Here is a 60,948-nt window from a genome sequence, read left to right on the forward strand (position 1 = left end):
AACATAATAAAGTCCATATATGACTTCCTATCAGTGCTCAGTAGTAACTATATTGATATCTGTGTTATAAGCCATCAAAATATGTAAATTATAAGTAAAGGCACATTTTTTGTATTTAAAAAATTTGTCAAAAAATTCAAAAATCTAAATTTCTTAAAACTGTTAAACTTTGTATATACTATCCTAGGGAAGCTACTTCTAAAATTTGAAATGAATCCAACTAGTAGTTTTGGAGAAGATTGTTAAAATGTAGAGACTGGTGACCTTGAGTTTGACCCTTCAAAGTCACTCAAGGTCAAAGGTCACGGACCTTAGATATCTGTGATGTCTTTTTTCATCTATGATAATTTACACTTCTCATCATGACTTGTCGTACTGGACATACTTTATCGAAATATCTGGGAAGACACGACAAACTCAGCTGATCAATCACATGGGTTAAGTGGTTACTTTCACCTCAAGAATATTTCTAGGATTAAAGGACTGATGTCGCAGGAGGACCTTGAAAAACTTGTCCATGCATTTATCTTTAGTGGAGTTGACTACTGTAACAGTATCTTCTCTGGTCTGCCTAAAAAGTCTATTCGACGACTGCAAATGATCCAGACTGCTGCTGCTTGAGTCCTCACTAAGACCAAGAGAGTGGACCACATCAGTCCAGTTCTGAGGTCTCTACACTGGCTCCCTGTCTCTCAGAGAATAGACTTTAAAATTCTCTTGCTAGCAAATAAAGCACTGAATGGTTTAGGCCCAAAATACATCAGAGACCTTCTAGTCCAGTATGAACCATCCAGACCACTCAGGTCATCTGGTACAGGTCTGCTCTGTGTTCCACAAAGTCAGAACTAAACATGGAGAATCAGCGTTCAGTTTCTATGCTCCGTATATCTGGAACAAACTACCAGAAAATATCAGGTCTGCTGAGAGTCTGAGTTCTTTTAAGTCCAGGTTAAAGACTCACCTGTTCACTGCTGCCTTTGACTAAAAGGCTTTGGACTTTTTAAATTTTACATTCTCTTTTGAAACTCTGCACTGCAACTCTTACTTTAATATGTGTGTGTTTTTGTATTTTTGGGTTTTATGTGTTGTTTTCTTACTTTCTGTTTTTAATCACCTTTTACATTTTTCTCTTATGTTTTAAATGTGTTTCTTTTTCCCTGTCGTTGTATTTCAATGTCCTGTGTGAAGCACCGAGAATTGCCTTGTTGATGAAATGTGCTATATAAAAAAACTTGCCTTGCCTTGTTTCTCTGTCACAATTTATGCAAAAAAAAAAAAGATGGTAAAAACCACCAAAAAAAAAAAAAGGTTTTGCTCATTTTTGGATGTTTTCTTGAACGTTAGTGTTTCCAAATGTGAAATATCAAAGTATTCAGTGAACATTTTTATGAAATTTACACCGATAGTCAATGGTAAGAGAAGAAAGTACCTCAAAGTTGAAGTTTTTCAAGTGTTTTAGTGCCACTAAAACATCAATGGTAAATCTGTGCGTTTACATGACAGCTTTTATTCCTGGTTTAATCTGAATAAACGTTAGATCCTATTTAAGATGTCCATGTAAACACCTTATTCCAGTTGAAAAAGAATAGTTCGGATTGAATTTAAACCCGAATAAAGTCACTGGTTTAATCCCCTTTTAATTCCGATCTAAATTATTCCTCAAACATGTAAACCCTTTATTCCGTTTGGACTTTATTCCTGCCATTCTGCACATGTTCGTTGTCTTGTCCTGTTGCGATGACGCACACATTCTGCGCTGGCGGAAGAATAAGCAATGCAGTCTAGTCAACCCAAACCGTTCCAGTGGGCTATTCTGATGGGATCTACCAGCCTGGAAAACCCTGAAGGAAGAGTTCACCACTTGTTTTTTTATTAATTCATTTGTCATTAACTAATGAGTTTGATAAGTGGGCAAATCAGTTTGCACTGCAGTGCACCGATTGCCTTGTTCTCGCAGCCCTTCTGTTAGCTTAGCTTAGCCTAGCTTAGCATAATGGCTTCATTCCTATAGTCAGACGTAGCCAGGCTTTTATAGGTGATTTGTAGTATTTTCTGAGTGATTTTGTGAAATTCAGTTCTCCCTAATCATTCCTTTAGTCCGGTGGGGTCAATATGATCACAAATTGAGGCTCAAATCATGGCCATGTGACTTACTGCACTAATAAAATCTTGGAAAATACAAACTAATGCAAAGCTAAAACAGTAAAGCAAAGCTAATTTAGCGCATGCATCCCTTCCAACAAAAAGATTTTCCAACTTCCGTCAACACAACAGTCCCAAGATTGTATGAGTGCAGTAAGTCGAAGATCTAAAGAAATAATTAGGGAGAATCGGATTTCAGAAAATCACTTCCAAAAGACAACAAATCACCTTTAAAAAACTGGCTACGTGTGACCATGGAAATGCAGTGACTATGCTAAGCTAAGCTAACAGAAGGGCTACGAGAACAAGGCAACGTGAGCACTGCAGCGCAAACCCTTTTGCTCACTTATCTACCTCATTAATACCTCATGTAAACCTTTATTCGGGTTTAACATTTCCATGTAAACAGAAGAGAAAATACTTTAGTTCTGAATTAATTTCTTCTGGAAAAATAAATCAGATTTAAAAAACATCATGTAACCGTACCCAATATGTCAAATGTTGTTCTCGTTTGTAATAAGATTTTGTTTTTTTTATCACTAATAGCTATATGTTAGAGCACCTTAAAGTGTAGTTCTTCACTGTGAAATGTAGTGTATATTGGCCTCTGTAAGTACCTCAAATGTGTACATAAGTGCGGTATTTGATTAAAGGCTTCTTGATTTGGCTGTTTGCAGAACAGAGGCAGGTTATAATTGTAATAATGGCAGACTGTGTTAACAAGAGGCCAGATCTGAAGTCAGACAGGAGACTGTGGTTATCCCAAAACTGACCCCACATTAGCATGATAATGGAGTCAAGATCCTGTCATTTCAGTCCCTGCCTTTCCTCTATTCAGACACTACTGGGAATCAAACAGGGTAGTAGTCAAAATAATATGATATATAGATATTTGTACAAAGGGTAGATAGGAACAGATGGGGGAAATTCATTACTTATATAATAACAAAATCATTAACAGTCTGTCTTGTTGATATGTATCCATTTTACCAACAATAATCCTTTCAGTGTTTCTTATTGTTAGAGGAGGTACATTTGTTCAGTATATTTAAATATATGAGACATTTTGTCCTGATGTTTTGTTTTTTTTTCTTTCTGTCTGTAGAATAGGCTCACACCTGCCATTAACATACGAGGGCTGTTCAATAAGTTCATGGCCTCACCCAGAAATACTGGTTGTTATAATACAGGATGTTACATTCTTTCGTGATGGGATAGTGATGCTTGAACATCGATGGACCAAATGCATTGCTGTAAATGGAGATTATGTTGAAAAATAAAATATAAATTATCAGTCTGTGTTGTTCTGTTCTGGGTGAGGCCATGAACTTATTGAACAGCCCTCGTACACCAGCTCCGTTTGACAGATAAATGTGGTTTTGTCAAGTTCACATATACTTTATTTCCATTTGCAAAGGCCACATGTATTCTTATTTTCAAATGGTGACTGATCGCAATGGACATCTGTCCGCAATTAAAATAAAATAAATAAATAAATAAAATACAAACCTTGGCATGTTCCAAACCAGAAAATATTCTGTTTTGATGGACTTTTTGGGGAAATTTGGAGTCTTGGTAGACAAAGCCATCTTATTCAATCTGAAATGACTGTCACAGAAATAAAAAAAAAAAGAAAAAAAGAAATATAGCCCATTACTTTTTAACCCTACCCCTAAACCCAGATGAAAACATAACCTCTGCTGTTCATTGGCGGATGTAAAAATTCATTCACATCCAACCATTCACTCTTATTTGTCCCACAGCTGTCTGTCACACACACTCTCAGCATGTTTACATTACATTACATTGTGGCTACTGTAGGGCGTCTTAAAAATCCCTTTTCTCTTCAGATCACATTGTTATTTAAACCAGTTAATCTCCAACATGATAATAGCCCCCCAAAATTTTTTTAGCTAAATCCATCCAAATAACATTTGACCCCCCCCCCGCCCCCCCACTGCAAAGTATGAAGGGCCCATCAAAAAACGCCAAAAAATGCTGTTTTTAAATGCATTACCATGCTTAATGGGTACTAAAGTGCGTAAAGACATCCATACTGTGTCACTTGTGGTACTAAGTCTTTTTGATAAAAAAGTACCAATAGAAACCAGTGGCGGCTGCTCGTCTTTCAGACAGGGGAAGCTCATTGTTGGCTTACATCAAAAAAAAAAAAAATTGCTAAGTTATTTAAACATACATTCGGCCCTCCATTCCTTTTTAAGAAAATGCTCAGTGACCTTATCGTACCAAGTGGGCGTCTTTTCCAGGGACTGGACCAGTGTCCTCTCTGCTTAGATGGCCTTGGCCCAGTGTGTTGTGGGTGTAAGACTTAAGCCTTTTTAAACTACAGATGCTCCTTTCACTCCGACCTAGCCAACAGTTTGATTGATTTAACTATCTACAAAATAATATTAAACTCGAACAAGAAATGATTAAATTATGTAACTGAAACAAGAAAACGCTGAAAATATGTTAAATTGAAACAAGGAAGTACAATGAGTGTGTTTTATTTACAGTGCAAGAAATGAACGAGTAGTTTCGTAGTGGTTTCTCTGTCTCTTTCACAGCAGAATGTGCGACGGTATTAAACTGAACTGTGTCAGTGAAGGACGAGATCTGAAAACAGCTGTCAATCAAACGGGATTCAGCCTTTTGACTGATCCTCCAATCAGCACGTGGGATTCTGGCGTCCAACCCGGCCGAGCTCCGCCCACAGCTCCATTCACCCCCAGAGACGCCTGACGTCCGGGGGCGGGACAACATCGTGGCATTTATCCAATTACCGTCCAGTTTTGAGGCAATGAAAAAAACTGTTCCACTCAGTCCCATTGAAGCCCACAGACGCCCACAGTCTACGGACAAATGCACTGAGCAGAGATGGAGGAGAAAACACAGACACGGGAATGGAGGAGAAGTGAACAACATCGTGTTCGTTGATTTGTGATAAAGCTGATTCTGAACGAACTCATCTTTGAGATGAACGTGTTCTAACACATTTGTAGTCAATAAAATGTCAACACAACTGCACATATTTAACCATTTAATTTTCATAATTTTAGGGGAAGCCGAGCTTCCCTTGCAGTCTATGAGAAATCGCCACTGATAGAAACCAAAGCAGCCATGGCAAGACAACTGCAGTACAGAGAAATGAGGGCTATTGTCTCAGGTGACACGGTGGTGCAGTGGTTAGCACTCGTGCCACAGACAGAAGATCCTGGGTTCGATTCCAACACCAGTCGACAGGGGGTGGGACCTTTCTGTGTGGAGTTTGCATGTTCTCCCCGTGTCTGTGTGGGTTCTCTGTGGGTACTCTGGCTTCCTCCCACCATCCAAAGACTTGGGTTAATCTAAATTGCCCATAGGTGTGAATGTGAGAGTGATTGTTTGTTTCTATATGTTCAGCCCTGCAATGAACTGGCGACTTGTCCAGGGTGTACCCCGCCTTCGCCCCTATGTAGCTGGGATAGGCTCCGAGCGACCCCCGTGACCCTAGTCCTCATTTTCTGAAAGAGGGTTCAGAAAATGAATGAATGTCTCATAGCTATCTGTTGTTACCGATGCTGCAGAAAGAGGTGTTAAGATGATGCCAATGCAGCCATGGATGGTGCCCACAGAGGGAAGATCATCTTAGTGTTGGTTCCCACAGAATCAACCTACTAGAGTTTCTCAAGAATGAAATGGAAGAGAAACTATAGAGCGAGTAATATCTGAATAAATTGTGAAATGCAAATGTATAAAAGTATGTCCAGATTATCAGAACCATGTCATCATTAAAGTCTTTGATTTATGCAACCTTAAATCTTGCATTTAACCTTATTATTTAAGTGTTCAGCTATATTTGTCTTTAACTAAAACCTGTATTTTGCTGAAAAGGGGGTTAAGAAAATAGACATTGTGTTCAACTACATTTACTGTTCTGAACTTCTTTCTATTTCAAGTTTTTAGCCTAGAATTGAGGTATTTTATCTTAAAATCACCTTATTTTCACTTCTATATCACCTGATACTATAACCTATGAAGCTCATATTGCAGGGACACAGTAAAATACCAGAAAAAGCAATTTGTGGACACTTAAGACCTCATTATTTGTGATTTTCTGGGTTAAAATGAGCATTTTTGGCATTTTTTGATGGGCCCTTCATACTTTGTGGTGGTGGGGCGCAAGGTTATAATAGTTTTGGATTTTTAATTATAGTTTAGTTTTAATTAGTTTTGACTTTTTTTTCTCTATTTCAGTTAGTTTTAATTAGTTTTTAGAGCAGGTTTGTTAGTTTTTATTGGTTATTGTTTTTTTCTGAATGCTTAGTTTTAGTTTAGTTTTAGTATTAGTTATTTCATATATTTCATCTTCTTCGCCATCCTATTCAAAGAAATTAGTGAGGCGTGGACATGGGTTACCCTGGACACTTTATTTGGGGGTCAGGTTAGGGCAGTTCATTAACTGAGCAGAGACACAAACGCATGTACAGTACAATGTATAAATTCCATAAAGCAGGTTGAGGGGGGGTGCAATCCATACACATCGTCACTTACATGAAAACAATGCGAAGATGTGCAAAGCGTGAGAGGAGATGCACAAAGCAGCCAGCAGTAAACCAGATAGAAACATATATAACATAACCCAGCTAACCAGCAGTTAAAGCAGATAGAAACATATATAACATAACCCAGCTAACCAGCAGTTAAAGCAGATAGAAACATATATAACATAACCCAGCTAACCAGCAGTTAAAGCAGATAGAAACATATATAACATAACCCAGCTAACCAGCAGTTAAAGCAGATAGGAATATATATAAACCAGCTAGCCAGTAGTGAACCACATACAAACATATAAACCAGATAGAAACATATATAAACCACTTCTAAACATATATAACCCAGTTCCTCAGCAGTAAACCACACCTTAGCAGATATCTCATCTCTTAATCATCTCCAGTTCCATTATTAGCCAACTTTGCTTCATTTCAGTTCAGCTAGCTGTAGCTAGTAACATCAAACGTTTAACATTCTAACAGGTTCCATACCTCTGTAATTGGATTAGTTTTCATCCTCCTCTTTTCTCCTCTTCTAAACTGTGCAGTTCAGGGCTTGGAAGGCCTTTTCATGGTGATAAACTCTCCAGTTTTTACCTGGATGCTAGTTCAACACCTGTCTGACGTTGTCATTTAGCTCCACTCTGTCTCTGTCACTCACACACACGATGCACAAAAAAAAAAAAAAAAAAAAAACACCCCACACATCACTAAAGAAAACCCCAGACAGGACTGTGCTGCTGTGTCCCAGCTTTAGTCTGTATGTTCCAGGTAGAGTGGGGACCAGAAGACGACTGGAAACCACCAGTGACCAGACACGACAGACTGTGAAGTGTCGTATGGTGCCGCTAGCTAAAACTGCTCAATTTGATATCAGTCCGACATTGACAAAGACGAAAACAAAGGGAATTTTATCCATAATTTTTATCCGTTTTAGTTAGTTTTGTAACCACACAATACAGTCTCAGTTATCGTTTTTTTCTTTTAATTAGAGTTTTTATTTATTTCAATTAACGAAAATGTTTTTTCAATTTTAGTTTTCAGCATTTCGTTCATTTTCATTAATGATTATAACCTTGGTGGGGGGGTCAAACGTTGACGGATTTTGCTGAAATTTTTTTGGGGGGGCTATTATCATGTTGGGAATTAACTGGTTTAAATAACACTGTGATCTGAAGAGAAATGTGATTTTTGAGACGCCCCTAGGCTACAGGTTTGGTTAGACAGGAGCAATGTAAGTCATGTGGACAGTAATGATCTGCAGTTACATTCACTTTGTCATTTAATGCCTTTGTACCATTACATTACTCCCAACACTCACAAAGTCCAGGACATAATATTCACACCATTAAAAGAACGTGTCCATATGCAGCTGAGACCTCCTCCAAACAGGGTCTTAACAGTTGGACCTCAGTGTTTCTTGCCTGCATTTAAACCCGTACTCATTAATTCCACTTAATAAACGCAAAGCTAATTAGAGCCGTTCACTTGTGATCAGCTCACCTTCAGGAAACTATATGTTCCAGGTGTGAACAGGGTCTTGAACTCCATGCTCGTTTCTTTTGAAGCCTCCGACGGTGACCTTAGAGCGTCTGTGTCTCTTTAAAATCGGGGTAAATGAAATTGGCCCAGCTTTAATGATCCAAAAGATCATAAAGTATAAAGTGTGTGGTTCACGGAGGGCAGAGTCATCCTTCAAAAACAAGTCCAGGGGTTGAAATTAAGGTTAAAGTTAGCAGCCTTTTTCACCCGGCAGTATGGAGCTTCTGCTAAAACTGTGATACTAACAGCAGTGGATTACATTACATCACAGGTGTCAAACATGTGGCCCGGGGCCAAATCTGGCCCGCCAAAGGATCCAATCTGGCCCGTGGGATGAATTTGTGAAATACAAAAATTACACTGAAGATATTAACAATCGAGGATGTCAAAATCATTTTAATTCAGATTCCACATACGGACCAATAAGATATCAAGTGGGTCAGAACCAGGAAATTACTATCATATTAAACCTATAAATAATGAAAACAGCCAATTTTATCTTTGCTTTAGTGTAAAAAAAGAAAAGTAAAATTACATGAAAATGTTTATATTAAAAACTGTTATTTTATAAAAAAAAAAAAAAAAAAAAGTGAAAAACCTGAAATGTCTTAATATAAGTAAATGCAATTTTACCAATATTCTGAATGTTATTAAATGTTTTGTGCATTTGTAATCATAATGTAAGTTGTAATGCACATGTGTAAATAATCAACTGATAAACTGAGGCAGAATATTGTTAAAATTGGACTTGTTTTTTTTAAGATGTTTCCAGTTGGTTGCGTAATTCCGATTTTTGTAGATGTTAAAAAAATGTTGAATTAAGCAAAAAAAAAAAATGTTGAATTTAGCAAAAAAAAAAATCTTGAATTAGGCAAAAAAAATCTTGAATTAAGCAAAATAAAAAAAATTTGAATTAAAGCAAAAAAAAAAATCTTGAATTAAGCAAAAAAGAAAATAAATAAATAAATAAATACATCAAAATCTGGAATTAAGCAAAAAAAAAAAAACAACAACAAACAAACAAACTGGAATTAAGCAAAAAAAAAAATTCTAATAATAATTATATATTGTTAAAATTGGACATGTTTTTCTTAAGATGTTTCCAGCTGTTCATGTTATTCAGATTTTTGTAGATGTTAACATTATCATAATTTAATTTTACTTTTTTTTTCCACTGTTATTTTACTGGTTCGGCCCACTTGAGATCATACTGGGCTGAATGTGGCCCCTGAACTAAAATGAGTTTGATACCCCTGCATTACATCATTGTGGTCGTATTCACTTTTATATAAAACTACACATCTGAAGCTGTTTTGACAGTACAGAGACAAAACTACTTTTTTTTTTTTTTTACATTAAATCACTGTCACGCATATACATAAATACTCACACAGACCATCACTCTCCACTGTCTGGGGATTATTCGAATAATTATGAATAATACATGAGTGTCTCCCCTCCCCCTGGCTCCCACCGCTGCCTCTTATTGGCTTTGGCACAACGCCACTCATTCACCACTGTCGGCCTTGTCTGTCTGTCTGTCTGTCTGTGGGACCTCGACACAAGACGCGCCTCCAACAATCAGACCTCATTTTCCCTCATAAAAAGAAGATCAGTGCAGGCCCATGACCACAGCAATCACATTAGCAAAGCCCTTTCTTATGGAAACAGGCCAAGTTTAAAGAGAAGGGTGAAATTTGGGGCACTTTTCAATCAACAAAACAGAAATATATTGTTCCGGGACATTGGGATGAGTCAGTATGGGTTTGTTGAGGCTGGTATCCATGCTAACGATTTTGGTTTGTAGGTTTTGGCAACTCATGTTTTCTGCCAGTGTGTGTTTGGTTTTAGAATATAGGCTGATTTGGAACAATGATTACAGGGTTACGAGAGATGTTTTTGTGTTATGTTTATGTAAGACACCATTTTTTCTACTCCGTTCTAACAGATTGCCGAGGTGTCTTCATGGGGTTTTTTTTTAAATAAAAGTGTCTTCTTTGCCAATTCTTTTGCACCTTTGTTTTTAGGAAGAACTTAACTTTCAATATCTGGCCATTAATTATCATTATTATACATAATAAATGCTGAAAACAATGTGTTTTAGCAAAAAAGAAAAAAAAACAACTTGAAGTTTTTAGCATATTTATGATCAGAAACAACTGTAAATGTCCACAATGAAATTTTTTAAATAAACTTTTAACTATTTTACATCTGCTCAAACATGCTTTTTGGTCTTGAACATTCAGTGTCCATATTATAGCTTCTTTTTTTTTTTTTTTATGTGTCGCTTTTAATTAACATACCGGCCAAATATGAAGAAATATCATGAAGAAGAATAACGTTTTTTGACAAGAAGAAGAAGAAAGTAATAATAATAAAATGTATAGTTTGGCAATAAAAGTGTCTTTTTTGCCAATTCTTTTGCACCTTTGTTTTCAAGAAGAACTTAACTTTCCATACCTGGCCATTAATTATCACTATTATAGATAATAAATGCTTAAAACAATGTGTTTTAGCAAAAAAGAAAAAAAAATACTTTTTTTTAGAATATTTACAATCAGAAACAACTGTAAATGTCCACAATGAAATTTTTTAAATAAACTTTTAACTATTTTACATCTGCTCAAACATGCTTTTTGCTCTTGAACATTCAGTGTCCATATTATAGCTTCATATTTATTTTTATGTTTTTTTTATATGTCGCTTTTAATTATCATACTGGCCAAATACCATAAAGAAATATCATGAAGAATAACATTTTTTGACAAGAAGAAGAAGAAAGTAATAATAATAAAACGTATAGTTTGGCAATAAAAGTGTCTTTTTTGCCAATTCTTTTGCACCTTTGTTTTCAGGAAGAACTTAACTTTCAATATCTGGCCATTAATTATCACTATTATAGATAATAAATGCTTAAAACAATGTGTTTTAGCAAAAAAGAAAAAAAAAAAAAGACTTTTTGCATATTTACGATCAGAAACAACTGTAAATGTCCATAATGAAACTTTTTAAATAAACTTTTAACTATTTTACATCTGCTCAAACATGCTTTTTGCTCTTGAACATTCAGTGTCCATATTATAGCTTAATTTTTTTTTTTTTATATGTTGCTTTTAATTAACATACTGGCTGAATATCATGAAGAAGAATAACATTTTTCAACAAGAAGAAGAAGAAGAAAGTAATAATAATAAAACGTATGGTATAACTATATCATTTTTTTTAATATGTCGCTTTTAATTAACTTACTGGCTGAATATCATGAAGAAGAATAATGTTTTTCAACAAGAAGAAGAAGAAGAAAGTGATAATAATAAAACGTTTGGTATAACTATATCATTTTTTTTTTAATATGTCGCTTTTAATTAATATACTGGCCGAATATCATGAAGAAGAATTATGTTTTTTGACAAGAAGAAGAAGAAAGTAATAATAATAAAACGTATAGTATTACTATATCATATTTTTTTAATATGTCGCTTTTAATTAATATACTGGCCGAATACCGTGAAGAAGAGTAACATTTTTTGAGAAGAAGAAGAGGAAGAAAGTAATAATAATAAAAAATAATAGTAAAATTGTAGCATAAAAATAGTAAAATAACAAACATGGCAATGACAGAAGAGGTTTTCCTAATGTAGATAGTGATATTGATATTGATAAAGGCAGATGTCATAAATATATCAGCAGTTTTCCACTCAGTCACTCTTTCTGGAAATGACTTCCTTTGAATCTCAACACTGCCTCACAGCCAACCCAGCAAATTACAACAAATTACAAAAGGAAAATCTACTGAATTTGTCTTAATGAGGTGCAGATGGAAACATACTGAGGAATAAGATGACGTTTGAAAACTGACACTGAAGCAAACAGTTGTAAAATTGGCAAAAACATGAATTGGATCCTTTCTGCAACACATCCAAGTTTTGGCCTTGTCTGTGATGAATCTGGTGTAATACTTTGAATGAACCCTCATAACAAAACATAACATAGGTTGAGTTCCAAACATGAGCAAAACATACACAAATACTGCAGATAAAATTAAAAATATGACAAAACCAGTGAATTTAGGCTGTTATAATGTCATGGCTAACGTTTGGTTTAGGGAAAGAACTAAAACAGGATGATGCTGTAAGACGAAAAGTAAAAATCAAACAGTTAGGGTTAAGTTTACAACAATGATTTGGGTTGGAAATAAGTGTCAGGTCTACAATAAGAAGAAAACTAAATGAAACTGGGCACAAACAATCCCTCCTTTGTCACCAAATTGTTGTGATATCCTCAGTCACCTCCTACTAAGGATTGTAAGAATTTTATCACTTTTTCTACACCCACTAACAAGAAGTCTCCAGACGATCACAAGATACATAAATATAGGTCAATTTCATACCCAGTTACTGACCCACAGTGTTGTTTTTGTAGTAAATTTGGGTTGTTTACTTGGCCATCCTTTACTTCTAACCATTTTACACCAATGCGATGACACTAAACATCTGCGAATAATTGTCACGCTGCACATTTAACCCATAAAGACCCAGTGCTGCTTTTGTGGCAGTTCCCAAATTATTATTATTATTTTTTTATTTTTTTTTTTTTACACCATTTTATTACCATTTATTATAATATTATCCCCTGTATTTTGTGGTGTTGGTTTTTTTTTTTTTCAGCAAAAATCATGTATTTTTCTGTATTTACTCACCCACAGTGTTGTTTCTGTAGTAAATTTGGGTTGTTTACATGCCCATCCTTTACTTTTAACCATATTACACCAATGCGATGACACTAAACATCTGCAAATAATTGTCACTCAGCACATTTAACCCATAAAGACCCAGTGCTGCTTTTGTGGCAGTTCCCAAATTAATTTTCTTTCCTCCTTTTTTTTAAATTTTATTTTATTTTATTTTTTTACCATTTTATTACCATTTATTATAATATTATCCTCTGTATTTTGTGGGTTGTTTTTTCAGCGAAAATCATGTATTTTTCTGTATTTAACTTCCTGATCATGTAGACCAGGGGTGTCAAACTCATTTTAGTTCAGGGGCCACATTCAGCCCAATTTGATCTCAAGTGGGCCGAACCAGTAAAATAATAACAGTAAAAAAAAAAAAGTAAAATTCTATTAGGATCAGGTTTACATCTAGAAAGTTTCCTTTAAACTCTGAATAATATAAACAACTTGAATTGTCTTAAGAAAAACAAGTGCAATTTTAACAATATTATGCCTCGGTTTATCAGTTTATCATTTACACGTGCACTACAATCGCACAAAACCTTTAGTTACAGGCAGAATATTGGCAAAATTGCATTTACTTTTCTTAAGACATTTCTGTTTGTTCATATTTGTTCAGGTTATTCACATTTTTTGTATATGTATAGTTTGGTAATGTAAACATTTTCATGTAATTTTACTTTTTTACACCAAAAAACAAAGAGAAAATTTGGGGTTGTCATTATTCATAGGTTTTACTGGTTCTGACCCACTTGAAATCTAATTGGACTGTATGTGTCTGTTTGTGGAACTTGAATTAAAATGATTTTGACACCATAGATTGTTAAAACCTTCAGTGTAATTTTTGCAATTTTTCACAAATTCATCCCGCAGGCCGGATTGGACCCTTTGGCGGACCAGATTTGGCCCCCACGCCGCATGTTTGACACCTGTGATGTAAATGTTCAAGGAAGCTCAGATTAAAGCTGAGGGTTGTTTCTTAAAAAACAAAGAAAACTGAAAAAAAGTGACGTTTTAAGCAAACATATCAACAACTGAACATAAAAATAAGTATCTACAACTAATGTCCTTTATCAAACTCCCTGGTGAATCAATGTTGTAGAAGATGACAGTGTTTCCACGGTAACTACGGAACCTCTGAATGTCCAAATGGGTCATATTTGATGACCATGAAAAGATGAAAAACTGTATTTTACACCAATTAATTCCATGTATTGATAGGATTAGTGGATGAACAGTTATTAAACAGTTTATAACTGTAGATGGTTTGTGTCACCGGTGGCCGTTTGGGTTAAAATCAACCTCACTGTTTGCATTTCCTGTATTATGGATGATGACTGAATAAACATAAACTTGAGCCTGAATGTGTCCCAGTTGAAAATGCTCTAGCTGCCATTCTTAAAGGTGCAGGAGACTTTCATGACCAATTTTTCATCAGATCCGTAAAACCTCAGTCATATCCTCAGTATCATGAATCTAAGTCTTTCTGTGATTACTCACCTGAATCTCTTGCATTACGATGAACAATTTCGAAGTGCCATCCACCATAAACAAAACGTTTGTTTACAGAGCTGGAAGGTAACTCAGGCAACTTCGGAATTTTGTTGTGACGTGCATTGTGGGAAAGGGAAGTTTGCGCAGCTGCCTGAGAGTGGCAGCGCGACCATATGATATTATATGGATGAAACAAACAACGCGGAAACGTCTGAAACACGGAAACGGCTGAAGGGATATGCATAGAGGGAAGGGAGTTCCTGCCGTTTCCACGTCGTGTCTGTAGTAGCTGCTGCTGCTGCCAGGTGCCTTCGCGAGCCTCCGTTTCCCACAATGCACGTTGCAACAAAATTCCGAAGATGCCCAAGTTACTTCCCGGCTGTTTGTCTGTTTATGGTGGATGGCACTTTGGAATTGTTCACCGTAATGCAAGAGATTCAGGTGAGTAATCACAGAAAGACTTACAGATTCATGATACTGAGGATATGACTGAGGTTTGACAGATTTGATGAAAAATTGATCATGAAAGTTTCCCGCACCTTTAAAATATAGGATGACCATGAAAAGACGACAAACTGCATTTTACACCAATTATTGACAAGTTTTGATAGGATAAATAGATCAGAAGTTGTTAAACATTTTAGATCAGCAGATTATTTTGGTCGCCAGTTGATGTTTGGGTCTTTACGGGTTAAGATCACTACAAGTTCCTGTCTTCAACCACAACCAAAGTGGATTTTTCACCTTTGATTTGTGGCTTGATGTTTGTTTTTCTACATGGTTTAAGACTGACATTCTAACTCAAAAGCATAATTCTGAATTCCGCTTTACACGTGTCAAATGCCGCTAGAAGCTGTTCTACAAATGGGTAATTTACAGCAGGTTTATTCAATCAAATGCCATTTTACCACCTTTAAACAGATTTAGCTTTTTAGAAACAAAACCATCAACACAAACATTCCCATTCATTGTTTTTTTCTTCAAATTTGTCATATTTTTTGTCAATTTATTTCTACTAAAGCAAACCAAGCGCTCAGATGTTCACTTAAAAAAGAAAACACTGTTTGATGAGCTCAAAAAGATTTTTTATTTTTGTGAGGAAAAACAGAACTGGAGGCTATTTTTGTGTGTCTCTGTCTTTGTGTGATCACACCACCAATGTTGCAAACAGGCAGGAGGGATGAGAGGTTGGAGGGGAAATCAATAGCTCCTCTGAGCGTATTGCCTGACATAACCTTGTCAGACCAGGGCAAGGGTACACTCCGATGCTAAAGAATAGAAGGGGTGTTGTTGTTCTATAATTAAAAATACCGCATGTGCATTTGGAGAAGAAATATTTTTGGATTTGTGGGAATTTGACATATATCTGCACATATTCTTGAAAATTTCAGCAACTGTTGTTATGGAAAGAAACATACTGGTATCTCACTTTTATTCTAGTAATCACACATTATATGCTCAATTTCTAGAGTAAAAACACTGAATCCGTACACATACTGGTGTAGTACGTCAGTATATTCATGTGTTCATCTCATCTTTAGCCAAGATTTCAATCCTCTGATGAATACTGATGAATTCATACTATGTAGCAACTGAACTGAAGCTCCGAAATGTTGTAAAAATGTAATACATGCAACAAATAAAGTTGACAAGACAAGACAAGACAAGACAAGACAAGACAAGATAAGATAAGATAAGATAAGATAAGATAAGATAAGATAAGATAAGATAAGATAAGATAAGATAAGATAAGATAAGATAAGATAAGATAAGATAAGATAAGACAAGACAAGACAAGACAAGACAAGACAAGACAAGACAAGACAAGACAAGACAAGACAAGACAAGACAAGACAAGACAAGACAAGACAAGACAAGACAAGATAAGATAAGATAAGATAAGATAAGATAAGATTTTCTTGCACATACTGAAACATACAGATATATTTCTTTACCCAAAGCCTAATCAGCCACTACAGTTGCGGAAATAAATATTAGACCACTCCTTGTTTTCTTCAATTTCTTGTTCATTTTAATGCCTGGTACAACTAAAGGTACATTTGTTTGGACAAATATAATGATAACAACAAAAATAGCTCATCAGAGTTTAATTTCAGAGCTGATATCTGTTTTCTGTGGGGGTTTTTTGATAAAAACCAAAATTATTTCAGTTTTTACATTAATATCTATGGCATTGTACTGACAAAAACAGTGCTTTTAGACATTCATGTTTTCTTTTTGGTCTGTTTTAGTCACATGATACACACAGGAGTTAGTACTTGATTGCATAACCATTGTTTTTGATGACTTTTGATGGTCTAATCATTTTTTCCGTGGAGAGAGAGAGAGAGAGAGAGAGAGAGAGAGAGAGAGAGAGAGAGAGAGAGAGAGAGAGATAAAAAAAAATCCTGCTGTTTTTACGGAAAAAAAACTGGCAGCTGTGGTTTCCAGAACAATACTGTAAAAAACACATCCAACTGTAAACATATTTACAGAGTAACATGTAGATTTAACATTTTAAACATGTCGATTTAACACTGGATTTAAACGGTAAATGGACTGCACTTATTTAGCTCATTTTCTACACCTTCATGGTGTCCAAAGCACTTTATGAAACCACCAGGTCCGACTGGGAGCAGTTAAGGGTTCAGCGTCTTCCATGGACACTCTGACATATGGACAGTCAGAGCCAGGATTGGAACCACCAACCCTTTGGTTATTGGATGAGCAGCTCGGTTATGGTCTTGCGATTTAAACGGCATCACATTGTATTTCAATTTACAGTTTTATTTTCTAAAAACAATAGAAATACATCATTTCTACATACAAATCTAGTTTTGTTCACATACTCTTCCTGTAAAAACTACAGCCATATTTGATTTAATCGTTAACACAAAAATCTTTTCAAATAAACAACTTCGCATTGTATTGTCAGTTTTTTTATGTTGCAATTTTACAACTTTTTGGTGTTAATTCTACGTACAGTCATTTTTTACAGTGTAGATAGATAGATAGATAGATAGATAGATAGATAGATAGATAGATAGATAGATAGATAGATAGATAGATAGATAGATAGATAGATAGATAGATAGATAGATAGATAGATAGATAGATAGATAGATAGATAGATAGATAGTATTTTCTTGCATGTACTGAATCATACAGACTGATTTTTTACCAGTTTAAAGCCTAATCAGTGCCTATATCTGTGGTCCCCCTCTGTGAACTCTACTGATCTACTAATTGTTAATCACCTCGAAATCATTGACGTCACCTTCCCTCCTTCTCGCTTCACAGACACGCACACGAATCCCACACAGAGTCCCAGAACAGTAACAGTGGACGGTCCTACAGTCACACACATGCAGGTCATGGCTCAGGCACTAGCACATGGGGGATTTGGGCCAAAATCTCCACTGAGGTGAGGGGTGAGGCGGGGTCATCAGGCTGGGTGTGCGTCTGCATGTCATGTGCTCGTACACGGGCATGTGCACCCTCACCTCACCACTGGCCTCGCCGCATAAACACAAACACTCACATCATGGCCACGTAAGAAACACTTCAGTTATATTATCAATTTTCCAAAACAAGGTTATGGAGAGCTTTACAGGGTGAAGAGTACAGAGGAATAAAAATAAACAGTATGTGTTGTAAGACTCATGAGAGAGAAAAAAAAAAGGCTAAATGAAATATCCGTATGTGTTTATTCTTCTTGATGCTTTAGCGATAGCAGTAGATATTCTTTGTCGTTTTTCCACTGGACATCTGTGCAAAACTTTACCGATATTTACTAAATGTCGAAAAAACAAGTGCGTAATGTCGGTTTTTCCATTAAATCACAAATGCGATGATTTGTTTATTTATTACTGTGAGATGACATAAGAAGTCATTCCATAAACATGGCAACAAACATAAACACCATGTTGATTTACAGATATATTCACTATTATTATATATTACTCCTCGTATACTCTACTCGTATTAAATTCTAAAATGATCGGGTTTCCTGGTGTGTCCACACATACTGCGACATGTTTCTTCTTCTTCTTCACTTGTCGTAACGTACATCAGCATCCGTTTTTTTAATTCGCCTGACTCTAGTTGCAAAAAAGATCTTTCCATTGCAGTTTTGCGGGATATACCATTTGTGCTACACCCGAAAAACCACCTCTTGTCAGCACAAAAAACTTTTAATCAAAAAATGAGACTTTTGGTGAAATTGTCGTTTTTCCATTACTTCAATTTTTATGCGCAAGTTATATTTGCGCAATTTGAGGGTCAATGGAAAAGTGACTACTGATGACTGTAATGACAAGTTATTACTTCCTCTAGATAGCAATACACCAACTGTGGATCTAAACCAGGGGTGTCAAACTCATTTTAGTTCAGGGGCCACATACAGCCTAATATGAGGTAAAGTGGGCCAGACTAGTAAAATAATAGAAATAATAGAATAACTACTTAAAAATAATGTCAAGTCTAAAGTTTTCTCTATGTTTTTGAGCGAAAAAAGTTAAATTCCGTAACGAAAATATTGACATCTATGAAGTGTACTTGAACATAACACGAACAAATATCAACAACCTGAAAATTCTTAAGAAAACTAAGTGCAATTTTAACAATATTACACCTTAGTTTATCGTTTTTACATGTGCATCACAACAAACAGATCCCAGTGGATCTACAAATACATAAAACATTTAGTAACAGGCAGAATATTGGTATAATTCCACATACTTTTCTTAAGACATTTCAGCTTGTTCACATTTGTTCAGGTTATTCACATTTTTTCTAAAAGGCTAGTCTGTAAATGTAAACATTTTTGTGTAATTTAACTTTTTTTATAGACTTGCGTTTATGTGACGTTGTCTCTTTTAATGTTTTTAATGTTTACTATTTAATTTTACCCTGTTTTGGTTTTTCATTTATATTGACATACATGATTTTTTTATTCCATTCCTTCATTTTGCATTGATCTGACAGCATCATGTTATGTTATTTCTGCCTTCTCCACTACGATACATTCAAACTTAGTCATGTTTTCGTGTTTGCAGTACTCATCTCTTTTATTGTGTTGTGTTGTTTTCTGTGTTTTTATTCTGTCGTTGTGCACTTTTGCTTTGTCTGTCAAAACACTTTCTAAACTCAGTTTTTAAAAGTGCTACATAAATAAAGTTATTATGATTATTTTTTACACTAAAACCAAAAGGTAAATTTGCAGGTTTCATCATTTATAGGTTATTATGATAGTATTTTACTGGTCTGACCCACTTCAGATTGAATTGACCTAAAATGATTTTAACATCCTTGATTGTTAATATCTTAAGTGTAATTTTTCCATTTTGCAAATTCATCCCACTGGCTGGACTGGACTCTTTGGTGGTCTAGTTTTGGCCCCCGGACTGCATGTTTAACACCTGTGATCTAAACTATTAAAAATCTGATGTTTAGTGATTATAAGTTATACAAGATGTTCATAACCATTTTATAAGCCAAAAAAACAAAGCAAAACAACAAAAAATACAAAATAAATAAATAAATAAAATAAAAATAAATAAATGAATAAAAAATGTAAAAAAAAAAAAAAAAAAAAAAAAAAAAAGAATAAATAAAATAAATAAAAATTAAAAAATAATAATAAAAAAAAAAAAAAAAAACACTGAAATCTGGTATATTTCAGTTTTTGCACACAGGTTTGTCTGTAAATACCAAACTATATAACCACACTCACATAAGCTATAAAGTCAGTACCATATAAACACCAAAATATATGGTGGATTTTCAGATTACTTCAGATAAACCAGCTGACACAGTCTACAGGAGCACTGGACAGTCCTACAGTCGCTCACATGCGGTTCAGTGGCTTAGACAGTACCACATGGGGGATTTGGGCCAAAATCTCCACAGAGGTGAGAGGTGAGGCGGGGTCATCACGCTGGGTGTGCGTCTACATGTCATGTGCTCGTATAAAGGCACGCACGCCCTCAGACGTTTAACTCTGGGGCTTTAGAAGGCAAATCGGGTCAGCTGTGTGACTGAGGGACGGCCGGGCTGTCTGCTGTCTAACACTATTTCTGGAACACTGTATATTAGGATCAGTGTTGGGAGTAATGCGAAACAAAAGTAATGGATTACAGTAATGGATTACTTTTAGCTGTGACGCAGTAGTGTAAGGAATTACTAATCAATTCTCACTAATATTTCACTCGATACACGTTCAGTAAGGCTTTTTGTCCGTAATTTAATTGCTCAAATGAAAAAAACCAAACAAGTGTTAAGAGAACGCAAACCTCCGCCAAGCTCCCTGAACAGTGTGCATGTGTGGATCGACTATTTCTTTTTAAATTAAACAGTTTCAAGGTTGTTCCATACAGCAGAAATGGTTGAAGCTTGGTACCAGTCATGTGTATGTTAAATTATATTAAATTCCAATCAATATTTGTTGAGTTATAATGAAAAATGTGTGGTAAATGGGATTTTCAATGTTAAATTGAAATGTCCACAGAGTCCACATTCCACCGTGGATGTGGACAATTTTGTACCAGACACAAGATATTGTTATAAGCTACGGGTGGATCAAATTGGAGGCTAATTGGAGTCGTTTTGAATTGTTACAATTCTGGGACAGTAATATTTAGGGATGTCTGATAATATCTGCCCACCAATATTATCGGCCTGATATTGGCATAAAAATGTAATATCAGTGAATATCGTCATCGTTTTTTTTTTTGCCTATCATTAAAACCGATAAAATAATGCCTTGATTTCACCGGCATTTACCAACACATAAATGAAGCATTGTTTGTAGCTGAAAGAAATGTGCAGTTTTCAAAACTGTACAGTGGAGTTGCCACACTGTAATAGAGTCATGGAGGGAGGGAGAGAAAATAAATAAATATGGCATTTTTTCCACAACTTAAGTTGAAGTATGTATTCTTTGCACAGACAGTGTTTACATTTTGAAAGCCTTGTTGCATTTGAGAATGCATCCAATGGGGAATAGGGTGGTCCAGTAATTTGAGAAAAAAATAAATTCAATGAAAGAAGTCTAGGCACCTTCCCAAATTGTTCCAAATGTCACTTTATTTTATTTTGCACAGTTTTAGGTTGATATATTCAGTGAATGGCAGTGCTCAAGATAGGTCAACCTCACAATGTATTTTCAATATTGTCATGTTGTGATAAGAAATGATCATAATTTTAGAGAACTTTTCTCTCAGATGATTAACTAAGAGCGTCAATCTGACTCAAACTACATTAAATAACCATTTGCTAAGTTGTATTATCCAAAACAAAAAAGGAAACAATTAAAATAAAATATTTATATTTAGAGGGCTAAACCGACAATGCGTATACTCATACTTACAGATCTTTGTTTTTCAGCTAGTTGTCATGTACTTTCTCCACCTTTTCAATGGCATGTTTCTTCAGAGTTTTCAGAATAGATGCATTTTGCCATACAACCAAGAGCTCGTCAATTGTCTCACGACTGGCATTTCGGATGGATTTGCTCTCCTTCAAATGGTGGTGGAAACACTGCAATACTTGCTTTACAGTTGGTAATGGTTTGTATCTTGTAATAATCTCTCTGTCAGCAGAGCCAATCAAATAAATTTCATTAGTTTGTCGTGTGGATGCCATAGTGAATGATCTAAAGACAAGAACTGTGGAGAAGACGAGGTAGGATGGTTAGAGGAAAGATGACATCTTGAGCACTGCCTTCTTTTCACCCTATCAGAAATTTTGCATAGATACACATTTCATTGAAACAAACAAATTGAGAAGGTGCCTTGGTTACTACAATGAAGTTGGATTTTCTGAACCACACTAATGGGGAATCACAATAAAATTAGGCATGATGTGTTAATTCCATGACAGGAGATATGTGATGTTACCTAAAATTAGTTGAATATCCCACATATATCGGCAGCGGTATCGGTAGATATCAGAGTCGGAAATTAAGCGTTGGACAGTATCGGCATATGGGTTTTTGGCAAAAAAGCCAATATTGGACACCCCTAGTAATATTATAAAGGTAATAAAAAGTAAATAAGCTGTAATTTGGAAGTACCTTGCACAAGACTGATTAGGATACACATAAAACCATTAGCATTAACTATTAGCATTGACTCTTTATTACTGTTCCTTAAGTCATATATTGTACGGTCATTTGTTTATTTGCACAATCATGAGCTTCAAACTGAACAAACATTGCAATTCATGCACAGCAAGGAAAACTGTTATCAAATGAAAAGTGCTTTATAATGATTAATAAAGAGCTAATGTGCTACTAATATGAGCAGCTACTTAATGGTGGATATGTGGAATATAAACCCTCTTGCCTTATCCCCGTTTCCTCATCCCCTCTTCCTACCTGCAGTACCTTTAAGGATCATTACACCACAGGATCCATCTTCAGTGACGACAGGACCATGTAAAATACATGGCGCTTGTCTTGGCTTAATGTATTGCTATGGAAGCAGAGGAGACCATCTTAATGACCACATAGCTTCATTATTTCAAATATTAATGTAATTTCCCCCTTTTGTCTCTCCTGTACATGAAAGAGCAGACCACCGGCATGGCTACTGTAGAGGAAAAAGTAGATAAATAGAAACTGCAATTGCAGGATTTAAGATTTTTGGGATGCGTCTTTGGTTTTTGACGTCCTCTACAATTTCAGAAGACCTTCATCTCTAAAGGGAAAACTTACACTAATGGCACCATTTCCTGTAGATGTTGTTTACTGACTGTATTAACACATTCTGTTCTAACGCTGCTTTCGTACAAACAGGAATCAACAAAAGTCCTGTCTTGTTTGGATCAACTATCAAGGTCATGAAGGTGAAGCAACAACGACAAGTTCAGTCATAAACCTTCAACCAATTCAACTATTTATCAAATTAAATGCTCTAAAACGACACGATCTGGTTGACCTCAGTACTCTTATTATAATGTATAAAGCCCATGAACATATGCTCCCCTACAGTCTGCAGAAGATGTTTGAGCCCAGGCAAAGTAATTATAATTTAAGGGGAACTGAAATCTACAAGAAAATTAAGTGTAGAACAAACATAAAAAGCCAGTGTATCTGTTAGAGGGGTACATTTGTGGAAGAATCTGAAGCAAAACTTAAAAATGTCTTCTTCAGTCTGTGCATTTAAAAGGATGTATAAATCCACTATAGTAACAAAATATAGAACATTAGAAGTACGCATAAAATAAGATATAATAGTTAATTGGTTATCATGATAGAAAGATACTATCATATTTATTGATCATTGTATTTGGAGTAAATATTTGGGGTGGATATGTATATTATAGTTTATATTGAAAACGGTTGATTATTGCAAATCTGATTGTGTATGAGATGACTAAAAAGAAAAAGTGTATATGAATGGTTTTTATGGATGTTTTGTGTTATTGTAAAAAATAGAGGAAAATGTGTGTTAAAGCAAAGGAGGTGGATCTAGTTTGATTATTAGTTTGTAAAAAGGGGGTGGGAGTCAATAAGTTCTACTTCTTCCCACTCCTTTTCAAGCGCAAAACTTTTTTATTTATTTGTTTTGACCGTGTTGTATGATTCTTTATCTGATGATTCTATGTGCTTGAAATAAACTACTACTACTACTACTACTAGTTACCTTAAGACATTTCACTGCAGTTGAACAGTCAATTTTATGTGCATTATGAAGCCAAAATTAAAGTTTATTATCAATATGCCTTCACACTGTGCATTCATTACATAACGTAAGGCCGTCTTCCACATGCAACCATGCTGACCTCCATCTACTGCAGGACATGGATACTGAAAATTGATTAGTAATACCTTACACTACTGTGTTACAACAAAAAGTAATCCGTTACTGTCATGCATTAGTTTTGTAATGTGTTACACTCAACACTGATAATGGACATGAGCAAAATGAGATGTAACACCATTGTTTTATACAGTTTTCTTTCTCCGCATGGATGCACAAAATCAGACATTTTTTTGGTAAATCTTATCTTTTGGGAAACAAGATGTGGATGAAAGGCTGAAATGTAGAGAAAAATATCTACATTGATTAGGAAGTTATTTTATGATATGAAAGATGTTAATGAAAGCTGTGTTATTTCACTGCATATTTGTTTGACACCAGCTGTTAAAGAGGTCATACTTTGCTAAACCCACTTTTATTAGTCTTTGGTTCATTTATTTGTGTATTTGGACCCTAATAGTTCCAAAAGTGTGAGTTTGAACTCTCCAGGTGCTGCAAAGCTATCTGTATATTCATTTTGGCAAAAATGGAGTGGATTTCTGCAACCCGTTTCAATTCCTGCTTAATTTGTTACATCTATAACTAGTTACATCACGACATTTGCACATACAAGGTCAAGACTTCAGATGGACATTTCTCAGAGTAATACATAATTGTTTGTCAGCAGCAGTGGTTGTAGTAAAGACTGAAAATATGTCCAAACTTTGAGTCGATTACCTAAAACAGAGGCGATTTCTCATAGACTGCAAGGGAAGCTCAGCTTCCCCTAAAATTATGAAAATTAAATGGTTAAATATGTTCGGTTGTGTTGACATTTCATTGACTACAAATGTGTTAGAACACGTTCATCTCACAGACGAGTTCGTTCAGAATCACCTTTATCACAAATGAACAGACTCGATGTTGTTCACTTCTCATACATTCTCATTGCGCTGTTTTCTCATTCGATCTCTGCTCAGTGCATTTGTCCGTAGACGCTCAGCGTCCATGCACTTCAATGGGACTGAGTGGAACAGTTTTTTTCATTGCCTCAAAACTGGACGGTAATTGGATAAATGCCACAATGTTGTCCCGCCCCCGGACGCTCAGTGTCTCTGAGGATGAATGGAGCTGTGGGCGGAGCTCGGCTGGGCTGGACGCCAGGATTCCACATGCTGATTGGAGGATCAGTCGAAAGGCTGAATCCTGTTTGATTGACAGCTATTTTGAGATCTACTCCGTCACTGACACAGTTCAGTTTAATACCGTCGCACACTCTGCTGTGAAATCGAGAGAGAAACCACTACGAAATTACTTGTTCATTTCTTGCACTGTAAATAAAACACACTCATTGTACTTCCTTGTTTCAATTTAACATAATTTCAACGTTTTCTTGTTTAGTTGGTACGATAAGGTCACTGAGCATTTTCTTAAAAAGGAACGGAGGGATGAATTTATGTTTAAATAACTTGACAATTTTTTTTGATGTAAGTCGACAATGAGCTTCCCCTGTCTGAAAGACGAGCAGCCACCTCTGACCTAAAATGTTCAGCTGTTAGTTGAACTGGACAGAGCAGCACAGTCAACATCCTGGTGGGGGCGGGGCCTGAACTGGCTCATGTCCATTTAAAGGGCCGGCGCTCAAAACCACCCTTCTGGTGTCATTACTCAGAAATCGTTTTGAACATGGACCTGTGGAGTTGAATTAATGAAGAATTTAGACCCAAGCAGAACATTTACAATTTATGTAGACCACAGGGTAATGTTTTAAAATGCATAATTCCATTTAAAAAAAAGCAAAATATCACTCCTTTAAGATACTCATCTACACTTTTATTGTTTGTTTACTCTCACAGCATATTCCTCCACCATCTGCTTCCTCACTATAGATCCTTTTACTCCCGTATACCCTCATCCCCTTCCTCCATCTCCCACCTTTTCCTCCTCCTTCTTAGTGATAGTTTGTGAAGTGGGGTTGTGTAAGGTACTTATCCATGGTCGATGCATTACCTGTAGTGTATAACGGTCAGTGTTGATGCATTTTTAGAAGAGGAACCTCATACAAAAACCCAACCGCTCCTTTAAATCCGCTTCAGCCGTCTTCATATCACTCTTTCTTTACGTACATTATTCTCTCCTGTATTCTTTTCATATTCAATTACTTCCATCGTCCTTCGCGTCGCTCTACTCCTTCCATCGTCTCCTTTTCATTTTTCTCCTCCCTCCATCACTCGACCCTTCCCCTCTCCTCTTCTTTCTTCCTGCTCTTCTCACTCCTTGCGACCTTCTGCCATTTTTCTTTTTCTCCTCATTTCCTTTCCCTGGCCAGAGAATCAATTTCTGCCCCAGGCATGACCAACACCCCCTTCGCTGCCACATACACACACACCTTTTCACAGTCAAAGTCAAATAAAAATATGAAACTCACCCACACATATTGGCATATGCACTCAAATACACACTTTTTTTTTTTTTTTCTTGCAATCACCGGCGCATACATACACACACATAAACCATCCCCGTGGTTTGGTCAGGCGACAGGGGCTGACCTTTTCACCGATTCCCGTTATTAGAGAAACTGACATTCAAGCCTCTCCACCCCCCAGGACACTGAGACCACTCCTGAACCACACACATGCAAACACACAGTATTTCACCATTTTATCCCTCAGAAGTCATCCAGGAAACTTTGATAAATCTATTGGTGGCTGCTGTTTCCTCACAAAAAAAGAAAAGAAAAGAAAAAAGAAAGGTCCAGGGGAGGAATTCAGGTAAACTGATCCTTCTGTGGTTGAGTGGGTAAAAGGTTTTGCAGTATGCAAACACCTTCCTTTATGTGGAAAGCAAGTCATATGATAGGGATTTTTGTGCATTGATTCAACTAGTTTCGCCATGCAACAGCTGACACTTGGTTCTTTCTACAAAAATAATAATATTAACCCAGAAAGACCCAAACATCCACTGTTGGCCAAAAGCATCTACTGATCTAAACTGTGAATGTCCCATATAAGAATGACGGTAAATGCTATTTTTGTATTTATATGGTTCATCGTGTTAGATTCTTGTTTTATCACATAATGTTAGCTTTTCCCAGATCAGGTTTTTAGTGCATAAACCTAATCAAACCTTCAACCTGGAATGGAATTTTAACTATTAAACTGTAAAATTATTTGTAATACTATGTTTTTTCAAATTTTGTGCAAAAACAATATGTACAGTATGAGTTATTGGGATTTTTTTTATTGGTTATTGTTTTTTTTTGTTTTTTTTGCAAATTAACCCATAAAGACCTAAATCATTTACTGATATAAAAAGGTAAATACCTGCTGATCTACTAATTCTATCAGTACATGTAAATAATTGGTGCAAAATACAGTTTGTCATCTTTTCCTGGTCATCAGATTTGACCCATTTGGACGTTCAGAGGCTTTGTAATGAATGTACATTGATTCACCAGTAAAACCCATGGAGTTGGATCAATGACAGTGGATGGAGGCAGTTGTTTTATGTCCAGTTAATGCTATTTTTTACTGAAGAAATCACCTTTTCTTCAGTTTTTTTTCTGTTTTGATACAATAACTGTTGACTTTACTCTAAGCATCTTCATGATCAGTCAATTAAACGTAGGAAATGAGACGATTTTCACTGGAAAAAATGCTAAATTCAGAGTATAATGTTATAATAATTGGTGATAAATCATAAGGGCGAGGACCTTAACACCACTTGTGGTTTTAATTATTTTTATTTTTTTCCTTTTGTTTACTTATTAACCTTTTATGTACCAGTGCTTATATTTTGTTGGTTGATTTTTGTTTTGATTTCACTGTCTACATGTTCAAAGTAAAGATTTCAATCAATCAATCAATCAATCAGTCCAAATTAGCTACTGATTTACACTCCAACATGTTACTGCAAATCAGGTTTATCAAGAACTGCAAAGTTACAGTAATGGTATGAATTGCAATGTATGAGATGGTCCATAAGCGTCCTCTGTGTTGGGTAATATGCAACTAAAACAACAAAACACATGAATATACAAGAGAACAGCTGTAGAATAACTGTCCACTGTAGTGACCACTATGCATGAAAGGGTTAAAAAATATATACTGAACAACAAAAGAAACGCAAGCTTTGGTCGTTAATTTAGGCAAGAGTTCAGCTGTCCTGTTGAGTTGTCAACTGAGATACACATTACAATAAGTGAGTTATAACCATTGGAGCGTGTGTTTGCAGGCAAACACGACCACGAGTGGTGTTGAGCACGTGTACAAAGTATCGGAGGTGCGGTACGTTTTGAGTGATATGGTAGTGGGAGCAACAAATGGGAGTGGCAATTCCCTTTGTTTATCCGGGGGCTATAAAAAGAAATGGTAAGATTCAAAAGTTACTGCATTACCACGATGCCTCGCCTTAACGATAATCTGAGAGAACGCGCCATTGGTATGCTTGATGCTGGTTTAACGGCTCGCAACGTTGCCAGACGTCTGCAAGTGCACGAGTCCACCATCAGTAGGCTGAGGACACGATTCCGTGACACAGGGACCACTCGGGACAGACCAAGATCCGGAAGACCACGTGTGACCACCCATAATCAGGATCGCCATATTCACTTGGCCCATCTCTGTGACCGTCAACTCAGTGCTACAAGGACAGCAAGAGAGACCCACTGTAAATTTCACAGCTGGATATAAATATCTCATATGAAACCAATATTCATAATAAAACTCCCATATAAACCAATACCGAAACATACTTGCGTTTCTTTTGTTGTTCAGTATATATACAGTATATCTATATTTTTTGGTCTCAGACATAAAGTAGAACTTCACCTGCTACAGTAACTCAGCATCTTATAAGTGCAAACAGCTCTGTGCTTTTAGTTTCTAAAAGACCACACATGCTAATGGAGGGAAATGTTGGAGTATTTTTATCAAACAGCCATATCTGGGCCTCAGATGGAATCCTTCCCACAAAACAGATTGTCCAGTGTGTATGTGTTTTTATGGCAGCATTGTGTTTCTTCTGTGTTTAAAAAAAAAAAAAAACAGAGATGGCAAACAATGCAGTAAAGTTACTATTTAAAGTGTTTTACACATCACATTATGATACATAATGTTTTAGAGAAACCTTATTGTAGACATAAAGTTAACTTGTGAAAAATAGTACTTGGAGGAGCTTTGTAAATACTGACCAAATGGCTCTGTTTGGCAATATTGACAACTTTTATTCATTAAAAACCTGTTGTTGAATCCAAAAGACTTTAGTATTGACAAGACATGTTCAGTTTTAGAAAGGAATACACATCATAATACCATGGCTTCTGCTACTTCATAAAACATCAGTTCTTTCATGAACTTTACAGAATGTGAAAAAATGAGTACCCAGTCAGTTATCAGTAACTTTTACTGTTGCTAACAGTGGTGGGTGTCTTATTGAGTGTCATCCAAAATGAAAATACAATTAATAAATAACATGTAAGAGAGGAAAAAGCTATAATCTTACACAGAAAATAACAAAAAATGCATTCAGGAGGGAATGTAAAACCCAACTTGTGAACCAAAAACATGATCTTTAACCCTTTCATGGTTGAATTATGAGAACCTTATAGTTGAGTTTGTTTTTCTTTGGGTTTTTTTTTGAGTGTTTTTATTCCTCCTTAGGCGTGAAAAAAACAATGAGATTGAGGGTTTTTTTCATAGATTTACAAAAATGTCCACTCAGCTACACCATGAATTTTATTCTTGAAGCAAAGAAACATGTATTTAAAACCCAATATGATAAAGTGATATGAAAACAGTGAAATGAAACCATGTTTAATGCAGCTAATCTGATGTTTTCTCACATTTTAACATTCTAATACTAGTTATTACTCACTTCATGAGGATAATATGCAAAAAAATAACAATTAACAATTGATTTCCACTCAAGAACCAATCAGCAACAGCAAAGTTACAGTAACGGTATGAATTGCAGTTTATGAGATGATGCATAAGTGTCCACTGTGTTGGCTGATATGGAACTAAAACAACTAAACCCATGAATATACAAGAGAACAGCTGGAGAATAACTGTCCACTGGAGTGACCACTAAGCATGAAAGGGTTAATTGTGGTTTTATTTGGTAAATGACTGATTTTCATAATAGATGCAGAAAAAAGTATGCATATGTTTTTGACTTAGATTGAGCTGCAGAACTCGACTGTGTTTTCATCAGTGGGGATAAACTTCCAGTGATCTGAGAGGACATATACACCTCACCTATGTTTCCAAACTGTAGAAAATCTACTCCATGATTTGGATTTTTTTTTTTAAATCACAGGTGTTTTCAGACAGGTAGAGGGATTAAATACATGACTCACTGCTGTAAATAATCACTAATGAAAACTCAGACACCTTGTTTTATTGTTCATTTGCTGTACTTCCTGTAATAGTGGACAGAGTCTTTATTAACCCTTTCATGCACAAATTATGAGAACCTTAATCAAAATTTTTTCCTGAGTGTTTTTATTCCTCTTTCGGAATGAAAAAAACAATGCGACTGAAAAAAATTTTTCTGAAAAATAAATAAAAATAAATAAAATAAAAATAATTGAAAAAAATTTTTAAAAAATACATTAAAAAAAATAATAATGAAAAAAAAAAAAATTCTTATGAACCTATTGTTTATGAAGTTGCAAAAATGTCCACTCAGCTGGACACCACACGTTTAATTTTTGATGCACAGAAACATGTGTTTAATGATAAATTGTGTGAAAACTATGGGGAGGGCTTGTAATTCTGGAGGTTTATGATCAGGAGAGATCTACATAATGTTACCAATTCATGTCAGAAAAGATATGTAATGTCTTAAAACGTTAATAAAGATATGTGTAAAAAACAAAACAAAACAAAAAAACAACGAAAAGAACAACAAAATCCATGAATATACAAGAGAACAGCTGTAGAAGAGCTGTCCACTGTAGTGACCACTATGCATGAAAGGGTTAATGTCAGCTTCAGAAACTAGCAGGTCTGTGTTTAAAGAAGGCTTGTATTAGACATTTATTGTCTTTGTCACCCCACCCCCTGAAGGGGATGGAAGGGGTACTGTTTTTGGTTGGGATTGTTTATTTGTATGTTTCTTTCTTTGTTAACACTCAAACAGTAAAACTATTGGTTGAATTCATACCAAATTGGGTTTATAAATTGCCAGCGACCCAGAACAGATCTGATTACATTTTGAGAAAAGTAGGTCAAAGTTCAAATTTTTTATGAATTTTTAAAATCTTTTTTCTTCTCCCATTTACTTATAATGGGCGAAATTTCAAATGTTTATAAAAACGTCAACTTTGTTTCAGTTTACTTCAAACTTGGCACATGTATGAAACCTTGCTTTAATCCACTCACATTTGCACAAATGCCACACACTTCTTTAATTATTACTAAATAAAAGCCCTAAAGTGACACACACCTGCAGTGTCTGAAAGCGCACAATAACACTTCAGGTGAGTGAGCTAAAAATGTTGAAAACAGACTGATTATATTGTTGAATTTATTAAATTATACTTGTAAAACATTACACAACAGGCACTAGAGGTTTATCTAGATTAGTTTCCTTTTTTTCCCCTGATTTCCACATTGGCTATTATTAGAAATTCTCTGTGTAATTGAATATTGCTTTTTATTTGAGGAGATATGATAATAATGGATTGTACCTTGAACTGCCACTCCACACTGATTTTAAGTTAGAGCGTTAGTGAGATTTTTTTTTTTTTTTTTTTTTTTTTTTTTTTAGCTACAAAGTAATTTTTAGGAGAAAACAAGTTCCAGGGCTGTAGAGCAACAGTTGCTGAGCTGTGTGATCGCAAATTGCAATCATTTGTGACATTTCACTCCCCCTCAGTGATTTTTAACGTTGTGGCTTCTATTGTTATTCCTAATTTGCATCGGATATAACAAGCAAAATAACCCCAACACTCACATTTGTGTAGCTGAGGAGACAAAACGCATAAATATAGTGATGGAATTAAGCATATACACGTGGCTGTATTTATTTGTGCATGACCTGACCACAAACAGTAATTGAGCATAACAATACACTTGGTTAGGTCTTATTTAAAATGGGCCAAACTGATTACTGTTATTACAGTGAAATGGCCTCGACTCATTTGAAGTACAGACGCAGATGAAAATAAACACAATCAGCTCGGGCCGTCATCAATCTATCATTACTTTGCGACTGTGTTTTAATGGGCGGATGAATGGAAAGAAGAGATGAAAGCTGTGGAAGTGTACATTTACATGAAGAGAAAGCTCCTGGCTGGAAGAACGAAAAAAGGAGGTAGAGACGACACTCACATCCTATCTGTGCGTTTGATGTGTGCGTATGTTTGATGTGCGCGTACGTATCTGTCTATAGTCGTATAATCCTAACATAACAAGTTCCAGTGAGTGAGCCCTTAGCTGCATAATGAACTCAGATTAAAGCTGTCAATCATCAACAAAACTGAGGGCGCTTTAATAGAAAAATACAATAAGTTTCACTCGTACACAAACAAGTCTAGGAATGAAAATATTACACACACGGCCTCGACTAACCCCTGTTTTGTGTCGATATGTTGTACTGCATGACTTCCTTTATTTTCCCAGCTTTAATGCAGTGTGTGTGTGTGTGTGTGAGGTGTGTGTTAGCTTTAGCAGACGGCCTCCCTGTGGCCTCGTAGTGTCACTCAACACTCAGCTCACCTGTGGGTGTGGCCCACAGCAGGTGTGTGTGGATCGGACATGTGTGATCTTGTGTGTGTACAAAGGTGCAGACAGGCCAGTCGAACAGGTCAGTCACGGCCGGTGCTCGGGGCCACAGAGTGGGTGTGGGCGTGTGTGTATGCGTGCGTGTTTGTGTGGATGTACGCCTTCGTGACAGTTTCTGGGAACACAAACAGAGAAGTGGCGCTCGGCCAGATGTGGGTACGTGCACATTTTGAACTTACCCAGCCGCAGGGGATGGGACAGGTAGCATACTTTACACCTCGTCCTTCAGTGTCACTTTCCCTTTTGCATGTTTTGCATGTTTCGCATTGCAAAGACTAATTTATGAAGGTAGTTTAAGGTAACTGTTTTTTTTGTTTGTTTGTTTGTTTGTTTGTTTTTAATTCTTTGTTTATTTGGAAAAGCACAATTTACAAAATTTCTGTTACATGCACAGTTCAATTTCTACACATCACATAAAAACTGCTTATCCAAGATTTTTTGTCATATAAAGAACTTTTAAAGTAAACTAGAAAAGCACTCTGAGAGCGCAGACCTCCGCCAAGGCTGATCAGTGGCCCCCCCTGTGGCCCCCCCCATGCCAAGGAGGTTATGTTTTTGCTTGTTTGTTTGTTTGTCTGTCTGTCTGTTTGTTTGTCTGTCCGTTAGTGTGCAACATACCTCAAAAAGTTATGGACAGATTTTGATGAAATTTTCAGGATTTGTTGGAAATGGGCCCCCCCATGGGCCCCCCCATGGGCCCCCCCACCCCCAATCACCACCAAAATTTAATCATTTCTTCCTTATCCCATTTCCAACAAACCTTGAAAATTTCATCAAAATCTGTCCATAACTTTTTGAGTTATGTTGCACACTAACGGACAGACAAACAGACAAACAAACAAACAAACAAACTAGAAAAGCACTCGGAGAGCGCAGACCTCCGCCAAAGCTGATCAGTGGCCCCCCACACCAAGGAGGTTATGTTTTTGCCAGGGTTTGTTTGTTTGTTTGTTTGTCTGTCTGTCTGTCCGTTAGTGTGCAACATAACTCAAAAAGTTATGGACAGATTTTGATGAAATTTTCTGGTCTGCGCCCCCCCCCACCCTCGATCACCACCAAAATTTAATCATTTCTTCCTTATCCCATTTCCAACAAACCCTGAAAATTTCATCAAAATCTGTCCATAACTTTTTGAGTTATGTTGCACACTAACGGACAGACAAACAAACAGACAAACAGACAAACAAACAAACAAACAAACAAACCCTGGCAAAAACATAACCTCCTTGGCGGAGGTAATAAAGAAAAGTGGGCTGGAAGAGAGGGCTTACTCCATTACTTATGTCTCAGGGAGCAGTCTTGTTGAGTTCATTTGTATTGTTCAATCAAGAATCTACGTTATTTTTAATTTGCACAACAAATTATTCAAGGAAAAGCAAAAAGTATTCTTACGATATTGATGTTTCTTTCAATGAAGGTAATAACTGCACCACAGGTACAATATTGTTGAGGTTGAGGGGGGGCTGGAGATTTTTTGTGCTCCAAAGGGGGGCCTGACAGAAAAAGACTGAGAACCACTGGACTAAAACAAAGATAAAATCTGTAGTTCTCATTATTTCTCAGTTATTATGATAATATTTGACTGGTCTGACCCAATTGAGATTAATTGTTCTGTATGTGGAACCTGAATTAAAATGGTTTAGACACCACTGATTGTTAATATCTTCAGTGTAATTCCTCCTGCGGGCCAGATTAGACCCTTTGGAGGGCCGGATTCGGTCCCCGGGCCTTATGTTTGACACCTGTGCTTTAAATTAACAAAAAACACTGATGTACTCTATCTTACAGTAACTGCACTTGAACATAGCTGTCCGACACATTTAAAAGTTCTAAAATGTTGTTGTTCCATGGGAAAATACAAATGAAAATACAAATACAAAAGCAATTCATGCGTTTTCCTTCCGTCAGTGTGCTAAATAGCTTCATCATCCCACAGCCAATACAAAATGTCATTAAAAGAATGTAATAAGATTGACCTTTTTCCACGGTGTGCATCTCTCTCCTCCCTCCCTGTCTTCCTTCCTTCTCTCTTTCTCTCCCTGTTTTTCCTCTGTGACCCAGAAAGAGAAAAAGCCACCTCATCAGGTTCACCCTCCACCTGTAAGTCAAAAATAGAGCTTGTTGAAAAGACAAATACTCACACAGCTTAAGGGGAAGAAAAAAAAAGAAAAAAGAAAAGTAAGAATACGCTACTTTAACAGTATAGTAGCCAAGACTGGAAACTAACTTTAGTCAACCAGGTCAGTGAGGTCAGTGGATTTACAGTTTCACAAACCAGTTTAACCTCATTTCCTGACTGTACAGGAGCCGTGAGAAGAACAGAAAAGACACACAAGATGAAAGAATGTGTACATTTACAGCAGCTGGAACACGACAATGACTCTTCAAGTGGCCTTTGTTAATGATTTAACTAGGGATGCACCGATACCACTTTTTTCCAGACCGAGTACGAGTACTTACATTTGAGTACTTGCCGATACCGAGTACCAATACGACAGTGGTGGCTGCTCGTCTTTCAGACAGGGGAAGCTCATTACATAAAAAAAAAAAAATTTAAATTGTCAAGTTATTTAAACATACATTCGGCCCTCCGTTCCTTTTTAAGAAAATGCTCAGTGACCCCATCGTACCAGTGGGCATATTTTCCAGGGACTGGACCAGTGTCCTCTCTGCTTAGATGGCCTTGGCCCATTGTGTTGTGGGTGTAAGACTTCAGCCTTTTTAAACTACAGATGCTCCTTTCACTGCGACCTAGCCGACAGTTTGATTGATTTAACTATCTACAAAACGATATTCAACTCGAACAAGAAATGATTAAATTATGGAACTGAAACAAGAAAACGCTGAAATTATGTTAAATTGAAACAAGGAAGTACAATGAGTGTGTTTTATTTACAGTGCAAGAAATGAACGAGTAGTTTCGTAGTGGTTTCTCTCTCTTTGACAGCAGAATGTGCGACAGTATTAAACTGAACTGTGTCAGTGAAGGAGGAGATCTGAAAACAGCTGTCAGTCAAACGGGGTTCAGCCTTTCGACTGATCCTCCAATCAGCACGTGGCATTCTGGCGTCCAGCCCAGCCGAGCTCCGCCCACAGCTCCATTTACCCCCAGAGACGTCCGGCGTCCGGGGGCGGGACAACATCATGGCATTTATCCAATTACCGTCCAGTTTTGAGGCAATGAAAAAAACTGTTCCACTCAGTCCCATTGAAGCCCACAGACGCCCGCAGTCTACGGACAAATGCACTGAGCAGAGATGGATGAGAAAACACAGACACGGGAATAAAGGAGAAGTGAACAACATCACGTCCGTTGATTTGTGCTAAAGCTGATTCTGAATGAACTTGTCTGAGAGATGAACGTGTTCTAACACATTTGTGGTCAATAAAATGTCAACACAACCGTACATATTTAACCATTTAATTTTCATAATTTTAGGGGAAGCCGGGCTTCCCTTGCAGTCTATGAGAAATCGCCACTGCAATACGAGTACTTAATAATCCCATTCCAGTTCTTAGTTCCTTTTGTAAATGTGCTTTATTGTCGTTGTCATTAGTCTGACTGGAACAAAGTGCTGCTACTGACATTTAATGTGTTGGAATGAGCGTTTTTCAATTAATCCACCGGGGGCGCCGCTCTGAATTAACCATACTGGACAAATACCACGAAGAAGAGTAAAGTTTTATGAAGAAGAAGAAAGTCAGTAATAACAAACATGGAGACAACAGAGGTAACACTAATGTGATACTAATATTGCAGCGTTTTCACTGGTAAGGTTTAAAAACTTAGCTTCAGCAGGAAGAGAAAAGAGAAATGAACGATAAGTTTGGTTTTCACTTCCGCTGGCGGCGGTCCGCACTGCTTTGTGCATCCGCTGGTATTCTCATTCTGTTTATGCATCCGCATAAATTCCAAATTCCAAGTTGACTTAAACAAAATTCTTTTATAATACAAATTGCTTTGTATAATCATTCAACTTAATACATTGCAATGTGGATGGACATTAAGCAGCAACTTAGCTCCATATAACTTGTCAACAACGATAATACCTACAATTTGGCACAATATGAAGTTTAAGATTGCTCTAACTTAATCCCAGATGAACATTAAAGCCATTGTTGGTCCCATGGCTCTGACTCATGGTGCAGCTCTACAAAAATACAAAAACAAACACAAAAGGCCCAACAAACACTGCCATATACACATTAAGTCCAAATTAACACTAACACCACAACCCCGCTAAACCCCTGCACAGAAAAAGAACACATTTACAACAACATGCCCAATACCCACAATGCAATGCACAGATAAAAAGGCGTGGTCATGACTAAAACTTAGTGATTTAAATCCATTCAACTTAAACTTTTTCGTACTTTTGACTGTCTACAAATTAGTAGAATATACTCAACATTTTATAGTAATGTAATAAAACTTAAATAATTGAAGCACATAATAATTAAAGTATTTTAGTAAATACAAAGTCCGGGCTTACAGTGTAGGGGTAATGGACTCTCTGCACAGCCTCACTACTTCCTGAACTTCAGGCGGGTCCTTTATTTCCTGTCTTTGATTATTGGACACACTGATTAATCCAGGTGTGTCTACTACTTCTTGTTGTGACTAGTGATTAATTAGGTACACCTGGATTAATCAGTGTGTCCAATAATCAAAGACAGGAAATAAAGGACCCACCTGAAATCCAGGAAGCAGTGAGGCTGTGCATAGAGCCCATTGATAGGCTGACATCAGCTCATGCATAGACATGATGACATCAGCTGGATCCATGCCAAAATAAGATACAATACGTGCGAGGTTTGTTGTGCCTGACACCACTTGTTTTTATCTGGTTTGAACTGCGTCACTGTTTACACACACGACATTTACCAATTTCAAAGATAAACATGCTTTAAGTATCAGACTGAAAATACTTCTACTCACCAAAACGTGACAGAGATAACGTCACTGTAACTTTCCCTCTGCACAATTTATCATGAGTCATTGTACACTGTAAAAAGAAAAAAAAAAAAACGGTATTATTCCAGCAGCAGGGGTGCCGAAAAAATACTGTTAAATAATGGAAAATAGCCATCTCATAAAAATACGGTAATTTTCCATAATTAAAATAAAATTTTTTGCCCTAACTTTACATGATATTTTGCTTTTTTTTTTTACTTTTTAATATTTAATAAAGAATATTTTCTTGTATTAAAACTATCAAATTACCTATAAATATATATATAAATAATTTTCAGTGAGACTAAATTGTACAATCCACCTATAAAAACTGTATTTGGACAGTTTATCAGTGCTTATACATGTTATACATTCACAAAAAATACATTTATTCAACATTTTTGTTGTGAAACCTCCCATAATTACACAAGATGTTTGTCGAGTAACAAACAAGTCTTGTTAAACTTACAGAACAAATACTTTTTACAGTTAATTATCAGTAATTTTATCTCATTTTATTTTTTTTTTAACAGTATTAAACTTTAAATTAACAGTTTAATCTCATAAATAGAAAAGAAATATTTGAGAAATTACGATACATTTGCAAATGTATTTTAACTGTATTTTTCTGTGAAAAAAGAAAAAAAAATCTTTTAAAAAAAATGGAAATTTTTTGGTTATTCACAGTTACAGTTTTTTTTCGTGTTATTTTACATTTGACGTGTAAAATCACGGTCTACTTTTATCATTTCATTGATATTTTCCTGTATCTTATAAAAATAGGAAAAATCTGTTAAATTACAGATTTTTTTACAGTGTAGATGTTTCTGCAGCTTCCACATGACCACATTTGTAGTGATTTTCACCTCTTTTAATACTTTTTCACATCAGTCTCTAAGAATGAGTTGAAATTTACAAAGGTAACATTTTGGAATGTGTGTCACATGCTATGAGAGACACAGTCCAGAGACCTATTTCACATAAAACTAATTGTCATTCATTCATTCATTCATTCATTCATTCATTCACTCCTCACCTGTTCATCCTCATGTGGGTCAGGGGTGTTGTGGAGTCTATTCCAGCTCCATCAGGGGAGGACAGGGTGCACCGTTCACTGCAGAGCTGACATGTACACACAAACAACTGGTCACCCTCACATTCACACCTACAGGTGATTTAGATTGAGTAATTAACCAGCAGTGGTGGTGGGGGTGGGGTTGGGGGGGTGGGAGGAGCCTGGAGAAGAGAACCCACACAGACAAAGGTCCACCACAACCCCACCCCCACCCCCACTGTCATGGCATGGAAAAGAACTAGACAACATCAGACACTGTCGACCATAAAGTTGGAATAAAAAAGGTTTTCAGACACATTCCTCTTTTTGTTCCTAGTTCAGTGGTTCCCAACTTTTTTTTGGTTCATGACCCCATTTTAACATCATAAATTTCTGGCGACCTCAGAACTGAAACATTTTTTTTTGCTAAAATTAATTTGTTTTTGATCATGTAATAGTTTGCTTCATTGTGTTGCAAATACACGTTAACCCTTTCATGCATAGTGGTCACTACAGTGGACAGCTATTCTACAGCTGTTCTCTGTATATTCATGGATTTTGTTGTTTTGTTGTTGTTGTTGTTTTTACACATATCTTTATTAAATGAATTGAAGATGAATGAATGAATTGCTAACCTTGTGTCGATCTCCCCTGAGCATAAATCCCCAGAATCACAAGCCCCCCCCCATAGTTTTCACACAGTTTATCAGTAAATACATGTTTCTTTGCTTCAAACATTAAACGCATGGTGTTCATCTGATTATTATTATTATTAGTAGTAGTAGTAGTAGTAGTAGTAGTATATTTTTTAATGTTTTTTTATTTTTATTTATTTTATCTGTTTATTCATTTTTTTTTATTTCTTAATAAGAAATTTTTCAATCACATTGTTTTTTTCATGTTTAAAGAGAAATGAAAACACTCAGGGAAAAAAAATCTTGATTAAGGTTCTCATAATTCGTGCATGAAAGGGTTAATTTTTGACAACATTTGAGCTATATAATGTATATTATTATAAATGTTTTGTTTTGTCTCAGCTATATTGTAAATAAGGTGGCATCCTCAATATATCTCTGAGTTTAAATAAAGTTTATGAATGAATGAATGAATTAATTAATTAATGTATTTTTGAGTTCATAGCTAGTATTTACCATACATCCTATAGCATGTGAAGGTGGGAAGGAAGGAAGCACAAGCCTCAAACAAGGCTTTAAGGCAGGGCTGTGAAACTCATTTTCGTTCAGGGGCCACATATGAGCTCATATGGGCCAAACCAGTAAAATAACAGACACTATGATAATGTTAACATCTTCAAAAATCTGAATAACATGAACAACTGGAAACATCTTAAGAAAAACAAGTCCAATTTTAACAATATATAATTATTATTATTAGATTTTTTTTTTTTTTTTTTTTTTTGGCTTAATTCAAGAATTTTTTTAGGCTTAATTCCAGATTTTTTTTTTGCTTAATTCAAGATTTTTTTGGCTTAATTCAAGATTCGTTTTTTGCTTAATTCAAGATTTATTTTTTTTTTTTGCTTAATTCAAGATTTTTTTTGCTTAATTCAAGATTTTTTTGCTTAATTCAAGATTTTTGGGTGTTTTGTTTGCTTAATTCAAGATTTTTTTTTGCTTAATTCAAGATTTTTTTTTGCTTAATTCAAGATTTTTTTTTTTTTTGCTTAATTCAAGATTTTTTTTGCTCAATTCAAGATTTTTTTTTTGCTTAATTCAAGATTTTTTGGCTTAATTCAAGATTCGTTTTTTGCTTAATTCAAGAATTTTTTTTTTTTTTTGCTTAATTCAAGATTTTTTTTTTTGCTTAATTCAACATTTTATTTTATTTTTTTTACATCTACAAAAATCTGAATGACACGAACAACTGGAAACAGCTTAAGAAAAACAAGTCCAATTTAAACAATATTATGCCTCAGTTTATCTGTTTATCATTTACACATGTGCATTACAGCTTACATTTCAATTACAAATGCACGAAACATTTAATGACAGGCAGAAAATTGGTAAAATTGTATTTCCTTATATTAAGACATTTCAGGTTTTTCACATTTTTTTGTAAAATAACAGTTTTTAATATAAACATTTTCACGTAATTTTACTTTTTTTTTATACTAAAACAAAGATAAAATTGGCTGTTTTCATTATTTCTAGGTTTAACTCTTTCGGTGCCAGACAGTTAAGGGGCTAATAAGCCTTAAAAGTGCCACAGAATTTGGCCGTTTTTCAGTATTTCGCGTTGTTTTTATAATATTTGAAGAATTCTGCATATGATTTCATTCATAAATTCATTCATAAAATTTCCCAAGCAGAAAACGAAACGCGAGCTCTTCCTTGGTCAAAAACCGCTCGGTAACATCCAACCGATTGCTACTTAGATTCAAAACGCACCGGACGCAGCCGATTCATTATTGATCGTAATTTGCATAATTTATTCGGTCGCGTGACCTCAAATTCCCGTCTGATTGGTCTCAAAAGGGGGACACAGAAAGAACGTCATCGAAATGTGAGAAAGAAATGGGGGTGGATGGTTTGTTTGTACACAAATATGATGTGTTCTCCAAAGCCGATCTGATCAGCCCGTGGCACTTTAAAGGTTGTATTCGTAAAGCCGATTTAATCGGCCCATGGCACTGAAAGAATTAATATGACAGTAATTTCCTGGTTCTGGCCCACTTGATATCTTATTGGTCTGTATGTGGAATCTGAATTAAAATAATTTTGACATCCTTTGATTGTTAATAATCGTCAGTGTAATTTTTGTATTTCACAAATTCATCCCACGGTCCAGATTGGATCCTTTGGCGGGCCAGATTTGGCCCCCGGGCCGCATGTTTGACACCTGTGCTTTAAGGAATCAAAATTTTCTCACATCACTGGTGATTTTTACACCCAAAATATAATAAAAGTGTCTGATTGTTGCTGAAATCATGGTTAATATTTAGACTAAATGCTTTGCTTTAGATGCAGACTAATGAAATGTTTCCAGGTGACACTTCAGCCCCTGGAGGAAGGGTGAGGCTGGTTTCACTGCAGGTTTTCACTGTGACCCCCCACCCCACCCCCCACCACACCCTACCCACCCACCTACCCACACACACACACACCCTCACAGCTCTTAAGAAAATACAAATCAATATCTCTCCTTTGTGTGCGAGGCGTTCACTCGTTTCCGTACGATCACACGGCGTTCAGCAGACATCAAAACCAGGACCTGGGCGGAGGGGGGCGGGGCTACAGCGTCACTCGTATCCGCTGTGAATCAGGAACTAGGGGAACTAGACACAACATATTAACACACACTCACACACAGACACACATGTTTAGTCTTCCCCCCGCAGCGAGCAACAAAGGTGTTCAGTCATGTGAAACTCAAGCCTCAAACCCGCAGGTTGACCTTTGACCCCTCACAGACTCACATATGAACACACAAGAAAAGAGGTGGAAGAGATTAAAAGACAGAGGGAGGTGAGATGTGTGTGTGTGTGTGTGTGTGTGTGTGTAGTAACAGGTTTGTAGACATGAAGGAGGTCACGGAAACATACACACTCTCGTTCCAGACATAACAAGCTAACACACAATGTCCTATCACCCACATGTGTGTGTCTGTGAATGTGTGTGTCCATGCGTATTTCCCACACACATTGAGATTAGTGATCCATTCGAACAAAACACTTAAACGAAAAAAAAACCCACAAACTGAAAAAGTGTGTAAGTGCGTATATTAGACCGCTTTCAAGATCCCTCTATTAGCTCCTAAAAGTACCAACATTAATATCTTCAATTTTATTTATTTATGTATGTATTTATTTATTTATTTGTGCTTTTTTTAATCCTGATTTTTAACCCATAAAGACCCAAACATCCCCTGGTAACCAACAGCATCTATAGATATAAAATATTTAATACCTGTTGATCCACTAGTCCTATCAATCCATGTAAATAATTGGTGTAAAATGCAGTTTGTCGTCTTTTCATGGTCATCAGATATGATCCATTTGGATATTCAGCGGCTCCGTAGTTACTGTGGAAACAACGTCATCTTCTACAACACTGATTCACCAGTAAAACCCATGGAGTTGGATCAGTTGTCACTTTTCCATTGATGCTCAAATTGCGCAAATATAACTTGCGCATAAAAATTTACCTAATGGAAAAACGTCAATTTCACCAAAAGTCTCGTTTTTCGGTTAAAAGTTTTTGCGCTGGCAAGAGGTGGTTTTCAGACGTAGTGCAAATGGTATATAATAATAATAATAATAATAATAATAATAATAATAATAATAATAATAATAATACATTTTATTTATAAGCGCCTTTCAAGACACCCAAGGACACTGTACAACAAGATAAAACAAACAATCCATAAAATACAAAGAAATAAACAGATTAAAACAAATAATTACTATATATAGAAATGAAGTTGTATATAAGTTGTATATATAATGCAAAAGTGCAATGGAAAGACCTTTTTTCGCAACTAGAGTCGTAAATTTAAAAAAATGGATGTTGACGGATGTTACAACAAGTGGAGAAGAGTTAAAGAAACATGTTGCGATATTTGTGGACGCACCAGGAAACCGAATCCTTTCAGAATTCAGTACGAGATAGAGCGGTAATATATAATAATAATAAATATATCTGTAAATCAACACCATATTTACGTTCATCACCATGTTTATAGAATGACTTCTCGTGTCATCTCGTGATAAGAAATAAACAAATGATCGCATTCGGGATTTAATGGAAAAACCGACATTACACACTTCTGTTTTCTCGACATTTAGTAAATATCGTTAAAGTTTTGCGCAGATGTCCAATGGAAAAGCGACTAGTGACAGTGGATGGAGACATGTATTTTTACATTGAGTTATTGATATCTTTGCTGGAAAAGTCACTTTTTCTTCCATTTTCCGTGTTTTCATAAAATAACATTGCATTTGCTCTGAGTTTTCATGCATATCTAAACAAATTATAGAACATTAAATACAGGAAAATATATGATTTACTGTGAATAATGCAAAATACAGAGGATAATATTATGATAAATAGTGATAAATCACTTAAGAAAGGTTAAGTAGAGGGAAAAATTCACTTGGGAATCACCATAAAAGTAGCACTGGGTCTTTATGGGTTAAAGCAAAACGGAAAATAAAAAGTTTAACATTCCATGTGTAATTCACAAAACTTTCTGTAAAAAACCTTATCCTGTATTTTTATCTCAGTATTAATATAGTGTCAACTTGATTTACTGAGACTGGAAAAGTTTTGTTGTGCACCTCTTGCATTCGACTGGTGACCTTTTGCATTTTTATGAATAAGTGCATGTAAGAAAAGTGTGCAACATCATTAGAAAAGTACAAACCGGAGAAGGAGGGGGTTCAGGATGGATATCACAGACTTAGAAACAGGAGATCAGTGTGAATATCCCATATAAGAATGAAGGTAAATGCTGTTTTTGTGTTTATATGGTTCATCATGTTAGATTCTTGTTTTATCTTTAATGTCAGGTTGTTTTTTTTGTTTTTTTTTACTGCCTTTTTGTCTAAACCTAATCAAACCTTAAACATGGAACAGTATTTTAACTATTTAACTGTAATATTATTATTTGTAATATTACATTTTTTCAAATTTTGTGCAAAAACAGTATGAGTTATTGGTTATTTTTTTATTTTTAAAATTAACCCATAAAGACCCAAACTTCCACTGGCGACCAAAATCATTTACTGATATAAAAAGTTGAATACCTGCTGATCCACTAATCCTATTAATACATGTAAATAATTGATGTAAAATACAGTTTGTCATCTTTTCATGGTCATTAGATATGACCCATTTGGACGTTGATTCATTCAAACATTGATTCACCAGTAAAACCCATGGAGTTGGATCAGTGACAGTGGATGGACACATTGAATTATGTTCAGTTATTGATATATTTTACTGAAAAAGTCATGTTTTCTTCTGTTTTTGATCTAATAACCCTCAACTTTAATTTGGGCTTTTATGGACATCTGCATGATCAATTAATTAAATGTAGGAAAATACCTGATTTTCACTTAAGAATGCAAAATACTGAGCATAATATTAGAGTAAATGGGGATAAATCACTTAAGATAAGTTTACAAAAAAAAAAAAAAGAGAGAAAAATCATTTGGGAATTGCCGCAAAAAGAGTCCTGCGTCTTCATGGGTTAAGTGTAGTTTTTATATGTCAAACAGAGCAGAACGGTACCAGCTAACCAGCCCTTCAATAGTGTCTTTTAAACTTACTCTAAATGACCTGAAGCTGTTAGTATCATTGCCAAAACAATCACTGAAGGATCTTATAAAATACTGAATGCTGTTTTTCCAGTGACGGATTCAGTTACATTAACGTCACCTCAGAGCAGCCATTTTTGTGTTTTCATTAGATGACACCAGATTCCATCAGATACTATGGCCCTATCCCAATTCACCTCTTGGCCCTCCCCCTTATCCCTCCCCCTTGAACATGAACACACAAAATGGAGGGGTAAGGGTAAGGGGTGAATTGGGATTCGGCCTATATTTCATACCAGTGGCGGCTGCTCGTCTTTCAGAGAGGGGAAGCTCATTGTCAGCTCCGACCTAGCCGACAGTTTGATTGATTTAAAGGTCCCGTATTATGCTATTTTTCAGTCATGTCATATAGGTCTCAGAAGCCCAAAAACATAGTATTTAAGTTTGTTCGCCCCAAAATCATCCTTTTTTTTGGAGTTTCAGCGGTCGAAAAAGTCACTCTCACCAGCCCTCCTCAGAACAGTCTGTTTCTGGGCCTGCTTCCGGGTATGCAAATGAACGCCCACTCCCCCTCCCCTCTCTGGGAGAGGACGCGGCTTACGCTAGCGGTACTACGCGCTAATGTTGACGGTGAAGCCATCATACACATGTCTCAGACAGAACGTCTTTCCAAACACTGGCTTTCTTTGCCTTGAGGCGTGACTGAGCCCCGACGGAAAACGGCGGTGTTGTGTCGGGTTCGTGGACCTGACACGGAAAGACGCCTGCCGCCACTAATGCAGGCAGCTACTAACAAGCTTGATGCTAACTATACTGATGCCAACCACAAAAGGCCCGTGTTCACAGTAGTTCTGTTGAATGTCTCTTGATATTATCAGCTCTTGCATGTTAACGGGGACGCAAACGTTAGCAGCAGTAACCGAGCTATGTTAGCTGCCATGCTAACGTTAGACGTACACATCAACAACCCCCAGCTTATCCGTAATGTAGGGTTATGCAGTAAAGATACAAAAAAATGATCAGAACTTACATCTCCCACACTTGTACTTGGGTCACGAAGCGTTGGTACTGCGTCCTTCTTGATTCGGAGTCTTTGTGCTAAGCTGGAGCTGTATGGGCCCATGTTAAAAAAACAGTCGTCCGTGAAATGCCAGGCACACACATACAAGCGTTTGGGAATGTTGTTTGGTCCATGACCATCAAAGATAGAATCCAGCCACTTTTTACAGGAGAGGCTCGGAAGTGGGGGGCAAAAATAAACTATCGTGTTGGTGTGTGCAGCCAACAACACCACAACTTGCATGTCTCGCCTTCGCCATGTTTGTTGTCCAAGAGGTACTATGCCAGGGCGGGGCTCGCTTTGCCAGGGTGGGGGCACAGTCAGGGGGAGGAGTTAAATCCGCTTATGTCGTCATAAGCGGACCCAACTCAAACTCGGCCGTTTGAGCAGGCATTTTCACAAAATGTGGTGTAGCAAGGCAGGGAGGAAACAGACAGTTTTCAAATTCGAACCTCATAATGAGGCTACTGCAACACACACTACTATAAGAAAACTTTCACAAAGTGAGATTTGCATAATATGGGACCTTTAACCACCAACAAAAAGATATTAAACTCGAACAAGAAATGATTAAATTATGGAACTGAAACAAGAAAACGTTGAAATTATGTTAAATTGAAACAAGGAAGTACAATGAGCGTGTTTTATTTACAGTGCAAGAAATGAACGAGTAATTTCGTAGTGGTTTCTCTGGTTTCACAGCAGAATGTGCGACGGTATTAAACTGAACTGTGTCAGTGAAGGAGGAGATCTGAAAACAGCTGTCAATCAAATGTTATTCAGCCTTTAGACTGATCCTCCAATCAGCCCAGTGTCCAGCCTGGCCGAGCTCCGCCCACAGCTCCATTCACCCCCAGAGACGCCGAGTGTCGGGGGCGGGACAACATCGTGGCATTTATCCAATTAGAATAGAATAAACTTTATTGTCATTGTACTCATGTTACAATGAAATTATGCAGGCCTCCCCCCCAGTGCAATCCAGCATAAACAAGATAAAAACACAACAGTATATAAATAAGGCTTAAGAATATACAGATAATAAAAATATTAAAATAAATAAAATAAATATTTAGGCATAACAGTTAAAAAACTTAAAAGCTTTAAAAGTTTAAAAGTTACCGTCCAGTTTTGAGGGAATGAAAAAAACTGTTCCACTCAGTCCCATTGGATGTATGAGAAGTGAACAGCAGCGAGTCTGTTGATTTGTGATAAAGCTGATTCTGAACAAACTCGTCTGTGAGATGAATGTGTTCGTAGTCAATGAAATGTCAACACAACCGTACATATATAACCATTTAATTTTTATAATTTTAGGGGAAGTCGGGTTTCCCTTGCAGTCTATGAGAAATCGCCTGTTTCATACCATCTTTGCAGAAGTTTCAAATGAGCCGTGTGCAAAAACATGACGTGATGTTGTGCATATCACAGATTAGATGGACCTGAATAGTTGCTGTATTGCTTCATATGTGCGTCATAACATTGCAAAATGGAACATTTAGAAATTACAAAACCAAAAGCTAGTAGGAAATCTTCCAGTCTTCTTCTAAATCAGGGGTGTCAAACTCATTGTAGTTCAGGGGCCACATTCAGCTAAATTTGATCTGAAGTGGGCCGGACCAGTAAAATAATAACATAATAATATATAAATAATGTCAACTCCACAGTTTTCTCTGTGTTTCAGAGTGAAAAAGAAAATTTACATTATGAAAATGTTTACATCTACAAACTATCCGTTCAAATAATGTGAGTAACATGAACAACCTGAAAAAATAAGTGTCATTTTAACAATATTCTGCCTCAGTTTATCATTTACACATGTACATTATAAGGTACAGATCACAGTGGATCTACAAACACACAAAACATTTAATAACAGGTGGAATATTGTTAAAATTGTACTTACTTCTCTTAAGACATTTCAGGTTATTCACATTTTTTGCAAAATCATACTTTGTTTTAGTGTAAATACATGAAAATATTTACATTTACAAACAGAAAAATTTGGAGTTTTCATTATTTATATGTTATTATGATAGTATTTGACTGGTCCTGCCCACTTGAGATTGAATTGGTCTGAATGTGGAACCTGAACTATAAGGATTGTTCATATCTTAGTGTAATTTTTGCATTTCACAAATTCATCCCAAGGGCCAGGTTGGACCCTTTGGCAGGCCGGATTTGGCCCCCGGGCCGCATGTTTGACACCTGTGTTCTAAATGATCACTTTCATTTGAAGGTTTCTACTGCATCCTTCCTACTTCAACCATCGCTGCAGTCACACTGAAGACAGTATATTTATGTTGTGTCACTGTACCTGCGGTGGACGTGCGACGTACCGGTGCCAAAACTGACCCAAATCAAATAAAGTCAAGGTGAGTTGAGTTGATCCCATCAGTGAAGACATGGCACCAGACTGGCACAGTTATGTCCAGAATGAATGTGTTAGTGGTGAGAAATCAGCTGGCACCGGTTTGGTAGAATGGCCTACTAATCAGTATAATCGCCCTCGTACATCTTGAGTTAATGCAGTTTCTGACTCAAGTTTCTCAGTTTCTCTCTCTCCATCACACACACACACACATACACACACACACACACACACACACACACACACACTTTTTCAGCAAAGGTGACCCAACCTCCTCATCTGTGCAGCTGCAATTAACCTCCATAACCCTCATTCATGTGTGTGTGTTGGAGAGTGTGTGCCCTGAACTTGGTTACACAAGACAGGCAAGAGTCTCCAGGGCATGCCATCACACACACACACACACACACACACATACTCTTACACATACGTACTGATAATCCATGGCTTTCCTGGACATCCTTTTATCCAGCTCAGGCCCCAGGGATTTTCCATTGGCCCGGCCAGGCCATGAGGCCTCTTTCTGGGGTCAGAGATCAGAGAGAGGCCCTTCATGACCCTGGAGGATCCAAGCACCGTATAGCCCTTAGAGCCGTCTGCCGTCAGTGCACTGTGAGGTCAGGAGGTTAGAATGCAGACTGAGAGGATAATATAATGCAGAACATCATCTCGTACAGTCAACAGACGTATAGTATGGATTCTTTAGACACATAGGTCTTGGTCGTATGTAAAGTAACGCACTAGGGATACCAGAGTCTTCGCAAAATGCACTGAACAGAGGTGTAAAGATAATGACATAATATTGAACAGCATTAATATTTAAACATGTGAGATTTATCCATATTTGTTGTTGTTTTCTTTTCATTTTTGGTTTTTTTGGGTGGATTTTGGGGTATGGGGAGCTGAGTGGTTACTGCATGTTAACTGTCTATGGTAGTTACTGATGCACACTCTTACATGTTTAACCCTTTATCGGGCAAGTGACTATTTTTTGGTCATTTCTGCATACATTACAAGACAGTGACAGCAACAGTTCCAGTGAGGACAGTGAGTCAACAGTCTCAGGTCCAATGTGGTCTACAGGGTCTGTAAGGTCCACCTCTGCATGATAATGGAAGTTTTGCTGCCAAATGTTTGTTTTTAGGGTCAGTGGTTCAGCATTTCAGCCATTGTGGAAAATAATGATCTCTTATTGGATGTGTCATGTTAAACCACCACTGAAATAAAGATGGTTTTAGTTGATCCATAATATTTCACATCACATTAAATTCAACATGTCTGATTAAAGTGGTCATATTTATCTAAACCCACTTTTATTAGTCTTTGGTTCATTTATTTGTGTATTTGGATCCTAATAGTTCATACAGTTTGAATTTTAACCCTTCAGGTGCTGCAAAACTATCTTTATATTCATTTGGGCAAAAAAAACTGCGTGGATTTCTACAACCTGTTTGAATTCCATCCTGTTGAAATCCACCAAAAAGTGATGCTTTTGGAAGGGGGGGGTCTGGAGTCAGCGCCCCAGTGGGGGTTCAAGGGGGCGAAGCAAAGACAAATTAACATTATAAATGCTTCAAATCACATAAAACTGTATTTTTTATCTTTATTTTTTTTAAATGAATCCAGTGTTGATGTTGATATTGTAAATGGGTATTATCATGATGACAAACAATTTAAAGAGAAAAAAAAAAAAGAGTAATACATAATATTGAACAGCATTAGTATTTAAAAATGTGAGATTTATCCGTATTTGTTATTGTTTTCTTTTCATTTTGTTTTTTTGGGGGGGGATTTTGGGGTATGGGGAGCTGAGTGGTTACTGCATATTAACTGTCTATGGTAGTTACTGATGCACACTCTTACATGTTTAACCCTTTATCGGGCAAGTAACTATTTTTGGTCATTTCTGCATACATTACAAGACAGTGACAGCAACAGTTCCACTGAGGACAGTGAGGGAACAATCTCAGGTCCAATGTGGTCTACAGGGTCTGTAAGGTCCACCTCTGCATGAACAGTGAGTCTACCTGCTTTGTTAGGTACCATGAAGTAATGGTACTAATGTAAGGAATGATGTTCAAAGGGAGAATGTGGATGTGGACAGGGGTCTGGATCAGCACTTATGCTGTTGTAATGTTCTAAAATGCATGTTCCTAGTACTTTACATGTGATTTTCTTGTATTTTTAACCCTTTCATGCATGAATTGTGAGAACCTTAATCAAGATTTTTTTCTGGAGTGTTTTTATTCCTCTTTAGACATAAAAAAAAAAAAAAAATCGATTTTTTTATGAATCTATTTAATCACAGAGTTACAAAAATGTTCACTCAGCTGGACACCATGCGTTTAATTTTAGAAGCAAAGAAACGTGTATTTACTGATATACTACGTGAAAACTATGAAATAAAAACATTTTTAATGCTGCTAATCTGATGTGTTTTCACATTTTAACATACCTGCATGGAGAAAATATGCAAAAAAACAAACAACTTTTTGTTTAGGAAAAAAAAAATAAACAACCCAAAACTGTTTATTTCAGTCTAGTAACAATTAGCAATTTTTTCCATTCGAACATGTTACTGCAGATCAGGTTTATCTGCAGTAAAGTTACAGTAATGGTATGAAATGCAGCATATGGGATGATGCACAAAACAACAAATCCATAAATATGCAAGAAAACCCCTTTGATCAGCTGTCTGTAGTGACCACTATGCATGAAAGGGTTAATATATAATTCTTGGATTTTTTTTTTTTTTTTTTTTTTTATGCCATCTATGGGCACGGAGCCAAATATGGTCACTTCATTGACCTTGGTTTTCTACATGACAATAAAACATTTTGAAAAAATTCACAAAAGTAAGGATGTTGACAGGTGTCTGAATCAGCATTTATGTTGTTGTAACATTCTAAAATGAATGTTCCAAGTACTTTACACGTGATTTTCTTGTATTTTTTATATATAATTCTTTGGATTTTTTTATTTTTTTTTTTGCCACTTATGGTCAAGGAACCAAATATGGTCACTTCATTGACCTTGATTTTCTACATGACAATAAAACATTTTTGAAAAAATTCCCAAAAGTAATAAAGTCATTTGTCCTCCAATAAGACACAAAAGGTTACAATTTTAGATCTCAGAGTATTTCTATGAGTGAACTATAAAGGGTTAAACTCAGACGAACATAAGGATTTTCAGATTTACACAGCAGATACCAGTGCGGAGGATGTTATCATGGATAAAGGCAACGGATAAAGTAATGGAGTTAGTAAAGGAAAAACATAATGCAAATAATAATCTGCTCCCAGCACAAAACAGATTCCACAGTAAAGCTTTAAAGGAGTGATATTTTGCTTCTTTTTTTTTTTTTAATGGAATTATGCATTTTAAAACATTTCCCTGTGGTCTACATAAACTGTAAATGCTCTGCTTGGGTCTGAATTCTTCATTAATTCAACTCCACAGGTCCATCTTCAACCCTATTTCTGAGTAATGACACCAGAAAGGTGGTTTTGAGCGCTGGCCCTTTAAATGCAAATGAGCCACTTCAGGCCCTGCCCCCTCCAGGTTGTTGACTGTGCTCCTCTGTCCCGTTCAATCAACAACTAAACATTTTATGTAATCGACTCAAAGTTTGGACATATTTTCAGTTTGGACTACAAGCGCTGCTGCTGATAAACAAATATGTCGTACTCAGAGAAATGTTCGTCGGAAGTCTGTAAGATAATGTTTTGGACCGAAACGTTGTTATCTTAAATTAAAGTTTTTTGCAAGATTGGACAGTGTGCAGGATACTGTTTTTCTTCTTCATAGTTTTATACCCTGAAATAGCATTTAGATCAGGGGTCTCAAACTCATTTTCTTTCAGGGGCCACATTTAGCCCGATCTGATCTGCAGTGGGCCGGACCAGTAAAATAATAACATAATAACCTATAAATAATGACAACTCCAAATTTTTGTCTTTGTTTTATTGTAAAAAAAAAAACCAAAAAACATTAAATTATGAAAATACTTACTTTTACAAAGTATCCAAAAAAAAAGATGTGAATAACCTGAAAACACTGAAATTTCTTAGAAAAATAAGTGCAATTTTAACAATATTCTGCCTCAACTTATCATTTTTACACATGCATTATGGATCAGATGGATCTACAAAGACACTAAATCAGGGGTGTCAAACATGTGGCCCGGGGGCCAAATGCGGCCCGCCAAAGGGTCCAGTTCAGCCCCTGGGATGTTTTTGCCAAGTGCAAAAATTCCACAGTCTTGAATTGAATTAAGCAAAAAAAAATGTAGCTTGAATTAAGGAAAACCTCTTGAATCAAGCCAAAAAAAAATCTTCAATTAAGTAAAAAAAATCTTCAATTAAGCTAAAAAAAATCTCAAATTTAACAAAAAAAATCTTGAATCAAGCCCAAAAAAATTTCAATTAAGTCAAACAAAATCTTGAATCCAACCAAAAAAAAAAAAACCTTCAATTAAGAAAAAAAAATCTTGAATTAAGCCAAAAAAAATTCTAGAATTAACAACGTAATTTTATTTCTGTCTTTTAGTGCAAAAAAAAATACCATTAAATTATGAAAATATTTACATTTCCAAACTATCCTGTAACAATAAAATGTGAAGAACCTGAACAAATCTAAACAACCTGAAATGTCTAAAGAAAATTAAGCACAATTTGAACAATTTTTCTGCCTGTTCCTCAGTGTTTAGAGTCTTTGTAGATCTGATCCATAATGCACATGGAGAAATGACAAGTTGAGGAATAATATTGTTAAAATTGCACTAAATTTTCTTACGTTTTTTTAAATTTAAATTTAAGGGTTTTTTTGTGTTTTTTTTTTTTTTGGATAGTTTATAAAAGTACATATTTTTTATAATTTAAAGTTTTGGGTTTTTTTTTTTACACCAAAACAAAAACAAAAATTTGGAGTTGTCATTATTTATAGGCATAGTGTAATTTTTTTTTTTTTTTTCACATCAAACCGAGAAGAAAATATTGCAGTCATTATTTTTTGTAGGTTGTTATGTTCTTATTTGACTGTAGATCATATTGGTCTGTATGTGGAACCTGAACTAAAATGAGTTCCACAGCCTTGACTGTGGAATTTTTGCACTTTCCAAATTCATCCCATGGGCCGGATTGGAACTTTTGGCTGGCCGCATTTGGCCCCCGGGCCACATGTTTGAGACCCCTGATCTAGATTATTTAACTATTTTGAAAGTTATCAGCGTGGAAAATCCGATTGTAATGTTTTTTTGGGCCATACGGTATGTTTTAGTAACACATAGAATGGCCATACACTACAAACAAAAAGTTAAGGATTTTTTTTTTTTTTTTTTTTTTGGTAATTTTTTTGTTATTTTTGCCATTTGTAAATAAAACTATGGTCAAAAATGTAAAAAATGTGTTTTAATTCAATTCACACACAAAAAAATAAAAACCGCTGTGCAAGAATCTGCCAAAAATTACAAATATCCTTCACATTTTGTCGGTAGTGTAGCTGTTCGGAGACCTAATGGGTGTTGTAATTAACAGAATCTTTAAATGAATAGTGAATGAGTGTGAAAAACGACTAACGCACATTCACCCGGGCCCGTTTGACACATGTTGCTCCTCTCCTCTCTTTCCTGACCCTCCCCCCATCTCGATTCATTCACTCTCCCTTTCATTCACGTTCACTGCGACAATGAATTTGAACTTCAGACCGAGTTTGGGGAGGAGAGAAAGAATGAAAAGAAGAAAAGGGGAGGGGCTGCTTTCTTTTTTTTTTTTCTTCTCTTTCTTTCCTTCTTTCTCCCCCCGGAGTCTACTCTCTGACCTTTTGACCCTCCACAGGGCCAGACAGACCCCTCCACCCCCCACCTCCTACCCCTTTTCCTCCTGCTTCCTCAAACCCTCCACAGTCTGAGCTGAAAACCTTTCACATATTCTTGTTTTTTAAGAAATATATGAGGATGTGAATGAGGCGGAGCTGGCCGGGAGACAAGAGAAACAAACACAAATCAGCACACCTGCCATCGCTGGGTTTGATTTGTCTTTTCTGCACCTCACATTCCAGCGCTGATGGTCTATCAATAGACTTTGACCTCTTATACCTCGGCTTAGCTGTGTGTGTGTGTGTGTGTGTGTGTGTGTGTGCGCACATATGCTTGAGTTTAGTGGGGGTCGTACACCTAATACTCAACATATTCTAATATGACTGGATACTTTATGTATGTCCAAAGTATGTGCGGAGAAAATTCTAAATCAGGACTCTATTACAATCCGAGCTCATAAAACTAAAGGAACCTCCAGTGTTAGAATGAGTTATTGAGTAGAAGGGGTTATTTAGGAGGCGGTGGTGTTCACATTAACCATGCGTCTGTCATTGTTTACTTTGTTTTTGTTGTTTGTCCTTGTCAGTGGTAAGAGCCGCTAACATTTCAATTTTAATGATGATGATGATAATAATAATAATAATAATAATAATAATAATAATAGTTGTTTATTTCAAATATTGCTTTAAAATCAAACAACAAAAGAATTATATAAAAGAAAGTCAAACATTCGAAAAGGATGAAGTTTAACGTATGATCTCCTGCCCCCCTTACCTCATCCTTCATCTACCCTAAATTCCTGTCAGATTCCCTAAGCAACTCAAAAATCTTCACATATCAGACTGACTTCTGACTACACTGTAAAAAATGACTGTAGAATTAACACCAAAAAGTTGTAAAATTGTAACATAAAAAAACTGCAAGCGACAATAAAATGCAAAGTTATTTATTTGAAAAGATTTTTGTGTTAACGATTGAATCAAATATAGCTGTAGTTTTTACAGGAAGAGTATGTGAACAAAACCAGATTTGTATGTAGAAATGATGTATATTATTGTTTTTAGAAAATAAAACTGTAAATTGAAAAACAATGTGGTGCCGCTTAAATTGCAAGACCATAATGTTGGAATAATAACGTATTTTCTCTCTCTCTCTCTCTCTCTCTCTCTCTCTCTCTCTCTCTCTCTCTCTCTCTCTCTCTATATATATATATATATATATATATATATATATATATATATATAAAGTTATTAAAAAAAAGTAAACATTTAACAATGTAACATTTTAAATTTGTAAATTAATGGGTTGGTAGAGTTGGTAGAGCTGCTCGTCCAATAACCAAAGGGTTGGTGGTTCGAATTCTGGCTCTGACTGTCCATATGTCCAAGTGTCCATGGAAGACGCTGAACCCTAATTTGCTCCAAGTTGGACCTGGTGGCTTCGTAAAGCACTTTGGACACCACGAAGGTGTATAAAATGTGCTAAATAAGTGCAGTCCATTTACCATTTAAATCCAGTGTTAAATCTACATGTTTAAAATGTTAAATCTACATGTTACTCTGTAAATATGTTTACAGTTGCATGTGTTTTTTACAGTATTGTTCTGGAAACCACAGCTGCCAGTTTTTTTTCTGTAAAAACAACAGGAATTTTTTTTAACAGTGTATGCACAAAACACAGAATTGCTGTACATATCAAGGACAGACTACTACTACTACTACTACTACTACTACTACTACTAATAATAATAATAATAATAATAATAATAATAATAATAATAATAATAATATTACATTTTATTTGTGACAAACCTGACATTTGTCACCAAATCTCAAAGTGCACAACAGAAAAACAACCATAGAAACAGCAACACTATAAAATACATATTCAATATTCTATTCTATATTAAGAGGCTATATGCAATATTTCTACATATTTTCTACCATTACAACACCGGTCTACAAGTAAAATGCTTCCAGAATAAAAGTTTTAAAATTTTTACCACTTCTGGGTCAGTGATAAAAAAATCTAGTCATAAATGCTGGTTGGCTGAAGTTTTCAAGATACAGTCTTGGGTCAAAATGAAATTTGAGAATTAACAACAGAATGGGTTTTATATGTCAGTAAGCGAAAGTGACACTTCCTGAATGTCAGGGGGAAAAAAATCAGAACTCTGAAGAAAAAAGTTGGAATTCTGACTTTAATCTTAGAATTCTGACTTCTTTCTTAGAATAATCAATCAATCAATCAATCAGTCAATATTGGACATTCATTTTTGATGTTGTCTTGCAGTGGTCCTAATCCTCTTCCATAAAGATGACATATACTGTAGAGCAGTTTTGTATTTGGCAGATGAAGTAATGTAATAGGTGTAACAAGACAAAACAACAAAAGAAGGGACACTCAACTGCACAGAGGTGACCGATATTTGATTACATGTCAAAGATCATGACCATTTAACCGTATATGTACAGAAACAGCTGATAGAAATGTAGAAATACTATTTGCATTTACTCTTTGAGAGTTTGTACATTTATACTTACACTGTAAAAAAAAAAACTGCAATGTTACAGAAATTTTACTGTTTATTTTACAGATTTTTCCTGTATTTTTAAGATACAGGAAAATGTCAATGAAATGAAAAAATAGACTGAGATTTTACATGTCAAATGTAAAATAACACAAAAAAAATGTAACTGTGAATAACCAAAAAATTTCCATTCATTAAAAGATTTTTTTTTCACAGAAAAATACAGTTAAAATACATTTGCAAATGTATTGTAATTTCACAAATATTTCTTTTCTATTTATGAGATTAAACTGTTAATTTAAAGTTTAATACTGTAAAAAAATAAATAAATAAATAAAACGAGACAAAATTACTGATAATTAACCGTAAAAGAAGTATTTGTTCTGTAAGTTTAACCAGACTTGTTTGTTAATTGACAAATATCTTGTGTAATTACAGGAGGTTTCACAACAAAACTGTTGAATAAATGTATTTTTGTGAATGTATAACATGTATAAGCACTGATAAACTGTCCAAATACAGTTTTTATCAGTGGATTAGTGGATTAGTCTCATTGAAAATTATTCATATATATATTTATAGGTAATTTAATTGTTTTAATACATGAAAATATTGTTGATTAAACATTAAAAATTTAAAAAAAAAAAAAAAAAAAAAAAGCAAACTCTAATGTAAAGTTAGGGCAAAAAAATTTATTTTAATTATGGAAAATTACTGTATTTTTATGAGATGGTTATTTCCCGTTATTTAACAGTATTTTTTCGGCACCCCTGCTGCCGGAGTATTACTGTTTTTTTTTTTACTTTTTTTAACTTTTTTTTTTTTACAGTGTAGCTGAATCAGTGCTTCTGCTTTTCCCACTTTTACACAAATATCTGTTAAGAATGCATATACTTGTGCAACCTCCGCTAAACATTGATTTGAAGAAAGGTCAACGAATGGGAAAATAACTTCATTTTTGCTGCATGTTCTCTGAATAGTCTAAACAGTCTGTGTGACACAGCGGCCACGTTCAGATAAAAACTGGAGCAATAAACACACAAACTCTGACCTTTTACATCCTCGTGTCATACGCACGGCTCGTAAATGGAACATACAACCACAGTGAGTTCTCAGACTTGTACGACACAAAGCAAATCCCCACATGAAACTGCAGCTTTGTACAAACTAGTCCTTCACATGGAGTTCAACCAGTGAATCCCAGCATCACTACTCAAACAGTGTGTTCTGCGCTCATCATACCTGTGGTTGGCTTTTATTTGTCGGTCCGTTTCTGAGTAAAAGTTTTGGAATTCAACACCTTTCTGCTCAGTGTGTGCTTAATACAGGATTGTTAATGAATCACTGTAAAAGCTTTTTACTCTTATCTGCTTTTACAAGAATCTAAATATTCCAATACTTACTCTGTGGGCAGTGGTGGAAGAAATATTCAGATCATTTCCAAGATTTTACACTGTACTCATATGTGTGTGCTGCTTTTTACTGCTGCACGTTTAACAAGTGTTACTTCTGTGGAAGTTCTCAAATTATTTTTTCTCTCTACTTCTCTACTACCTCCTAAGAACCAGGAAATGTCAGCAAAGTACAGGCTTTTTTTTGGTTTGTTTTTTATTAAATAAGTGCCTATACTGGAAATATCATGATGCAACAGTTTTTTCAGATGCAGTTTTTAAAATTTTTATGGAATGTCCTCCGTGGTGGACAGTTTTCTTTTCTTTTTTTTGTATAAAGAAACTCTTGTCCACAAATGTGGACAGAAAACCCATAAGAGGTTAAGCTTTCTTTTTTACCCATTGTTACCTCAGCCAGGAGGTATTGTGATTGCTTTGCTTTGTGAACACTCTAGAAAAGACCTCAATGAACAACTACAGGCCGATATCAAATCTTCCTTTTTTAGGTAAAATCATTGAAAAGGCTGTGTCCCAACAGCTGAATTACTTCTTAACAGTCAACAGCTGCTTTAACGTCTTTCAGTCAGGTTTTAGACCACATCACAGCACTGAGACAGCTCTGCTCAAAGTATTTAATGACATTTGCTTAAACACAGATCATGGCAGATCTTCAGTTTTAGTGTTACTGGACCTCAGTGCTGCATTCGACACAGTCGACCATGATATATTACTTGATCGACTGGAAAATTGGGTGGGACTATCTGGCACAGTTCTTGATTGGTTTGCATCCTACTTAAAGGGCAGGGATTATTTTGTGTCAATCGGTAACTTTAAATCTGAGCAGACCAAAATTACATGTGGAGTCCCCCAAGGCTCCATCCTGGGGCCCCTTCTGTTCAACATCTACATGCTTCCACTGGCTCAGATCATAGAAAAAAACAAAATAGATTACCATAACTATGCAGATGACACACAGCTCTACATTTCAATGTCCCCAGGTGACCATAGCCCCATACAGGTACTGGGTAAATGCATGGAGCAAATATCTGAATGGATGGGCCATAACTTTCTTCAGTTAAACAGAGAAAAAACTGAGGTAGTCGTTTTTGGACCCAAGGAGGAGCGTCTTAAAATCAGCATGCAGCTCCAGTCACTTCAGTTAAAAACCTCAGACCAGGCCAGGAATTTGGGTGTTGTCATGGATTCAGACCTGAATTTTAAAAACTACATACAAACAATTACAAAGTCAGCTTACTATCACCTCAAGAACATTTCTAGGACTAAAGGGGTGGGGGGTGGGGGAGCCACGGGGCCCACTGGTCTGTCTTGGCAGAGGTCTGCGCTCTCCAAGTGCTTTTCTTGTTTTTATTACAATTTTTCGTTTTTCATTCTTCAAAAGACTAGACCCAAAACAAAACATACACAACAGCTTTTACATGAGAAGTAAGAAAAAACATACAAAAACATAGCTTAATACAGAAGATGGTAGGTCAGACTCACAATGTACGGGAGTCACATTTATGACAAGAAAAGCACTCGGAGAGCACAAACCTCTGCCAAGACAGATCCCCCCATGTTATACATTCACAAAAAATACATTTATTCAACATTTTTGTTGTCAATCCTCCTGTAATTACACAAGATATTTGTCAATTAACAAACAAGTCTTCTTAAACTTACAGAACAAATACTTCTTTTACGGTTAATTGTCAGTAATTTTATCTGGTTTTAATAATTTTTTTTTTACAGTATTAAACTTTAGATTAACAGTTTAATCTCATGAATAGAAAAGAAATATTTGTGAAATTATGATACATTTGCGAATGTATTTTAACTGTATTTTTCTATGAAAAAAGAAAAAAAATTGTTTAAAAAATTTAAATTTTATGGTTATTCACAGTTACAGTTTTTTCGTGTTATATTACGTCTGACGTGTAAAATCAGTCTATTTTTGTCATTTCATTGATATTTTCCTGTATCTTAAAAAAACAGGGAAAACATGTAAAATAAACTGTGAAAATTCTGTTAAATTACAGATTTTTTTTTTACAGTGTATTCTATTCCATAATTAAATCTATGTCTGTATTGGCTTCATTTTAGAGCAGAGAGCCTTGCCCATTCATGAAAGCTTGAAATAATCCAAAATAACTATCATAGCTTGTATATATTAGGAATTATCAAGCAGAGATGTTATAATTTTGACCCACCTGCATTAGTAATTTCTATTTTTTTTAATGTTATTATTGATATTATAGGCTTATTTCTACATTCTGGTTTATATAGAGCTGTTTAAATGGTTTAATTTAATTTAAAAATATCTAATTGTCCAAAACGTTATATTTTTATGTGATTTTGTCCTTCAGCATGCTTCCTCCCTTTTACTTGCTTTAAACCTCTTTACTGTATGAGGATCTTATTCAAGAGGTATGAAACACTCCATGTCTGAGATGTAGTTTATTTTCATATCTCTTGGTTACACAGAGTTTTTTTTTTTTTTTTTTTTTTTTCTACTGATC

At 35.8% G+C, this 60,948-nt stretch overlaps 1 long non-coding RNA gene across 1 annotated transcript; it reads left to right on the forward strand.

The window, feature by feature from the left end:
- Positions 1-11,702: 11,702 nt before the first annotated feature.
- LOC115434491 (uncharacterized) lies at positions 11,703-36,699 on the forward strand. The gene is made up of 3 exons (XR_003937545.1): positions 11,703-11,769; positions 28,762-28,766; positions 36,686-36,699. It is a non-coding gene; the product is annotated as an uncharacterized LOC115434491 (long non-coding RNA).
- The last annotated feature ends 24,249 nt before the right edge of the window (positions 36,700-60,948 follow it).

Source organism: Sphaeramia orbicularis, chromosome 15, assembly GCF_902148855.1.
Source record: "Sphaeramia orbicularis chromosome 15, fSphaOr1.1, whole genome shotgun sequence".
Lineage (NCBI taxonomy): Eukaryota > Metazoa > Chordata > Actinopteri > Kurtiformes > Apogonidae > Sphaeramia > Sphaeramia orbicularis.